Source organism: Triticum aestivum, chromosome 5D (assembly GCF_018294505.1).
Source record: "Triticum aestivum cultivar Chinese Spring chromosome 5D, IWGSC CS RefSeq v2.1, whole genome shotgun sequence".
In the NCBI taxonomy this organism is placed as follows: Eukaryota; Viridiplantae; Streptophyta; class Magnoliopsida; order Poales; family Poaceae; genus Triticum; species Triticum aestivum.
This window is the reverse complement of record NC_057808.1, coordinates 569,639,851-569,711,939: the sequence shown is the minus strand read 5'-3', so window position 1 is coordinate 569,711,939 and position 72,089 is coordinate 569,639,851. Positions and strand designations below refer to the sequence as shown.

The 72,089-nt window shown below is 46.1% G+C and overlaps 1 protein-coding gene across 2 annotated transcripts; it reads right to left on the bottom strand.

Annotated features, from left to right (window-relative positions):
- Positions 1–35,933: 35,933 nt before the first annotated feature.
- Positions 35,934–43,070, bottom strand: LOC123124022 (ABC transporter G family member 48). 2 transcript variants are annotated; one of them, XM_044544725.1, is made up of 19 exons: positions 42,347–43,070; positions 41,720–41,802; positions 41,481–41,565; positions 41,058–41,348; positions 40,894–40,984; positions 39,871–40,771; positions 39,627–39,787; positions 39,435–39,538; positions 39,164–39,329; positions 38,963–39,031; positions 38,724–38,833; positions 38,321–38,653; positions 37,922–38,212; positions 37,713–37,796; positions 37,494–37,627; positions 37,138–37,365; positions 36,866–37,037; positions 36,515–36,769; positions 35,934–36,433 (listed from the first exon to the last, which is right to left on the bottom strand). In XM_044544725.1, exons 1-19 carry the CDS (start codon positions 42,884–42,886, stop codon positions 36,164–36,166), a joined length of 4,368 nt encoding a protein of 1,455 aa, XP_044400660.1. In that variant the 5' UTR covers positions 42,887–43,070; the 3' UTR covers positions 35,934–36,163. The 2 variants fall into 2 exon arrangements, with proteins under 2 accessions (XP_044400660.1, XP_044400659.1); XM_044544724.1 differs by having other exon boundaries at positions 41,058–41,565.
- Positions 43,071–72,089: the final 29,019 nt, after the last annotated feature.

Here is a 72,089-nt window from a genome sequence, read left to right as displayed (position 1 = left end):
AGTCCCTACACCAAAATGTCCCTGTAAACAAACACCCTCTAATAATTGATGCAATGCCACAGTTAAAAGCAAATTACATGTTTAACGAATTTTATTGTTAATATAATCTCTATGTTAATATTAATCAATGCCACCGTTTGAGAAATGCTACTGTCTTGCTTTGTTTCCCATTTAGATAAGGTAGATGCCTCTTTTTGTTGGCTTCTGTGTCATCCACCGTTATTGACCACTAATTGTTTCCTTTGCACCTCTGTGTAAACAGGGTTATCTACTTCACCTCGTTGCCATTGTGACCTTTTGTTGCACTGCACAAAACACTTTTGTTTTAAGAGTGTTTTGTGCAGTTCAACCAAAATGTCACACCGACAACGTTGCTAGATTGCTTGATCTTAGGGAACTGCACAAGAGGAGATCTTACTTCCTATCCGTTAAGGCGAATTTGGTTCAGATCTTCTTCTTGTGAGTTGTTTGAATTCCGCATCATGAGAGGCCAGTACTAGCCTTCTTTCAAATGATTCTGCAGTGTGCTTTCATATGTTGTGCTACTTGTACGATAATGTTGCTTGATTTTAGTAAACTGCACAAATGGAGACAAGACTTCCAATCTGTATGTGCACCGTAATATCCCATTGAGGTAAGATAAGGATATTTCACAACTGCTGGCCTGTATTTTGCCACTTTCATCAGAAAATTAAGTTTAGTACTATACTTGTGCTCCCTAATTGACATGCCAAATCTTACATTGAAGGCGAAGCTTGTCTGTTATTGAACCAAGTGATGAAGCGGAAGAACAAGCGGAAGAAAAACAAAAATCAACTCCCGGTGCTGTAATGAAGCACTGGAACTGTGATGACACAAGTAATGATATAGTTTTGCATCTTAATTTATTGCTATGGCTGGAACGAGCAATTGTTTTGCCACTGATTTGATGCCACTCTTAATGTAATATGTAATTATCTCTACTTGTGCAAACAGGGATCTTCTTTGAAGATACCATATATTTTAGTGGAACTGCACAAGAAGATGTTGGAAACATTAAACTAATCGAGGAGTATATACTAAGCATGGCCACCACCGTAGATAGCAACAGATGGTTCCGAAGAAGTGCTTCATCTGTATGCTCTACACAATAAGCCTCCTGACAAAGGTTGGTACTCGCCCACTGATTTCATCCATATGATTGAGCTTTGTCATCTTTATTGGTGTTGTGCTACTGTTTATATACTATAAAAAAAAAGTGGTATTGTCCTTGAGAAGTGCTTCATCTGTGCTGTTTTAAATATTTCCTTTCCTTTTTTTCGAGCAAACAGGGATGCTAGCATTTACTAGTCGTCTTGTCTTTGCACAATAGGATCATCTTCCTCTGAAGAAGAATATGGAGTACGTGAAGTGACTAGTTCTGATTATGCCAGGATGAAGAAGCCCTGTCTATCTTCTCATCAGAAGGAGTAGTTGAAGGATAGTTACATTACTCCCCACAAGACCAAACTAATTTCAGCTTAGAAGGACTGACAAATCTCCATTTTTTTGCTGTGATGCACGAGTACAATGTTGTTCTAGGATTCTTTCTGGTGAGTTCCATTTTTCTAAAAGTGTGCTCTACATGGACCATGTATGTGCCTATTGAAACTGTCAATTCATAGTACAGTTTGCTTTATACTAATCACTTTTTTGTATTTGTGCAAACAGGGGTGCTCAGCTTGATTTCAATGGGAACTGCACAAAATGTTCATGAATACATCGAATCATTCATTTCCACCACAAGAAAGGAGGTGCCAATAAGTTCAAGGCGTTGCAACGTATAAGGGCGAAATCATACAAGCTACACGCGAATTTGGTTGATTTTGGTGGAACTGCACAAAAAGAACAGCTGGTTTATTTAGCACGAGGTGCCATGTCAATGTCTGAACTGATGGCAAACCCTGCCCATTCCACAATCGTAGGCATTTGATATTTTGGAATGGGACAACCTTGTCAAATTTTGCTCATTGATTTTAGCAAGACATGCGTTTGATATTTTCGAATAGGACGCCCTTTGCTGTCAGCAGCGTCGATCAATTTTTTCTTTATTCTTTAGTTGTGAAGTAAACATTGCCTCTGACATGTGAGTCACTGAGATGCATAATCATTGATTGTTTTGAATGTTCTCTATGAATTGCCAGGCCTGTGTGTTTGATTGCAATGTACAGAAACGCTAAAAAGCTGCTCAAACTCTTTGTACTCCTTCTGTTCCTTTTTACTTCACACATTGTGAAAGTGCATACTTTTTTGTATAAGATTGGTCAAAGTAGAGATACTTTGACTGTAGACAAAACTTTTATGCAGACTAGAAAGGACCGGAGGGAGTACATGTGAAACTGCTGCAAACGAGGTGATCACCCTGGGAATAATGCTAGTACGTATTGTTTTGCATGTTCATCCAATGCCAGTGATACAGGAATTCGAACTAATCGAAAAAAATTCATTCATACACGGTCGGATTTCATATAAACATGCCGGATTTCATTACATTTCATACATTCTTCAACTAAAAAGGGGTGCGCTGGAAGTTTAATTAATTAACCGAAGCTACCCACCTGTGTCCCGCTGAGCCGAACAGAAGCTTGAGTGACTTAACTGCAGGTGCAGTTGCGTAACTGACATGTGGCCTATTGGGCCCACGTGTCAGTCAGCCAACTGCACCAGCAGTTAAGTAGAAGCAGCATTCTTCTCCAGCGCAGCTCTCCGACTCCACATCGCCGCCAAGAAGCTAACCGGCCGTCAATGGTCAACCCGCCTAGCTTGGCTTCAACCGGAGGGTAGTAGCGGTGGCCTTACTTGGACCCGAGCGGCGGCAACCTACCGCGTTGTACTCTTCCTCGTTTTCTGTGTGGCGCGGCCTCGTTGGCAGCGGGGCGGGGCCTCGGCGGAGCCGGCGATGTCCTCTATCTCGTTGCCGGCGAGCGGCGCCTCAGCGGAGCGGTGGAAATCCTCCCCCACGTTGCCGGCAGGGTGGGGCCTCGGCTGAGCAGGCGATGTCCTCTGCCTCGTTGTTGGCAGGGCGGGGCCTCGGCGGAGCCAGCGGTGTCCTCTGCCTCGTTGTTGGCGCCGCGGGGCCTCGGTGGAGCAGGGCCTCGTCGACGCCAGCGGAGCGGGGCCTCGTTGGAGTCGGCATTGTCCTCTGCCTCGTACTTGGTCTCGCCAAACAACGCCTCGCCTGCTTCATCGCCCTCTTTGCTAGCCTCTTTGTAGGCGGCCGCAGCCTCCGCCACCCGCATGCAGTACCACCAGCGCTCGAGGCGGCCCTTGCGGGCGGAGCGGTACGAGTCGAGCAGTGCCTCCTGCTCCGCCCGCTCCGCGGCGATCTGCTCCTCCGCCTACAGGTGCTCCTAGAGGAGATGGTGGTTGTAGGCGGCGTCGGCTTGCGCCTCCCGGAACTGCTCCTCATGCATCTGCCTCACCCTGTCCATATATTGGGCACAGGCCTCGCCGATGGTCATGGTGCAATGCACCGGCGAGGATGGCGCGGAGGAGGGGGTTGGCGCCGGATCGTCGACTACCATGTTCTCCATTGGGACGTCGTCGTCCTCCGGCTGCCTGCCGGCCAGCCGGTCGGCAGCAATGGCTGACATCTCCTTATGGTCCGTCATCCGCCCGTCCCGAAGAGCGCTGGAGCGCGAGGAAGCCATGGTGGGTAGTAGTGGTGTGGACAGGAGAAAGGGAACGGATGCAGATGACTGCGGCTATGGCCGGCGCAGCAGTTTATATAGCAATGGTGGGCGGGCGGAGGGACGGACGTGTGGCGCCGGAGTAGCCGCCTAGGCAACCGCGTATCATTAATGTGGGCGGCAGATGGACGGACGGACGACACTTGTGTCGTTTGAAGGCGGAGCAATCGCCTGCACCGGGAAGCGGGGCGGGCGGCGCTGATTGATTCGGGCGGAAAGCGCGCGCGGGCGAGGAGATGACTTTACTTGGAGAGGATGACAATTGGGACCCACCAGGTCCATAGCCTCACGTACGCAAGTGCCTCCTTATTATATATATATATATATATATATATATAACTATAATTTATATTGCTTCCTCCTGGTTTCCTGACATCACGGTCCCACACCATTGTCAACCTATGTAGTAGTCAATAAACGAGAGAAATTGCACAAGAAGCGGCCGACAGCTGGGACCAAGCAGCTCGAGCAGTATTTATGTTTTTGAGGTGTGAGCACTGCAGAGTTTTTTGATGTTTAGCTCAGATATTAATTCTTCTCCTCTGAACAACAACGAAAACATCGCTGCAGGTATTAACTTGGCGGGCTGTGGCCCGTCTAGCCCAGGCCAGATATCCAACCCAAATATTAATTTTTTTCAAGCTGAAAATGGCTAGCCCAGCTATACTTTTTTTTAGGAATACCCAGGCAAGGTCAAGTTGTTATTCTCCGCCCCGCTGGGCTGCAAATCTTTCCTAGGAGGGATGCATTAGGCTTAACAAGAAAATAGGCTTTAAGAAATAATAAATGGGATGTAATTATAAAAACTGGGCAGTAACTATAAAAAAATGCACCAAACACGTGATTACTTTATAAAATATTATTTTTGGATATTGAAAATTTTAATTTCATTAATTGTTGCGATCGCAATGTTTTTTTGGATTTTTACGTAATATAAATTTATATTGAAATTGTATTTAATCTGCTAGAAATTTCGGGATCAAAATATTTCGGATCCCACCAAAATGTGGGAAATTTTATTGAATTCTGTTTTGAACGGTTGGTTGAAATGGGTTGTACTTTTAACAAACTGTAAATGGGCTGTAGTAAATTCCATTAGAATTCAAAAATGGGCTACACATTCTTACAAATCTCAAATGGGCTATAAGTTCTCTGCCACACACTTCTGGCCTTACTAAGTTGACGCGTCCCCTAAGAAAACAGAGTTGACGCGTATGCAAGGCTTTGTCAACTTATAGTCAACACACGGTTCTAGCAGCAGTGGCCGTTGGATGTCCATCCAACGGATGCCGTGCTTCTTCTTCAATCTCGGATATTCTAGCTTCACCCGCCCAAAAAATGATTCCTCCCCCTGACATCTGGGGCGCACCGTTTCGGAATCTGACCTGTGGGCCTACTAAGTTGACGTACCAAGGGCTTTGTCAACTTAGTCAATATAAACGATTCTAGCTGCAGTGACCGTACGATGTCCATCCAACGGCCGTCGTGCTTCTTCAACCTCTGGTCTTCTTGCTCCAGCCGCCCAAAGCAGCGCCGGTCGTGCCGCCTGCTCCTGCCTTCCGTGGCCGGCTGTGCTACCGCGGAGGCCTCACCGCCCCCTACTACTCCCACCGCTGGCCAGGCCATCCCTCCACTCACCCACACCCCCTGTTATTCTGCGGCGACGGCAGCCTCACACCGCAGCCAAACCAGTGAACCCTCGTACTCCTCTCCGCGCGGGCTTCCACTGCTGCGTCTTCCCCTGCTCCGCGTCGTCCTCTTCCTAGGCCTTGCCGTCGTCCAGACCACCGCCCTGGTGCTCTCGGCGCGGCGTGGTCAACGTGGTCAACGACCGACTTCCATCGGAAGAGTACTGTATGTGGAGAGGCTGACAGCTGGGTCCAGGCGGCCGCAAGGAAGTGCCTCCTTATTACGCGCAAAATAATTATTCCTCCACCTGATAGCAGGGACCCACCGGACGGGCCACCTTATTTCGCGAAGAAAACGTTTCCCCCCTGACTGCTGGGACCCACCGGACGAGCCAGCGTATTTCGCGAAAAAATCGTTCCCCCCGCTGTCAGCTCGGACCCACTGGAAGTGCCTCCTTATTACGCATAAAAAAATGAATACTCCCCCTGCTAGCTGGGACCCACCATGGTGGGAGGCTGACTTGTGGGCCTACTAAGTTGACTGGGACGGGGGCCTTTGTCAACTTTAGTCAACATGAACGATTCTAGCTCTAGTGACCGTACGATGTCAATCCAACGGCCGTAGTGCTTCTTCAACCTCTGGTCTTCTTCCTCCAGCCACCCAAAGCAGCGCCGGCCGTGCCGCATGCTCCTGCCTCCCGTGGCCGCGGAGGCCTCACCGCCCCCTACTATTCCCACCGCTGGCCAGGCCCTGCGGCGACGGCAGCCTCACACCGGAGCCGAACTAGTGAACCCTCGTACTCCTCTCCGCGCGGGCTTCCACTGCCACGTCTTCCCCGGCTCCCCGTCGTCCCCTTCCTAGGCCTTGCCTTCGTCCACCGCCCTGGTGCTCTCGGCGCGGCGTGGTCAACGTGGTCAAGGAACGACTTCCATCGGACGTGGACTGTACGTGGAGAGGCTGACAGCTGGGTCCATGGCCGTAGCAAGGAAGTGCCTCCTTCTTACGCGGAAAATAATGATTCCTCCACCTAACAGCTGGGACCCACCGGACGGGCCACTGTATTTCGCGAAAAAAACGTTTCCCCCTGACTACTGGGATCCACCAGCTACATCTTCGCACGCAAGGAAGTGCGTCCGGGAAAAAAAAAACGATTCGCCCCCCTGACTGCTGGGACCCACCAGCTACATCTTCGCAGGCAAGGAAGTGCCTGATAGTCGGGACCCACCTGGTCGAAGCGTACATAGCGTTGTCATTCTGGTCGCGAACGTGTACGTACATATATGCTGGTGGATGTAGAGGCGCGCACGTGTCGTAGTAGAGGCGCGTACGTGTCGTAGTAGAGGCGCGCACGTAGCATGTACACATACGTACAGCGGCCAGGGTGCAAGAAAGAAAATACGGCCACGTATGTGTACATATGGGCAGGGTCTCGAACGCCTACTCGCGCATACGTACGGCCAGGGCTCGTGTACATGGCTGGGTCGGAACGGAGAAACAGCGTCGTCGTGTTCATGGGGAGGCAACGGAATGCGTCGTGTTCATGGGGAGGCAACGGAATGCATCGTGTTCATCGGGAGGCAACGGAACACGTGGGAGCCAACCGGCTGGGTCGTAACGGAATGCGTGGTCGTGTTCATCAGGAGGGCTTGGACGGAACAAGCGATGGAAACGAGGCCTGGCATACCGCACAAAGAATGTCATGCAGCTGCGTCTCCGGCCCGCCCAGGACGAAAAGCCCATTTTCTGTCATGATTTTTTGTCATAGAAGTAGGAGCCCACCACATCTATGATGATACCGGGTTTTGTCACAATTATCGTCATAGAAGTGTCATATGTATGACAGAATTTTTTTTCGTTCGGCCCAAAATGTCACAGATGTGTCTTTTTTTTGTAGTGTGGAGAGCTTGGTGATGATGGCCCTCGGTAGGGCACGTGGCCGAGGCAGGAGCGGCGCGGTCAGTCGGAGTCGGCATCCTGCCGCTCGACTCCCTCGTCGTCGCTGCCGCTGTCCTCCTCGTCACTCCTGCTCGAGGAGGAATCTTCATCGTCGGAGGAGCTCTCCACGCAGCACTTCAGGCGAGTTCCAAGGTCTCCGAAGACCTTGACGGAGAGCAGGCCGCCCTCCATTAACTTGAAGTAGAGGATGAGCCCCACCGTCAGGCTATGGATGCGAGCGAATGTCTTCCATCCGCGACGGAGATACATAACGTGAGGAGCGGGGAAGCCGCCGGTCCCGCAGCCCCTCATGTGCAATCTGAGGGTCTGGGGCGGATCGAGCTCCATCTCCTGAGCGAAGGGGGTGGCGAGACGGAGACGACGACGCGGTGGCCGGCGCAGCCGGGTGAAGAACTCACGGGGCTGGTCCCCGACGTGACCTTCCATCACGGGGGCACCGCTGGCGGGGGCACGGCCGCCGCGCCATCTCGTCCCCCTCTCCCCCGACTGCCGCGGCGACCTCGGCCACGCCCCTCCCCCTTCCTCTCGTGGCTGGCTCTGCCGCCGCAGGCTCGTGGGAAGGGGGGACACGCTGACGAGCAGCGACCCTCACCACCACCGTCGAAGGCTCAGCACCTCCTCTCGCCATGGCAGGTGGAAGAAAGGAGCGAAGGCGAAGGAGGATGAATACTGAAGGAATGTGGGATGACGCCCCCCCTCCTTATAAAGGGGCGGGGTCGAGGATCGGCCGCCCCACTCAGCCAATCCAGCCATCGGAGGCGCGGGGAATTAGGACCGACCCGCTGCCCCAATCAGCGACGACCCGGTTTCCCGCCTCCACCACCTACCACTTGCATGAAGGACGCGTGGCGAGCGGGCAGGATCGAAAGGACAGGTGAGGCGACCATTCCCCGCCCCGTGACCATGGGGCGTGGGCGCCTTGAAGACTGTGACCCGAGTCCACCCAGTAAATGAGCCGCGCCTCCACGCGTCCCTCTTTTTATGGGGAAGGCGCGAGCCGCCTCTTTACCACGATGTGACGCATGCATGCGGAAACCGTCCCACGCATGACCCCCACGTCACGCATGACCCCCCGCGTCGCGCGCAGGTCTTGGGGAAGCGCGGCGGACGAAAAATTACTGCGGTGAAATCCCGCCCCGACTGCCCGCGCACCGTTTTGTTGTGCTTATGTGTGGCCCAGGCCCAGGGGGTCCTGTCAGTGTACAAAAGTAGGGGCACTCCTTTGTACCCCTTTACCTGTGCATGGACAATCGAAGCCGCGCCCACGGCCGCACTTAGCAGGGCAGGGGAGGGAAGCCGAAGAGAAGCCAGATGCACAAGACGATCAGAGGCAACGCCAAGACCAGAAGCACAAGACAACAAAGGGGCGAGTTGGACTCCCCCGGCAAGACCCTTGCCGGGGCGGCCTCCGCGGCCCCGGCAAGGGCCTTGCCGGGGCAACTTGCCCAAACGCCAACAGAGCGACGACGACCCTCGGCGAGACCCTCGCCAAGGAGACCCACGAGACCCCCGGCAAGCGTCTTGCGGGGGACGACTGCGACACCGCGGCAAGACCCTTGCCGGGTTCCCCGGCAAGGCCCTTGCCAAGGACGTCAGCGGGGCCACTGCCAGGCCCGCACCAGCCAAGTTTCCACCGCTGTTCGCATGCAACTGCTAGCCCAACCAGCTGGGCAGGCACCTGCATGGCAACATGCAGCTTCCAGGCCAGATCAGCAAGCACCTGCGTGGTGGCATGCAGACCTTTGTGAAGACCCTACCACCGTGCCACGTCAGCTGCCTGCCTACCTACATGGCACTGCATGCACCGCTGGCCAGGGCACGTGTCGAAGCGAGGAGGAGCGGTGACGGACGGGACGGGCCTCACTCCCGTCCCCGATAAAGCTAGGGGACACCTAAGCGATGCATGTAATGTGTCTTGTCCTGTAATACGTGCAATAAGCTCGCGCACTGTAGGCCTCTCCACCTCCTGTATGCCACTGCGGCAACCCCTTTTCCTATAAAAGGAGGCCCGAGGCGACCAAGAAGAGGATTTGGCTTTTTGGAACTACGCAGCCACCGTAGCTAGTTCAGAAGCTCAAGAACACTCAATACATCCACCAAAGCAGGACTAGGGTTTTACGCATCCTCGCGGCCCGAACCTGGGTAAACGATCTGTGTGCTTCTTGTTAGACCTGCTCTTCTCACAACCCCGCGCCCGCCGACCGTAGAAGAGATTCCAGTGATCCCATAGGTGTCATTCTCACCGACAGAGGCCGGCCAACAAGGGGCATGCTAGGGAGAGGGGAGTCCTACTAGGACTCCAGTCCTAGTAGGATTCGGCCCCACCTTTTTTTCCTTCTACCGGAGGGGGAAAAGGGGAAGGAGAGGGAGTTGGAGAAGGAAAGGGGGGTGGCGCCCCCTTCCCAAGTCCAATTCAGCCTCCTCCCTTGTGGGGGGCGCACCCCTTGTGGACTGGTTAGCCTCCCTCCTATGGCCCATAAGGCCCATATCTTTCCCCGGGGGGTTCCGGTAACCCCTTCGGTACTCCGGTATGTACGCGATACACTCCAGAACCCTTCCGGTGTCCGAATACTACCTTCCAATATATCAATCTTTACCTCTCGAACATTTCGAGACTCCTCGTCATGTCCGTGATCTCATCAGAGACTCCGAAGAAACTTCGGTCATCAAATCACATAACTCAAAATACAAATCATCATCGAACGTTAAGCGTGCGGACCCTACGGGTTCAAGAACTATGTAGACATGACCGAGACACATCTTCGGTCAATAACCAATAGCGGAACCTGGATGCTCATATTGGTTCCTACATATTCTATGAAGATCTTTATCGGTCAAACCGCATAACAACATACGTTATTCCCTTTGTCATCGGTATGTTAGTTGCCCGAGATTCGTTCATCGGTATCCTCATACCTAGTTCAATCTCGTTACTGGCAAGTCTCTTTACTCGTTCCATAATGCATCATCCCACAACTAACTCATTAGTCACATTGCTTGCAAGGCTTCTAGTGATGTGCATTACCGAGAGGGCCCAGAGATACCTCTCTGATACACGGAGTGACAAATCCTAATCTCGATCTATGCCAACTCAACAAACACCATCGGAGACACCTGTAGAGCATCATTATAATCACCCAGTTACATTGTGACGTTTGATAGCACACAAGGTGTTCCTCCGGCATTCGGGAGTTGCATAATCTCATAGTCGGAGGAACATGTATAAGTCATGATGAAAGCAATAGCAATAAAACTAAACGATCATTATGCTATGCTAACGGATGGGTCTTGTCCATCACATCATTCTCTAATGATGTGATCCCGTTCATCAAATGACAACACATGTCTATGGTCAGGAAACATAACCATCTTTGATTAACGAGCTAGTCAAGTTGAGGCATACTAGGGACACTCTGTTTTGTCTATGTATTCACACATGTACTAAGTTTCCGGTTAATACATTTTACAATTCTAGCATGAATAATAAACATTTATCATAATATAAGGAAATATAAATAACAACTTTATTATTGCCTCTAGGGCATATTTCCTTCAAAAATCGATGACCTGTTGGACGCGGAAATGACCCGAACTCAGTCCTTAATTGAAGACATTAAAAATCTTCATGTTAAGTACGAGGAACTTGAATGTCGTCATGAAACGCTCTCAACTACTCATGAAAAGATCTCCTATGATTATCTTCAAAGGAAGCAAGAGCTTGAGAACTTGAGATCGGCTCATGAAGATCTTCAAAAGGACAATGAGTCACCCCGCGCTCAACAGATCAGTTCCGCTCAGGAAGGATTTGAACCACCATGTCTAAAATGTCTTGAGCGTGAATATGTTGTCTCTGTTGCTGAATGTTCTACTGCTGCTACTATTGCAATATCTTCAACTACTTATGTGGTAACTAACCACTCTGCTGAGGATACCACTACTATTGCTGATGAGAATGCCAGGTTGAAGACATTGCTTGAGACAGGAATGTACAAAAGTCTCAAAGGGCATCATACACTATGTGATGTCCTCAAGAAACCGATTCTGAACCGAAACCCTAGGAAAGAGGGTGTTGGGTTCGAGAGGAAAATGAATGTTGATGGTTCTTACTGGAATCCTGAGCAGTACCCCAAAACCACATGGGTTGCTGCAAAGGGACCTTTAGTGGATCCATCTACCTTATCTGGCTTCACTTGTGCTAACCCGATTATCATTGATGAATCCTTTGATGCAAACTATAAACTGTTTAAGAATCAGAATGGTGAAGTGTTTGCCAGGTATATTGGTACTAACTGCAGGAATGGACACCCTTTGAAGAAGATCTGGGTTCCCAAGAGTTGTCTTGAGAATCTTCAGGTGAATGTCATCATGACACCACCTGGGAAGAAGACAAACCCCAGACCAAAGGCTTCATATGGTCCAAAGGCTTCATATAGACAAAGGACCCACCAGAGTCACCCTAACGCCAATGTTTTACAGGGAAACCATACTCAGACTTATGAATATGAGCGTGTTTTGTCAAACCGCTATGTTCATAAGACAAAGAACTCTTCTGCTTATTCTTATGAGTATTATTCACCTCCTGCAAGGCTATTTGCTAGGGCTCCAAAGCCGAAGTTCTCAGATGCTGCACTTAGACTCATTGCTTCGAAGCCACCCCTGACAATGTGGGTGTTTAAGAAAAATTAACTCTCTTTTGCAGGGAAAGGTCTCCAGCTGGAAATCAAAGGCGTCTGATACTTATGCTGGGGACCTAAAACATCTTGTGGGACGCAAGATAAAATGTCCAAATGGTCTTACTATGTATTTCGTCCTAGGATTTCTTGACAAACATCCTATCTACCCTAACCAGGATCTGAACTTTGATAATATGCTTGTTCGTCAAATGTTTATGCTTCACATTTCCCTTGGTGAAGCCTATCCCCCTAACTGCACTGTAGGGTACGACACCAAAGGCTTCTGAGTGGATTATGGACAGTGGATGCACTAACCACATGACTGGTGATTGAAGTCTTCTCATGGACTCAACCTTACGTCCATCTGACAAGAGTCACATCACATTTGCTGGCACTGGTAAAAGCAAGGTATTGGGTCTAGGTGGAGTTGCAATCTCAAAGGATTAGCACATGGATAAAGTGATGCTTGTTGAATCCCTTGGCTTCAACTTAATGTCTGTCTCAATGCTTTGTGATCTGAACATGATTGTGATATTCGAAAAATATCGTTGCCTTATGCTTATGGAATCTGACAAATCTCTAGTCTTTGAAGGATATCGAAAAGATGATTTGTACATGGTAGATTTCTCGGCAGGACCACAGTTGGCAGTATGTCTTCTAGCAAAAGCTTCAGAGTGTTGGCTCTGGCATCAGAGGCTAGGGCATGCTGGCATGAGGAACTTGTACAATCTTGCGAAGAAGAAGCATGCCGCAGGCATCGAGGGCGTCAAGTTCAAGAAGGATCATCTGTGTGGTGCCTGCGAAGCTGGAAAGATGACAAGGGCCAAGCATCCCTCGAAGACAATCATGACGACGTCACGTCCCTTCGAGCTGCTTCACATGGACTTATTCAGACCTACTCACTACTCTACTCTTACTACAACTGCTTGTCTCTATGCCTTCGTCATTGTTGATGATTACTCTAGATATACGTGGGTGCACATAATCCTCTACAAGAATGAAGTGCAGGATGTCTTCAGACAATTCGCCAACCATGCCATGACGAACTATGGCATCAAGATCAAGCACATCAGAAGTGAGAACGGCACAGAGTTCAAGAAAACCGGCCTCGACACTTATCTTGATACATTGAGCATCACTCATGAGTTCTCAGATCCTTACACACCTCAGCAGAATGGCCTCGTGGAGCGCAAGAACAGAACCCTCATTGAGATGGCACGGACGATGCTCGATGAGTACAAGACTCCAAGGAAATTCTGGCCTAAAGACATTGACACTGCATGTCACGTCATCAACTGTGTTTATCTTCACAAGCTTCTAAAGAAGACATCATATGAGCTACTAACTAGTAAGAAGCCAAACGTTAGTTATTTCAGAGTATTTGGTGCTAGGTGCTGGATCAAGGATCCACATCACACTTCAAAATTTGCACCGAAAGCACATGAAGGTTTTATGCTTGGCTACGGAAAGGATTCACACTCCTACAGAGTCTTCAACCTCTTTCACTATAAAGTGGTTGAAATTGTGGATGTGCGGTTCGATGAGACTAACGGCTCGCAAAGAGAGCACCTGCCTAGTGTGCTAGATGAAGCCTCACCAAGTGAATCTATCAAGCTTATGGGTACTGGAGAAATCATACCTTTAGAGACTCAGGCTGATAAAGAAATCATCACTTCCGCACCTAATCAACCCGAAGACAATACTCAGCCTGAAGTCAATGCTGAAGCTGAAGACAATGATCTGCAAGGGCAAAATCTTTGTCCAGTTCATCCTCGTGTTGCAAATCAAGTACAGATTGAGAAGATAATTGATAGCATCAATGCACCTGGTCCGCTCACTCGGTCAAGAGCAACACAGCTAGCAAATTTCTGTGGGCACTTTGCATTTGTCTCTATATCTGAACCCAAGAAAGTTGATGAAGCCTTCATGGAACCTGAATGGATTCAAGCAATGCAAGAAGAGCTTCAACAGTTCGAGCTGAACAATGTGTGGGAATTGGTTCAGTGTCCTGACCCTCGCAAGCATAACATCATTGGCACAAAATGAATCTATCACAACAAACAAGATGAGCACGGTCAAGTTGTCAGAAACAAGGCTTGTCTCGTTGCTCAAGGTTACACTCAAGTAGAAGGGATTGACTTCGATGAAACATTCGCTGTTGTGGCTAGGCTTGAAGCCATTCGTATAATGCTAGCCTATGCCAACCATCACAACATCCTTCTGTATCAAATGGATGTGAAGAGTGCCTTCCTCAATGACAAGATTGAAGAAGAAGTGTATGTTGCACAGCCACCTGGTTTTGAAGACTCAAAACATCCTGATATGGTATACAAGCTCAACAAAGGCACTGTATGGCCTCAAACAAGCCCCAGCGCTTGGTATGACACACTCAAAGACTTCCTGAAGAGCAAAGGCTTCAAACCTGGTTCTCTAGATCCTACACTCTTCACTAAGACATATGATGGAGAACTGTTTGTGTGCCAAATCTATGTGGATGACATTATCTTCGGCTGCACTGACAAGAGATACAGTGATGAATTTGGACATATGATACAAGAGCAATACCAGATGTCCATGATGGGTGAGCTGAAGTTCTTCCTCGATCTTCAAATTCGTCAGCGGAGCAACGACATCTTCATATCACAAGAGAAATACCTCAAAGATTGCCTGAAGAAGTTTGGAATGCAAGACTACAAAGGATACACGACGCCAATGCCAACCAAAGGTCAATTGGGTCCCGACGACAATGGTAAAGAGTTCGATCAAAAGGTATACTGCTACCTCTTGAGCAATGCATTGGTTTTCCCTTGAAGAGGAAAGGGTGATGCAGTAAAGCAGCGTAAGTATTTCCCTAAGTTTTTGAGAACCAAGGTATCAATCCAGTAGGAGGCCACGCACGAGTCCCTCGCACCTACACAAACAAATAAATCCTCGCAACCAACGCAATAAAGGGGTTGTCCATCCCTTCACGGTCACTTACGAGAGTGAGATCTGATAGATATGATTAGATAATATTTTTGGTATTTTTATGATAAAGATGCAAAGTAAAGAAAACAAAATAAAAACGGCGCCAGAAATAGCTTGTTGTCGGGAGATTAATATGAGGGAAGATAGACCCGGGGGCCATAGGTTTCACTAGTGGCTTCTCTCAAGAGCATAAGTATTACGGTGGGTGAACAAATTACTGTTGAGCAATTGATAGAATTGAGCATAGTTATGAGAATATCTAGGTATGATCATGTATATAGGCATCACGTCTGAGACAAGTAGACCGACTCCTGCCTGCATCTACTACTATTACTCCACACATCGACCGCTATCCAGCATGCATCTACAGTATTAAGTTCATAAGAACAGAATAACGCTTTAAGCAAGATGACATGATGTAGAGGGATAAACTCATGCAATATGATATAAACCCCATCTGGTTATCCTCGATGGCAATAATACAATACGTGCCTTGCTTCCCCTACTGTCACTGGGAAAGGACACCGCAAGATTGAACCCAAAGCTAAGCACTTCTCCCATTGCAAGAAAGATCAATCTAGTAGGCCAAACCAAACTGATAATTCGAAGAGACTTGCAAAGATAACCAATCATACATAAAAGAATTCAGAGAAGATTCAAATATTGTTCATAGATAAACTTGATCATAAACCCACAATTCATCGGTCTCAACAAACACACCGCAAAAGAAGATCACATCGAATAGATCTCCACGAGAGAGGGGGAGAACATTGTATTGAGATCCAAAAAGAGAGAAGAAGCCATCTAGCTAATAAATATGGACCCGAAGGTCTGAGGTAAACTACTCACACATCATCGGAGAGGCTATTGTGTTGATGTAGAAGCCCTCCGTGATCGATGCCCCCTCTAGTGGAGCTCCGGAAAAGGCCCCAAGATGGGATCTCATGGGTACAGAAGGTTGCGGCGGTGGAATTAGGTTTTGGCTCCGTATCTGGTAGTTTGGGGGTACGTAGGTATATATAGGAGGAAGGAGTACGTCGGTGGAGCAACTGGGGCCCACGAGGATGCAGGGCGCGCCTAGGGGGGTAGGCGCGCCCCCTACCTCGTGCACTCTTGGTTGATGTCTTGACGTAGGGTCCAAGTCCTCTGGATCACGTTCGTTCCGAAAATCACGTTCCCGAAGGTTTCATTCCGTTTGGACTCCGTTTGATATTCTTTTTCTGCGAAACTCTAAAATAGGCAAAAAAACAGCAATTCTGGGCTGGCCCTCCGGTTAATAGGTTAGTCCAAATATAATATAAAGTGTATAATAAAGCCCAATAATGTCCAAAACACAATATAATATAGCATGGAACAATAAAAATTATAGATACGTTGGAGACGTATCAAGCATCCCCAAGCTTAATTCCTGCTCGTCCTCGAGTAGGTAAATGATAAAAACAGAATTTTTGATGTGGAATGCTACTTGGCATAATTTCAATGTAATTCTTCTTAATTGTGGTATGAATATTCAGATCCGAAAGATTCAAGATAAAAGTTCAATATTAACATAAAAATAATAATACTTCAAGCATACTAACTAAGCAATTATGTCCTCTCAAAATAACATGGCCAAAGAAAGTTCATCCCTACAAAATCATATAGTTTATTCATGCTCCATTTTCGTCACACAAGAATGCTCTCATCATGCACAACCCCGATGACAAGCCAAGCAATTGTTTCATACTTTAGTAATCTCAAACCTTTTCAACTTTCACGCAATACATGAGCGTGAGCCATGGGTATAGCACTATGGGTGGAATAGAATATAATGATGGGGGTTATGTGGAGAAGACAAAAAGGGAGAAAGTCTCACATCAACGAGGCTAATCAATGAGCTATGGAGATGCCCATCGATTGATGTTAATGCAAGGAGTCGGGATTGCCATGCAACGGATGCACTAGAGCTATAAATATATGAAAGCTCAACAAAAGAAACTAAGTGGGTGTGCATCCAACTTGCTTGCTCACGAAGACCTAGGGCACTTGAGGAAGCCCATTGTTGGAATATACAAGCCAAGTTCTATAATGAAAAATTCCCACTAGTATATGAAAGTGACAAAACAAGAGAATCTCTATCATGAAGATTATGGTGCTACTTTGAAGCACAAGTGTGGTAAAAAGGATAGTAACATTGTCCCTTCTCTCTTTTTCTCTCATTTTTTTGGGCCTTCTTCCTTTTTTTATGGCCTTTCTCTTTTTTTCCTCACTTGGGACAATGCTCTAGAAAATGATGATCATCACACTTCTATTTATTTACAACTCAATGATTACAACTCGATACTAGAACAAAGTATCACTCTATATGAATGCCTCCGGCGGTGTACCGGGATATGCAATGAACCAAGAGTGACATGTATGAAAGAATTATGAATGGTGGCTTTGCCACAAATACTATGTCAACTACATGATCATGCAAAGCAATATGACAATGATGAACGTGTCATGATAAACGGATCGGTGGAAAGTTGCATGGCAATATATCTCGGAATGGCTATGGAAATGCCATAATAGGTATGTATGGTGGCTGTTTTGAGGAAGATATAAGGAGGTTTATGTGTGAAAGAGCATATCATATCATGGGGTTTGGATGCACCGGCGAAGTTTGCACCAACTCTCAATGTGAGAAAGGGCAATGCACGGTACCGAAGAGGCTAGCAATGATGGAAAGGTGAGAGTGCGTATAATCCATGGACTCAACATTAGTCATAAAGAACTCACATACTTATTGCAAAAATCTACAAGTCATCAAAAACCAAGCACTACGCGCATGCTCCTAGGGGGATAGATTGGTAGGAAAAGACCATCGCTCGTCCCCGACCGCCACTCATAAGGAGGACAATCAAGGAACACCTCATGTTTCAAATTTGTTACATAACGTTTACCATACGTGCATGCTACAGGACTTGCAAACTTCAACACAAGTATTTTGCAAATTCAAAACTACTCAACTAGCACAACTTTGATATCACTACCTCCATGTCTCAAAACAATCATCAAGCATCAAACTTCTCTTAGTATTCAACACACTCATAAGAAAGTTTTTACTAGTCTTGAATACCTAGCATATTAGGATTATTTAAGCAAATTACCATGCTGTTTAAGACTCTCAAAATAATCTAAGTGAAGCATGAGAGAATAATAGTTTCTATAAAACAAAACCACCACCGTGCTCTAAAAGATATAAGTGTAGTACTAGAGCAAAAACTATATAACTCAAAAGATATAAGTGAAGCACATAGAGTATTCTAATAATTTCCGAATCATGTGTGTCTCTCTCAAAAGGTGTGTACAGCAAGGATGATTGTGGTAAACTAAAAAGCAAAGACACAAATCATACAAGACGCTCCAAGCAAAACACATATCATGTGGTGAATAAAAATATAGCTCCAAGTAAAGTTACCGATGGAAGTAGACGAAAGAGGGGATGCCTTCCGGGGCATCCCCAAGCTTAGGCTCTTGCCACTCGTTGTTCCATAATCCATCAAATCTTTCACCCAAAACTTGAAAACTTCACAACACAAAACTCAGCAGAAAATCTCGTGAGCTCCGTTAGCGAAAGAAAACAAAATACCACTTCAAGGTACTGTAATTAACTCATTCTTTATTTATATTGGTGTTAAACCTACTTCATTCCAAGTTCTATATGGTTTATAAACTCTTTTACTAGCCATAGATTCATCAAAATAAGCAAACAACACACGAAAAACAGAATCTGTCAAAAACAGAACAGTCTGTAGTAATCTGTAACTAACGCAAACTTCTGGAACTCCAAAACTTCAGGCAAAATAGGACGACCTAGAATTTTTTTTTTATTGATCAGCAGCAATTGGAATCAATATTTTATCATGTTCTGGTGATTTTTAACAATTATTTTGTGAACAGAAAGTTTCTGCAATTTTCAGCAAGATCAAATAACTATCATCCAAGAAGATCCTATAGGTTAAACTTGGCACAAACACTAATTAAAACATGAAAACACATCTAACCAGATGCTAGATCAAATATGTATTCCTAAACAGAAGCAAAAAGCAAAAAAAACTAAAAATAAAATTGGGCTGCCTCCCAACAAGCGCTATCGTTTCACGCCCCTAGCTAGTCATTGAGATTTCAATGATGCTCACATCAAAGACAAGAATTAAAGCACAAAGAGAGCATCATCGAACACGTGATAAACACATCTAAGTCTAACATACTTCCTATGCATAGGCATCTTATAGGCAAACAAATTATCAAAGCAAGTAAAACCTAGCATATGCAAGGAAGAAGAAAGAGACGATAGCAATCTCAACATGACGAGAGGTAATTTAGTAAGATAAAAATTTCTACAACCATATTTTCCTCTCTCATAATAATTACATGTAGGATCATAAGCAAATTCAACAAAATAGCTATCACATAAAATATTTTCAACACGATCCACATGCATGCAAAGTTGACACTCTTCCAAAATAGTGGGATTAACATTAACTGAAGTCATGACCTCTCCAAACCCACTTTTATCAAAAAAAAACATAAGATTGAACATTCTCCAAATATGTGGGATCTAAAGTTGACGCTCTTCCAAACCCACTTTCAATATTATTGCAAAGACTATTATCAATCTCATATTCATCATTGGGATTAAACAAATTTTCAAGATCATAAGAAAAATCACCCCAATCATGATCATTGCAACAAATAGTGGACATAGCAAAACTAGCATCCCCAAGCTTAGGGTTTTGCATATTATTAGTGTTGGGGAACGTAGTAATTTCAAAAAAATTCCTACGCACACGCAAGATCATGGTGATGCATAGCAACGAGAGGGGAGAGTGTTGTCCACGTACCCTCGTAGACCGAAAGCGGAAGCATTAACACAACGCGGTTGATGTAGTCGTACGTCTTCACGATCCGACCGATCAAGTACCGAACGCACGGCACCTCCGAGTTCAGCACACGTTCAGCTCGATGACGTCCCCCGAACTCCGATCCAGCCGAGTGTTGAGGGTGAGTTTCGTCAGCACGACGGCGTGGTGACGATGATGATGTTCTACCGACGCAGGGCTTCGCCTAAGCTCCGCTATGATATTATCGAGGTGTAATATGGTGGAGGGGGGCACCGCACACGACTAAGAGATCAATGATCAATTGTTGTGTCTATGGGGTGCCCCCCTGCCCCGTATATAAAGGAGCAAGGGGGAGGCCGCCGGCCAAGGAGGAGGGCGCGCCAAGGGGGGAGTCCTACTCCCACCGGGAGTAGGACTCCTCCTTTCCTTGTTGGAATAGGAGAAGGGAAGGGAGAAGGAGAAAGAAAGAAGTGGGCGCCCCCCCTCCCTAGTCCAATTCGGACTAGTCCATGGGGAGGGGTGCGGCCACCCTTTGGGGCCTTTCTCTCCTTTCCCGTATGGCCCATTAAGGCCCAATACGAATTCCCGTAACTCTCCGGTACTCCAAAAAATACCCGAATCACTCGGAACCTTTCCGAAGTCCGAATATAGTCGTCCAATATATCGATATTTACGTCTCGTCCATTTCGAGACTCCTCGTCATGTTCCCGATCTCATCCGGGACTCCGAACTCCTTCGGTACATCAAAACACATAAACTCATAATATAACCGTCATCGTAACGTTAAGCGTGCGGACCCTACGGGTTCGAGAACTATGTAGACATGACCGAGACACCTCTCCGGTCAATAACCAATAGCGGAACCTGGATGCTCATATTAGCTCCCACATATTCGACGAAGATCTTTATCGGTCAGACCGCATACATTGTTCCCTTTGTCATCGGTATGTTACTTGCCCGAGATTTGATCGTCGGTATCTCGATACCTAGTTCAATCTCGTTACCGGCAAGTCTCTTTACTCGTTCTGTAATACATCATCCCGCAACTAACTCATTAGTTACAATGCTTGCAAGGCTTATAGTGATGTGTATTACTGAGTGGGCCCAGAGATACCTCTCCGACAATCGGAGTGACAAATCCTAATCTCGAAATACGCCAACCCAACAAGTACCTTTGGAGACACCTGTAGAGCACCTTTATAATCACCCAGTTACGTTGTGACGTTTGGTAGCACACAAAGTGTTCCTCCGGTAAATGGGAGTTGCATAATCTCATAGTCATAGGAACATGTATAAGTCACGAAGAAAGCAATAGCAACATACTAAACGATCGAGTGCTAAGCTAACGGAATGGGTCAAGTCAATCACATCATTCTCCTAATGATGTGATCCCATTAATCAAATGACAACTCATGTCTATGGCTAGGAAACATAACCATCTTTGATCAACGAGCTAGTCAAGTAGAGGCATACTAGTGACACTCTGTTTGTCTATGTATTCACACATGTATCAAGTTTCCAGTTAATACAATTCTAGCATGAATAATAAATATTTATCATGATATAAGGAAATAAATAATAACTTTATTATTGCCTCTAGGGCATATTTCCTTCAATTAGCACAATTGACATCAAGAGAATTTATAGTAAAATCAATGAAATCATGCTTTTCATCGAGGGAACTATCAAGCATGGGTGCAATAGCAACAATCTCATTTTTAACATAAGAAACTATAGCAAATTTGTCTTCATAAATATTGGCATCATGGCCACAAGAATAGCAACCATCATGTTCATCAAGGGATATTTCAACCAAATCATCGGAATCATCATTATCTATAGATTCATGCATATCATTATTTTCTTCCAAAGCAACGGTCATTCTTTCAATAAATTCTTGGACATAAACATTCTGAGCAAAGTTTTCATTGCAATATTTAAGTATGACGGAATTTTCAGATTTGTTAAGAGTAAAATCATACTTTTCAATCAAAGAAGCAACTTCATGAGCACCCTTAAAAATGACAAATTGTTCAATTTGTTCGATATCATAGTAGCTATAAACACCCTTTGCATAAGAAGATAAGAGTTCATTATCATTGAACTCACATAGGTAGGGAAGGTGTTTCTAGGGTTCTTAGAGCAACAAGTAAAATCACAAATTTCACAAAGATTCCAAGCATAGCATAGCAAACTATTTATATGATACCATAAGAGCTTCCCTTTTTCAGACAAACGATGATGCACGAAATGAGCATGCGCATAAGGATCGAAGATGATCCAAGTAGTACACTTTAAGGGGATCCATATCAATAGATTTTCAGCAAGAGAAGATGCAAGCATATAGAAGGCAGATGGAAACACAAACAAAGATACATACAGGAAGAAGGCGAACGAAAAAGAGAGGGCGAATAAAAGGGCAAGGGTGAAGTGGGAGAGAGGAAAACGAGAGGCAAATGGCAAATAATGTAATGCGGGAGATAATGGTTTGTGATGCGTACTTGGTGTGTTGACTTTTGCGTAGACTCCCCGGCAACGGCGCCAGAAATCCTTCTTGCTACCTCTTGAGCACTGCGTTGGTTTTCCCTTGAAGAGGAAAGTGTGATGCAGTAAAGCAACATAAGTATTTCCCTCAGTTTTTGAGAACCAAGGTATCAATCCAGTAGGAGGCCACGCACGAGTCCCTCGCACCTACACAAACAAATAAATCCTCGCAACCAAAGCAATAAATGGGTTGTCAATCCCTTCACGGTCACTTACGAGAGTGAGATCTGATAGATATGATTAGATAATATTTTTGGTATTTTTATGATAAAGATGCAAAGTAAAGAAAAACAAAATAAAAATGGCGCCAGAAATAGCTTGTTGTCGGGAGATTAATATGATGGAAGATAGACCCCGGGGGCCATAGGTTTCACTAGTGGCTTCTCTCAAGAACATAAGTATTACAGTGGGTGAACAAATTACTGTTGAGCAATTGATAGAATTGAGCATAGTTATGAGAATATCTAGGTATGATCATGTATATAGGCATCATGTCTGAGACAAGTAGACCGACTCCTGCCTGCATCTACTACTATTACTCCACACATCGACCGCTATCCAGCATGCATCTAGAGTATTAAGTTCATAAGAACAGAGTAATGCTTTAAGCAAGATGACATGATGTAGAGGGATAAACTCATGCAATATGATATAAACCCCATCTTGTTATCCTCGATGGCAACTATACAATACGTGCCTTGCTGCCCCTACTGTCACTGGGAAAGGACATTGCAAGATTGAACCCAAAGCTAAGCACTTCTCCCATTGCAAGACAGATCAATCTAGTAGTCCAAACCAAACTGATAATTCGAAGAGACTTGCAAAGATAACCAATCATACATAAAAGAATTCAAAGAAGATTCAAATATTGTTCGTAGATAAACTTGATCATAAACCCACAACTCATCGGTCTCAACAAACACACCGCAAAAGAAGATTACATCGAATAGATCTCCACGAGAGAGGGGGGGAACATTGTATTGAGATCCAAAAATAGAGAAGAAGTCATCTAGCTAATAACTATGGACCCGAAGGTCTGAGGTAAACTACTCACACATCATCGGAGAGGCTACGGTGTTGATGTAGAAGCCCTCCGTGATCGATGCCCCCTCCGGCGGGGCTCCGGAAAAGGCCCCAAGATGGGATCTCACGGGTACAGAAGGTTGCAGTGGTGGAATTAGGTTTTTGGCTCCGTATCTGGTAGTTTGGGGGTACGTAGGTATATATAGGAGGAAGGAGTATGTCGGTGGAGCAACGTGGGGCCCACGAGGGTGGAGGGCGCGCCTAGGGGGTTAGGCGCACCCCCTACCTCGTGCCCTCCTGGTTGATGTCTTGACGTAGGGTCCAAGTCCTCTGGATCACGTTCGTTCCGAAAATCACGTTCCCGAAGGTTTCATTCCGTTTGGACTCCGTTTGATATTATTTTTCTGCGAAACTCTGAAATAGGCAAAAAACAGCAATTCTGGGCTGGGCCTCCGGTTAATAGGTTAGTCCCAAAAATAATATAAAAGTGTATAATAAAGCCCAATAATGTCCAAAATAGAATATAATATAGCATGGAACAATAAAAAATTATAGATACATTGGAGACGTATCATATACCGCTCCATGATTGGTTCTTTACTCTATTTATGTGCATCTAGGCCAGATATAATGCTTAGCGTTTGCATGTGTGCCCGATTCCAAGCGGCACCAAAGGAGTCGCATCACTTAGCTGTGAAGCGTGTATCCAAAGGGCTCAGAGTTTGATCTAGTTGGATTCTCAGATGCTGATTATGCTGGTGACAAGGTAGATCGCAAGTCCACATCAGGCACATGTCACTTTCTTGGACGATCTCTTATATGTTGGTTTTCAAAGAAGCAGAACTGTGTATCCCTTTCGAATACATTGCTTCTGGATCTTGCTGCGCTCGGCTTCTATGGATGAAACAAACTCTCAAGGACTATGGCATCCACCTGAAGCATGTGCCACTCTACTGCGACAATGAAAGCGCCATCAAGATTGCCAACAACCCAGTTCAGCACTCGAAGACAAAGCACATTCAGATCCGTCATCAGTTTCTCAGAGATCATGTCATGAAGGAAGATATTGATATCATTCACGCCAACACTGAAGAGCAATTGGCAGATATCTTCACAAAGTCCTTGGATGAGAAAAGGTTTTACAAGTTGCGGTGTGAGCTAAATATCTTATAATCCTCAAATGTCCTGTAATTGGACACCCATCCTAACGCTTATGCATGTTGATGACTTAGATGTGCAACACACGAAGTAACGTATATATTTAATCAATGAAGACATACACTCTAAGTGTGCATACATTAACGTGGAATTTGACTTCGGAGTGGCACGATAATTGTGCGCCGTGTCTGGGTCTAATACTTCCTATACGGTGGGTAACGCCACCACCAAATTCTTATTGAAGTGTTTCGTTTGGCGTCATGATTGCTTAGTCTTCGCATTTGGTTTGTCTTCAACATAGATTTGATTTCGAGGTTTATCTTCGCTATGTGGAGTTGGACTGATATATATATATATATATATATATATATATATATATATATATATATATATATATATATATATATATATATAGGATGGATTTTCCCTATATAGGACAAATGTTTCCTACAAGCAGTAGTTACCACCACTTGCGTTTTGTATGTTGTATGTAGTATCTATCGAAACCGAGAGTATGTACTTGTAGTATGTAGTATATAACAATTATTAGGTAGTATATATACAAATTTTTAGATAGTATGTACCATTTTTTTAGTATGCTCTTTTTTACGTACAAATATGTACGTATTTCATAAATATAACAAAAACTATGGGCTCATATGCAATTTTTTCACGTAACCTGCTTTGAAATATCTTAGATATAGTATATGAACATATTTAAAATAATAAAATAGTATATATAGTACCACTTGGTAGTATATGAGATATGTGGGGTAACTACCACCGGGTGGTAGGATGGATTTTCCCTATATATATATATATATATATATATATATATATATATATATATATATATATATATTTATATTTATATATATATATATATATATATATTTATATTTATATATATATATATATATATTTATATATATATATATTTGTGTTCTGTCCTCTACAACATTCACTTATAGCTATATCTTCATACTTGAATCTTTATTGATCTAAGTGAATGTGATCGGACCCTAATCTCTTCTGTGCTTCTTCCTCAAATTCTATCTGTCCAAATCATATGCATTCTATTGAAAACTTTCGATTGTCTTCTCTGAGTCCTTGTCAGCAGAAGATAAAGAGACAAACATTTAAATATGTTTTTAATGCCATATCCTTTTTGCCTGAATACCGGAGAAGCCGGAACGACCACCCGACAATCCAGGTGTGCGTGGGAACGTGGAACAACTTCCAATAAGTTGCACGCAAGCCAGGTGTCCTCCAGATGTGAACCGCCAGGGGCACCTACGTAATTACGATGTGCTGCCCCCTTCCTTATAAATAATCACTCACCGCGGTCAAATCTTTTCTTCCACCTCGCCACCTCGCACAAACCCTAGCGCCTCCGCTAGCTCGCGTCGACGCCAGAGACGAAGCGCTTAGCTGCCGCGAGCTCTTCGACGCCGTCCTCACGCCGGCCGCGGAACTCGTCCTCTCCGCCGCCGCCGTAGGTGTCTTCCGTCGCCAAGTTAGGGCGCGGGAGATTAAACTGCTCGGCCTCTAACTCTGCCCCGTCTAGCAGTTCATTAGCGGTAATTAAATCTCACTTTTTACTGCCTTTTTGATCCGTCAAATCAATCCACTTCAACCAAAAGTGGTTTCTACACATCCAAGTATGGATCTGTCCCTATCTGCATCTCATATCTAGCTAAGAATATTCACTTATGCTTCACAACTAGTTAGATTCCTCACTTGTACCTATTCATGGATTCGTACAAATCTGGAACCAACTCTCTTAAAATAAGGGAATGTCTTCGCTCTATGAGGTCAATGTCTTCAAACTGATTTTTCTTCAAAATCTTCTGAGAATGCATATGACCTCTTCCCCTTCCCTCGCATCTCTAATGCTGTCACAGGTACATGTCCGTGGGAGAATCCCTTGGTTCTCATAGTCTGCATTCATTTGCAGAGTTCTTACAACGTCATATACACTCTCCTGAAGCCAGCTCCTATCTGACCAGTAGAAGGAAGCCATGCATTCACCGTTCTGAAGCCATTCAGTCTGAATACAATGGCAACTGAGAAATCAGCAAGAAAATGTGGCAGGCAGTGCCGTGGAGATACAACTAAGGATTTACCTCCAGATCTGTTTGAGCTGTACAAGTCAAATCCTGAGGAAAGCTACAACCAGTGCAAGACCCGAATCCAATGGATTCGAAGATATTGGGCAGAGCAATGGTTCAAGTACAACTTCGTCACTTCCGCATATGCAGAGAAGAATGCTATCAAGCGCCCATGGGGAGATATTCTGTACCGAAATCTTCAGCCCAAGTCCAAGTCTGAAGCCATTGCTCAAGGCTTCTACCCATGCATGGTCCGAGGACCGAAGCCAGAGAATGCCGACCCATCATCTATGCTATGGTGTCGCGAAGACAATCTCTTCAAGCGCAACTATCAATTTGCCAAGGAGTCAGCTATCAAAAACAAGAAGGAGTTTGGCCTCGACTTCAACTCTGGTCCATCTGCGCCAAGGGCTGATGGCACACGCGATGCCAATCCAAATGTCATCGGCCCCTTCGACAACTTTGATGGGCTCCTCTCCCACATTGCTGCTCTGCGGGCTACTGTGGATCAATCCACTGATGATGCTGACTCTGAAGAAGCACCAACACCACCAAAGCCGCAGAAGAAGAAGAAGACCAAGGCTTCAAAGCCCTCTGCCTCACCAAAAGCTTCGCGTGTGAAGCCATTGGCCACTGCACCTCCTGAACCCAGTGTGCAGTCTGAAGATTTGTCTCGTGTCTCCAAGAAGACCGAGAAGACAAGAAAAACCAAGAAGCCCAAGAAGATTTATGTGAAGGAAATATGCCCTAGAGGCAATAATAAAGTAATTATTTATTTCCTTATATCATGATAAATGTTTATTATTCATGCTAGAATTGTATTAACCGGAAACATAATACTTGTGTGAATACATAGACAAACAGAGTGTCACTAGTATGCCTCTACTTGACTAGCTCGTTGATCAAAGATGGTTATGTTTCCTAGCCATAGACATGAGTTGTCATTTGATTAACGGGACACATCATTAGGAGAATGATGTGATTGACTTGACCCATTCCGTTAGCTTAGCACTCGATCGTTTAGTATGTTGCTATTGATTTCTTCATGACTTATACATGTTCCTATGACTATGAGATTATGCAACTCCCGTTTACCGGAGGAACACTTTGTGTGCTACCAAACGTCACAACGTAACTGGGTGATTATAAAGGTGCTCTACGGGTGTCTCCAAAGGTACTTGTTGGGTTGGCGTATTTCGAGATTAGGATTTGTCACTTCGATTGTCGGAGAGGTATCTCTGGGCCCACTCAGTAATACACATCACTATAAGCCTTGCAAGCATTGTAACTAATGAGTTAGTTGCGGGATGATGTATTACGGAACGAGTAAAGAGACTTGCCGGTAACGAGATTGAACTAGGTATCGAGATACCGACGATCAAATCTCGGGCAAGTAACATACCGATGACAAAGGGAACAACGTATGTTGTTATGCGGTCTGACCGATAAAGATCTTCGTAGAATATGTGGGAACCAATATGAGCATCCAGGTTCCGCTATTGGTTATTGACCGGAGAGGTGTCTCGGTCATGTCTACATAGTTCTCGAACCCGTAGGGTCCGCACGCTTAACGTTACGATGACAGTTATATTATGAGTTTATGTGTTTTGATGTACCGAAGGAGTTCGGAGTCCCGGATGAGATCGGGGACATGACGAGGAGTCTCGAAATGGCCGAGACGTAAAGATTGATATATTGGACGACTATATTCGGACACCGGAAGTGTTCCGGGTGATTTCGGAGAAAACCGGAGTGCCGGAGGGTTACCGGAACCCCCCCGGGAGAAGTAATGGGCCTTATGGGCCTTAGTGGAGAGAGAGAGGGGCTGCCAGGGTTGGCCGCATGCCCCCTCCCCCTCTGGTCCGAATTGGACTAGGAGAGGGGGGGCGGCGCCCCCCTTTCCTTCTCCCTCTCCCCCTTCCTTTCCCCCTCCTAGTAGGAGTAGGAAAGAGGGGAGTCCTACTCCTACTTGGAGGAGGACTCCTCTTGGCATGCCAACAAGGGCCGGCCGGCCTCCCCCTTGCTCCTTTATATACGGGGGCAGGGGGGCACCCTTTGAACACAACAATTGATCAACGATCTCTTAGCCGTGTGCGGTGCCCCCCTCCACCATATTACACCACGATGATATCGTAGCGGAGCTTAGGCGAAGCCCTGCGTCGGTAGAACATCATCATCGTCACCACGCCATCGTGCTGACGAAACTCTCCCTCAACACTCGGCTGGATCGGAGTTCGAGGGACGTCATCGAGCTGAACATGTGCTGAACTCGGAGGTGCCGTGCGTTCGGTACTTGATCGGTCGGATCGTGAAGACGTACGACTACATCAACCACGTTGTGTTAACGCTTCCGCTTTCGGTCTACGAGGGTACGTGGACAACACTCTCCCCTCTCGTTGCTATGCATCACCATGATCTTGCATGTGCGTAGGAAATTTTTTGAAATTACTACGTTACCCAACATTATGGGCATGAACTGACTCCTGCTGCCGTTCTGCGCAATGAGGATGAAACCATTGATCTGTCCAACGATGAAGATCTTGGTGATGATGCCCTTGAGTTGCTGATCAGGAGCAAGCAAGAGGTGAAGATATTCAATGATCTTCCCCTCTTTGATGTTGATATACTGAACAACTTCATTGATGAGTGGTTCGACGACCAGAGCATTAGCATTGATGATCTTCAGCTTCCTGTGGACATCAGCGTCACATTCCACAGAGCCTTTGCTAATGAGTTGGCCTTGGCTCAGAAGATTGTCGAGCTCAAGAACAAGATTGACTATGAGAAGGCTCACTTCAAGAAGAACATGGCCAAGCTCAACGTGGCAGATGTTCAGATCTTCAAGAAGATGTTGCATGATCTCAAGGAACGGTTTCACAAGAAGCGTGAAGAAGCCAAAGGTTCAAGAGAGCACATGAAGTACTTTGCACAGAAATCTGTTCAAGCACACAATGAAGCTGAAAAGCAAAAGGCTCTTGGGCGTCCTGGCATCGACCCCAAGATGGCTGCCAAACAAAAGAAGTCTGCCATGACACAAACTGAAACACCAAGGCAGGAAGCACCTCGCATTGTCTTCCCTGCCAGCATGATAGGCTCGAAGCCTAAGGTCACCTCTGCAGCTTCAAAGCTGAAGAAGACAAGGGCAGCTGAAGCCGAAGCCAAGAAACACAAGCACAAGAATGCTTCTGATGATGCACCATCAAAGAAGAAATTGAAGACCAAGTCTTCAAAGAAAGAGCGTGATGCGGCCTCTGAGCCCCTTGTTGTTGAGCCCATTTCTGTTGCCCGTCCAGCCTCCACCAACCAAGAGTGTCTCCTTGTGATCCACGAGCCTGCTTTCGCAGAGGCTCCTGAAGATGAAGAAGTTCCAGCTATTGACCCCATCACAGCTGAAGACATTGGTCGTGAAGACAATGTTGAAGATGATGAAGTCCTTCCTCAACTTGAGCACCAAATGGTATCATCGCCTGTTCTTACGAACATCGAACTCATCAGCATTGGTTGTCCCTTGACGCCAATCACTTAGGATGATTCATGGGCCGACCGCCCTCAACAAGACACCCCCATTCATGATGAGACACCCAGAACTCCACCACCTCAAGACACCACTCCGGTGCTTAACGACGATAACTACATGGTACACACCACTCCATCACCGCAGGCTTCGCAAAGGCCCCAGGCCACAGGTCACCATGTCGAGCATTCCAGAAGGGGAAGTGCAACAAAGCTCAGTAGCACGTCAAGTGTTTCCTGAAGCCACCCCAACTGCGAATGTCTCTGAGTCTGAAGCCAAAGCTGTTGAAGACATTCCGGCTGCATCAGCCGATGAAGATCAAGGAGAAAGAGAAGAAGAAAGAGTTGCCACACCCCCAGCTACAAATCAAGCCATTCTCGAGGAGAATGTAACTGTGCCCGACCCTCCTGTTACTGAACAAACGGAGGTTGAAACCACTTAGGCTTCCACAAACAATGATGCTGAAGCCAATGACATTGTCATGGCCGAAGACAATGTGGAGCCTAAAGCAGATGTGGTGCCTAAAGCTAATGTGTAGCCTGAAGCCAATATAAATGTTGAAACCACTGTTCCATCTCCTAGGCCTCACACCATTGAACAGGCCTTTGATCATGGACAGCTGGTCACTGTGAAATGGCCTATCTTGGTTCCTCCCACTTCTCCCAGACCACAGTATGACTACCATGTGGAGCAGAGGCCTTAGGTTCAGAAGCCGAAGCCAAGGCTGCCAAGGCTTCCAGGTGCTGCTACATATCCATGATCTTTCAGTGTCAACAGCTTCAGAGCACACAACACCTTCTTCGACAGCGCCAAGAATCCTTATTCGAAGCCAAAGATCTCTTCTGATCGATTTTGGAGCTATCGGCAGTGCAGATACTACTCCTGCATTCTATGCAATCAAGAGCGAATCTTTCCACACATGCATCTTGATTGTGAAGCTATTGCTGGGCTGCCGTGTCTTGAAGAAGCCCTGGACTGTTTCAGGGAAGTTGGTCTTCCGCAGTTCGTTACGGACAAAGAACACTGGAATGAAGAGCTTCTGCTGCAGTTCTATGCTACACTTCATATTCATGGCTACAACAGGGATCCGAAGACATGGATCCTTGAGTGGATGACAGGAGATGTGCATCATGAAGCCAAAGCTCACGACATCATCGAGCTTACTTCCCTGCCCACTCCAGGTGAGTTGTATGAGCCTGGTTGTCAGCTTCACAGGAATGAACTGCAGAGTAGTTTTCAGAGGCCTGAACCCAATATGAACGAGATGCTCAGCATCATGAAGCCACTGCCCCAAGATGTTGAATACCCCAAAGAGTTCTTCATCAAAGACCTCGAATACTTGCCCCGCACAGTTTACCATATTCTGAGGCGTACTCTATGGCCCATCAAGGGACACTCAGCTGAAGCCAAACTTGACGGAGCCATGAAGACTTTGGTATTCTATATCGTCAATGGCATCAGATTCAACTCCCAGGATTTCTTCATCAGACAACTTGCTGCATCTGGGATTGATCTATTTGGCCTAAAGTTCTATTCTCCATGGGTGATGCGCCTGATCAAGCTCCACTCTTCTGTTGACTATCAGCCCTTAGCGCGCAACCATCTTGTCTTTCTGCCTAAGGTTGATCTGTCCGTTGAAGCCATCTACCCCGAGCTTGCCAAGGAGCCGCTATATCTTCATAATGCTGATAATCAAAGCTTTACACAGCCAATGGAGGGAATTCTTGTTCCAAATGCTGCAACTCCCGCTTATCCTCCGGCTGGCAATATGCGTGTGCCCCATCGTGCAAACACCGAAGCCACTGATAGTACAACTGCTCAAAGGCCTCGGAAGCGTTCTCGTGTACTCAATGACCGAGAGCTTCTTGTGGCCTTACATCAGAAGCAGGATAAGCATCATGACTGGCTCAAGCGTCAGATGCAGAGTATCTTGGTGGATGTCAATCGCATTCAAAACTTGGCCACCAAGAACTCGTTTGTTGCCCATTAAGCCTGTCGGCGGTCCTGGAAGAGTCTCACATTGCTCTGTCCTGAAGCTGATCTTCGCGAAGATGGCTTCACTGAGGACTTCAAGTTTGATTCCAGGCCTCCCCAGAATGCAAGCTGGCGTCGCACTCCCTTAATAGAAGATTCTGAGTATTCATCTTCGGCTGCAACTGTTGTTGCGAGAGTCGTCGATGAAGAAGACAATGCCACTTCACCAACCATGGCTTCACTGCATCTCGACACTGCACCAGGCCCCTCTGCACCACCGAACTCCAACGTCGACCCTGCACCTACATCTACTCCTGATGGGAACGAGTAGATACTCTATGTCTTCAAACCTTTTTGGTCATTACTGACAAAAGGGGGAGAAGCTTATGAGTTGATAGTCTTCAAGCGGGTCCTTATGGGTGGTTGCATTATTTTTGGCGAAGTTTTTACAACTCTCATCTTTTGAAACACTTAGTTATCTGAGTTGTAACACTTAAACTCGATGGTCGTGTGCTACCTTTTCTGCCACTTTGTGATGCGATGATAAATCCTGCATGAAGCCATTCCGCAGACGTCCATTTTTCATTATGCATGTCATTATCTTTGTTATCTTTTTATATGCATGATGAATTGTCTTTATAAGTTGAAGAGGATCTCCATAAAGTAAAACCTGCCATGTGCATTTGCATTCAAAAGCAAACTACATATATGCACATCTTCAGGGGGAGCCATTTACTTCTTACGAAGACAATGCTTGAATCCTTAACTTTCTCATACTTTTATCCCCGTTAAAAACTTCAACCAGTTTGTCATCAATCACCAAAAAGGGGGAGATTGTAAGTGCATCTAGTGCCACCCCTAGTTGGTTTTGGAGTATTGACGACAAACTTGGTTGAGGGACTAATGTGTTTGTGAGAATTGCAGGATAACACAGGTAGTAGTCCCATATTGATTCGGTTTACCTACCAGAGATGACCCCTAAAAATGTGTGAAGACATTGAAGACAATGGTGGTTTGTGAAGATATTCACATTGAAGACTATGACATGAGAAGACATCGCATGAAGACTATGGAGTGCGAAGACATAGTTGTTTTATAGTTTCCTTTTCTTCTTTGTTGAGTCATAGGAACCACCGTACTGTTAAGTGGGGTCCAAGTGAACAAAGTCAGAGTGACTGATGTGATGCTCAACCAAATCCTATGTCTTCGAGAGAAGACAATGAGAGCAAATCTTATCCAGAGCTGGATGAGTCAGCTTTACTTGTAGCCCAAGTCAAGCTGCCGCGTGTGTTTGAAATCTGACCGTTGGACATGTGTCAGTTCCTTAGTGACCCAGGGTCATTTTGGACAAATCAGGTCGGGTTGCCTCCTGGCTATAAATAGCCCACCCCCTACACCATAAATTGGTGGCTGCTCAGAGTCATTGCCTGATTGCTTGAACTGATTGGCTTCACTGTGTAAAGTTTGTTTACTGATTGGCTTCATACTATCTTTCATCCTGATCCATACTACCTAGCTGCTGATAGTCTTCGTGCTTTCACTTCATTGCTTACTTGACTATGGCTTGTCTAGTGTAGTCTACCTTCCGCTGCATATCAATAGGTTCATTTCTACTGTTTCTCTTCAAAGCCCCCGTGTTTTGAAGACTTTCATAAAAATCGACCCCCCTCTAGTCGATAACTAGCACTTTCACCAAGCAGGGAACACCACTACACAGTCAACATCAATTCTTATAACCAGTTCCTATTTCACATCAAATGGATGCATCATAAAGCAGAAATATGGCCCAATAGGCGTGACCTCAGCCACCAATCGAACCAGCAAGGGCGTGCAAGAGCCATGGCCATGAGGCATAACGTGTGCTAGCAGCTATTTACTCATCATTATTATATAAATAAAAAAGTCAAAATCTGTAACGTAGTTAGAACATTAAGCTCAAAAGATACTTCAAAAATAATGTACCAATAGATAGGAAATTGCATCTTGAATTCTGCATGCATTGTTTATATCCATGAATAGATAGGAAAGACTTCATAGCCATCACAACCGAACGATATGTACTACCTATGTGCATAACAATTCTTCAAAAATAGGTGTCCAAGCAACAGGGAAATGACCAAAGCAACAGTAAATGGTCATATGAACTGTGCGAGATCAAGCCACATGAGGTAATCAACGCAACACTAGTTCATCAGATCAACACCAGGAACATGCAACAAGCACGGATCAGAGATCTTGATCAAACCAACCAATCACTATAGCCATCAAACCAGCAAGGCAAACAATCTTCTCAAAGCCACAATCTTTAGCCAACTGAAAGCCTACAACACTAGCTCCTTAGAAGAACACCCCACGAGTTAGTAAAGAGGTTAGCATTCATATTAAGTCCATCTAACCTGTAAATTCAATAGTAATGCTAATTTTCAAAGCCAACTCAACATACACATTTTTCTTAGAATTTAAGCAAGCCCTCGATATTCCAGCAAAAGGACAAGGCAATGATCCGTTTTAGAAAAATAAAAGATAAGCTCAAGTTTCAGTCCAAGGGGAACAAGTTCCAAGCAATTAGCCTACATAACTGCTTAAGTAGATAAGCATCAAGAAAGAAGAGCGAGATAGCAAGTCACCCTTGCTGTATTGAACAAGCAATTAGCCACAGAACTGCTTAAGTTTTGCAAGCACTAGAGGCATGGTATGACGCGGCGTCGTCAACAGCATCGACGATACCCGTGTCGCCGTGCTCGGCCTGGAGCAACTTGCCACTCTCCGCGAGCTAGCTTGGAGCGGCGAGTTGCTGAACCACGCGCCGATTGGGGCGGCAACTTGCTCCGCCGAGTTAGGCGAGGTAGGTGGAGCAGCGAGTTGCCTCGCTCGTATCCGCCGTGTTCGGCGGGTCACCCAGGCGACTTTTATGTCGGAGAACCACTCTTCCTGCTTGTTGGATGCCATCGAAAGGGTGGACAAAATGGTGGAAGGAGGAGATGGGAAGCGACGGAGTCGTGCGATTCTTGCCCGGCGTTTGGCCTCGTTTAAATATAGGGCGGGCGGGAGGAGCTTGCCAGACGTTGCGTTTAATGCTGGCCCGCTCCTGCACGGACGTGTGGCTGGAGCAGGTTTGTCAGCTTCCGCTTGTGTTCAATGGAGGCATTGAATGCGGCGAGGAGGCGTGTTCAGCCGGGCGTGCAGTGGACGGCGCCCTGGGCCGGTGTGCCGCTTCAATGGCAGAGGCAGTGAGAGGTCAGTCTGTCCTGAGCCGCCTTCAATGTGGAGCGGCGCGCTCTACAGGGGCATGAATACGGGCAGCTGGCGATAGGCGGGAAGCTCGTGCGGGAGGTGGGAGGGGTTTTGGTGAGTCAGGACGGTCAGAAGCGGGCGTGGGAGTGGTCACGTGAAGCCTCACACGTTTGTCTCCGGTTTGCGGGAGAAAGTACGCCCAGACCACACCGCGGAGCGATATGGACCCGCGTTGGATGGCTTCCGCTGTCCGGATAGGACAGTCCGAACGGATGCGGGAGGTTTGAGAGTCGGCGTTGGAGATGCCTTGAGAACAGAAACAGAGGAAAGCAGGGAAATTGAGGCAGGGGACCTTCATCTTCAACTATTCTGGGTGACTTGCTGGATTCTCCACCCGGGCCCGACAACATGATATTGATAGAATAACATAACATGGGGGAGGCAAGTGATAAATCCACCTCTAGACTCTAGTCTAGTTCCAATGACCAAATCACAAAATCATCTTAACATTTTTGTTTAGGGTCTGCTCTGCTCCTTGCAGTAGTAGAGTTGAGGACCAAACTGCTTACACTACATTGCACCAAAAATGAACTTTTTCGTATTTAATATATCAATGTCAATGGTAAAACAAGAAATAGGCATCATGTCACCACCACCTCTCGTCTCATTCCTCTAATTTATACGTACCAGGTCTGGCCTATCTATGCAACAATTTCCCTTGTCAACTCTACTCTTTCTACTATACATTACATTCATTCATATACACACAAACACTATATATATAAATTAAAACAAAGAAGAAGGCCTAACGTTTCTGGAAGTTCAACACCTTGATGGAGTAGCCAAACACAAAGAAGAAGGCGATGATGAACGCAAAGTGCGCCAGCACCACATACCCAAGGAAATCGTGCTTGATGCCCAGATTGTCCTCCAAGAACTCCTTCACAAACGTGTCGCTCCCGCCGGGGACCTTGAGAGGACTCTTGTTGTCGCCAAACTGCGACGCCACCACGCCGTAGATGGTCCACGACACAGGGTTGGCCCAGTAGTACCACCTCCACCAGATCGGTATCAACTGCAACAACCAACCAATCATCAGTCTTGACCCAACCAATGAATAACGCCAAAATGCGTCGCTTAATTTTGCTTTGCTTACCGGTCTGACGACGAGGAACCCAGCAAACAGGTTCCAGAGAGGGAGTACAAAGGATATCAGTATGTTTGCGAGCATGGAAGAGGGAGTCAGTGACACCAGCATCATGCCAAACAATGTGAAGTAGTTGAAGCTTGAAACTATGAAGAAGAGGAAATAGAAGAACTTTGCCGCTTTCCACTCATATCCAATCATCGCATAGATGATCACCGTGTATTCAATCCCCTGCACGATGTTGTAGATCACCTCCACACATGTCTGCACCAATGCACAATCCTCAGACTTTGCTCCTTATATTATGAATGAATGAATGAATGAATGGATTCTCAATCAAACTAAACAACAAAATATTACCTGAGCGAATGCATAGGATAACGGAGAGTACATCCCTGCCGCCTTTTCACGGTAGAAAACTGTTCGCTCGATTGACACAACAGGCTGAACCGTGATGCAGTTGGCGGCTCCAAGGAAGAAGACAGCAGCATAAGTGGCTCCAAGTAGATTGAACAGATCTTGTTGCGAGCCTCTGCAAACGAATCAAACATAAGAAAAGAAAAAAAAGGGTCCATACAAGCTACTCCTATATGATTAATCATTCAAAACTACGTAGCAAAACAGGATCATACATTTTCGTCCCTTTCTGCCAAAACACCGTGCCAAATACAAGGCCATTGATCATGGTCATGAGAAAGCGCATGGCGTTGTGGGGCGGATTCTTCCAATATGATTTGTATTGCTTCCAGAAGTTTGCAATGCATTGGTTGTAGAAATTCTGAGAATACTTGGTAGGGAATGAGAGATCCTCGTAGCCTGGCGGAGGAACGCTTAATTCCTTAATAAGTTGTTGGTTTTTCCTGCTCATATTTAAGAAATAGGAACTCAATGTGCATATATAGAAAACAACTTATTAAGAATATGTCGTAGTTGTTTTTAACGGGAGCAACAATCAGCGGATAAGAATACTGAAAGGTTGGCTACTTACCTATAAAGTTGAGAATTAGCATAAATTTCAGCAAAGTTTACGTTCAGGCGAGCCTCGGCTAAAGGGGAGCTAACTTCCAGCATCCATGTTGCGGGATTATATCCTTGTGTGATCTTTTCAACACCTGGAATTGCCTGCAATGCAAGGAAAATCTCATGGGTTAGTAAGCAAGTTATTTGCTGCCCCACCGATCGAAACATGTAAGCTAAGGAAACTCGCCTCAAAATATTCAACTAGTTTATAAGAGTGGCGACCAAGTTCACCAGCATAAATAACTTGTCCTCCTCTTTTCATAAGCAGAAGCTACAAAAGGAACCAATCGTGAGTTTGTTGCATTTCCAAAAACTTGTAAGAAAATAATATGTCCTTTCCTAAAAACAAAATAATATGTAGAGAGAGATGCATAGAGAGAGAGAGAGAGAGAGTACCTCATCAAAAGACTCGAATATATCAATGCTGGGTTGATGGATAGTGCAAACCACAGTTCGCCCAGTGTTGACTGTATTTCTCACTGCCCGCATTACAATGGCTGCGGCTCTAGCATCAAGTCCAGAAGTTGGCTCATCCATGAATATGATTGAAGGATTTGCTACCAGCTCCACGGCAATTGTCAGTCTCTTTCTTTGTTCGGTCGATAACCCGTCCACTCCAGGGAGGCCAACCATAGCATTACGCAACACATCAAGCTCTACAAGAGTCATGACTTCCTCCACAAACAACTGTGAGGGACAAGGTTAATTTCATTTTCATTAGATTAAATCTTTAATAGCACAAAGTTTCCAACATAAAGAGCCTGAAACGTACGTGGCTTGAAACATAAAGAGTACCTTTCTCGTTTTTTCGTCAACATCTGAGGAAAGACGCAGCCAGGCAGAGTAGAGAATGGATTCATATACAGTAACATTTGGTGAATGGATATCAGTCTGTTCACAGTAGCCACTGACGCGGGCAAAAGTTTCTTGCTTTTTAGGGTAACCAGACAGGGTGATGCTTCCTTCAATAGACCCACTGGTTTTCCTTCCTGCGAGGACATCCATTAGAGTGGTTTTCCCAGCTCCACTCACACCAACTAATGCTGTCAGAACACCTGGCCTAAAAGCACCACTGATATCAGAGAGCAACTGGAGACGACTTTCGGCGAATCCTTGCTCTCTCATTTCCTGAAACACAAGGTGACAAATTTTATCCTAACAGTCACACGATATCTGTGAGTAGAGTAGAAAGACTTACTGCAGGCATGTCCACGTAATAGTTTACATGGTTGAAAGATAGTGCAAGAGGCTGGAAAGGCAAGGTGATTTGTGTCTGAGTTGCTCGGTTTGTGGCTTCATCATTAGTACCTAGAGATATTGCAAGTGAAGACAGTGACAGATTAGCATTATTGTTAGCGGCTTCAAGTGGCATCATAAATACGTAAAGTAGATGGTACAATGACTGTAATACGGACGGATACGTAAGAAAGAACTCACCCATCGGTGTTGAAGTGTTTGTCTCATTCTCATTCTCTTGGTCTGAAACTGTGTTTGAGCCGCTGGGAGCTGGAAAAAATAAAAACAGAGCATGTATATATACTGTAAGTACCTTGCTAATTAAGGCCTCAAACAATAATATCAACCAGAAGAAGAAGAAGAAGAAGAAGAAGAAGAAGAAGAAGAAGAAATGGCACTCACGGCTCAAGTGCGTAAGCGCCAGAATGTACAATATGTTGAACAAAATAGTGAACCCTAGGATGGCTCCCATGGAAACCCAAAATCCCCAATCTCCAGTAAACAAGCCTTTGGATTTAAGAATAGCCTCGCCCACTGTTGATGCTTCGATAGATGCTTCAGTGTTTGTCTGTAGTAAAAATGAAAAGATCCCTTCACTGTGCGACTTAGAAGAAACCAAAAGTATATGTATATATATACGTTAGAAGAAAGGTTCTAAGAAAGACAAACTTACGTTGGCCCACCTACTGGAAAGGAATTCATTGACTGATATTGCATTTTGACTGTACATCATAGGAGATGACCAGTAAGCCCAGATCCACCATGGCCGGATGTCACCTGTGCACGTACGTTAAAATTAATTAACAGCAGACAAGGAAGGTTTACTACTTTGATCGTCCATGAAAATGCATGACAGGGTGCTTACCTCTAGGTATGACAAATCCTCCAAATATAAAAATAAGAAGGATCACAAACATGCCAAAGGTGTTGGCCACAACCATTGATTTCAAAACAGCACCAAGAAATCGGAACAAAGCCATTGCCATCTGGTGAGTACCGAAGAAAGCTAAAAGCTGACGAAAGAACCTGCGCGCAATGAGCAAATAGCTAGATCAAGTTAATTACAGATTCAAAACTTACTTAAGTGAAAAGGATGCATGTATACGTACCTTGCTGGAGCAGGTGCGAAGCCCATGACATAGTAGGTGAGGACGACCCATACCGCAGACTCCATAAGCGAAACAGGAATTCTTAAGATGATTGTTACCAGTGCAAAGGTCCACGGGGGAAAGAAGAGGAAATCCCTTTGCTTGTAGAAGGTAGGAAGCATTTTAATCGTCAGTTGTAGCTCAGCAAACCCATTGAACAAGACGGTGATCAAACTGAAAGTCAGAGCACCAAAGAATTTGCCGCCGTCGGAGATGTGCCCATATGGCATCTTTGTTCTGAGGAACACAGTCATGGCCATGAGCCCAAGGATGATCAGCTGGGTAACCTTGAAGATGTAGATGAAGGAGTTGCGCTTCATCAACAGCTGCTCTCTCGACAGGACGGTCTTGATTGACTCCCAGCTGGACTGCCCATACTTGTTGGTGGTGAGCGCAGCAGGATGAGTTTTGGACTTGTCAAAAGGGATTTGCAGCTCCTTGAGCATCTGCTGCCCTACGTGGAATGACTTGAAACGTTGGGCAAACTCTGGGACAGACACGTGACGATACTGCTGCTGCTCAAGGTACCAGTACTGTTGCTGGTCTTTCTTGGAAGTCACCTCTTGAAGAAAGTCGGCAACCCCTTTCCTTTCAGGGCACCGGAAACCAGCAGCTTCAAAGAATTCCAAGATGTTGTCGCGTGGCCCATGGTACACTATGTACCCTTCTGACAGCAGAATAATGTCATCAAACAGGTTGTAGGTCTCTGGCGGTGGTTGTAGGAGGGAGATCATCACGGTCTCATTCATCACATGGACCAGCTGTCTTATGTATTTCACAATCTCAAATGTGCTAGAGCTGTCCAAACCAGTGGAAATTTCATCCATGAACAATGCCCTTGCAGGTCCCGTTAACATCTCCCCTGCCATGCCATCCACGACGACACAAGTAACAAAAAATCAGACATGATATGAATTAAGTAAGGAAATCCTTTTCTTTTAACAATGAATGAATGGAAGGAAGGGTTCCTGCATATATATATACCGGTTGTTACACGCTTCTTTTGCCCGCCAGAAATTCCTCTGATCATGTCGTCACCAATGGGCATATCGGCACAAATGTCAAGCCCAAGCACCTGAGATGAACTTCAAGTGTAAATGGGCGAGAGAGTTTCAAGTGGGTAATTGAGAGAATAGAGAAAAACTCACCTTGAGGGTAAGATCGGTTACGATGTTACTCTGTTGCCCTTGCACGGCAGTAGCTTTCATGTAAGCATCGATCTCGGGGTCAGGCTTGATGCCAGCTTCGCGCTCCCTGGCAGCGAGCTCAGCGAGCATGTCATACCTGGCACCGACACCTAAGCAGCGCCTGGAGAAATCGAGCGTCTCTCTTACAGTCATCTCTGCATTGTGGAGATCGTACTGACTAACATACGCGCTGGTCCTCTCGGGGTAGAACTCCTCGAACGTATGACCACAGTAGGTGATGCTGCCAGATACCTGTTCATTCATGTGGCCATAACATAATGCATGCATGAGTAAAAAGAAATGAATGCTCGCATGAGTGTTGTTCAAGTTTTTTTTTTTTTTGAAGGAATGAGTGTTGTTCAAGTTGAAAGAAAGAAAGCAGACCTTGAGGGTTTTGTCGAGCTTGCCAGTGAGGGCTCGCATGAGTGTGCTCTTTCCTGAAGATGGAGGTCCAAGCAGAAGGGTCATCCTGAAAATTTAAAGGAAACACACACCATGCATGTTGAAATAATTACTCTACTTATTTGGCTTGAAAAGGTACGTAGTTGGTCTGCTTGTGTGATAAAGAAAATTTTAAGAAAAAAGGAAGAATAAAGAATTGACTACCACACCTACGTACGTACCTGGATGGTTTGAGGATGCCGTGGACGTTTCGGAGTATGTTGATGGTCTTCTTGTTGGAGGAAGCGAGGCGTCCCACAAGACTCTGCAGGCAGTCATGGAACATGTAGTAGTAATTAGCAAATACAGTAGGTAGTAAATGATGTTGATAGAGTACGTAGTATTGAATAAATCCATTCATTTCACTTTGATGCATGATGCGTGCGCTGCTGCCTACACATACAGACAGACAAGTTTTTGTTTTTCTTTTTCTTTTTGATGAGGGGTAAGAGAGGTAAATGGAAGATCTCCTCTCCAGGTAAAATAAATATAAATATAAATATCCCACAGCAGCAGCGCAGAGCAGAGCAGAGCCAGAGGTGAAAACAACAAACTGGAAGAAACACGTACTACAGTAGTAATTTTTTTCCCTCATTAAAAAGAGAACAAAAAAGTCTCATGTTCAAATCAGAGGCAGTATGAATATTGATTGATTGATTGATTGATGTTTTACTACCACATCCAACACATGCATGGTGGTATCACAGTATATCTTTCTATCTGATACGTACGATTGAGCGAGCGCGCGGGAAAGGAATTAATGAAAAGACCAAGACTGATTTCGGAAAAAGAAGAAAATAATTAAATACCTGTAGGAAGTTTGTGGCCGAGTTCCAGAGCGTGGGGAGGGCGCTGGTGCCGACGAAGGCGTCCACCTCCACCGACAAGCCCTGGTACCTCACCTCGATCGCCAGCAGATCGATGCCCACCCGGTCCACCCGGTCACGGAGGCGTCGGAGGAAGCGCTCGCTGTCGTCCTGGAACACCCTCTCCAAGAGAGCCCGCCCGGCCTCGCCGCTGGCCAGCTGCTCGATGTCCACCAACCCCTGGAGCTCATGACCGTCGGCGCCTCCAGCTCCAGCGTGATTGAGGAGGACGGCGCGGCGCATGCGGTCGTAAGTGGGCAGCTTCTCCAGGGCTGCCCATCGGAGGTTCTCCTCGTCGTCATCGTGGCCCTGCTGCGAGGCGGCTCGGCCGAAGGGGTCGTCGGCGCCGGCAGGCTGGCGGAAGGAGTGGGGGATGGAGCCGGTGCCCCCGGAGCGGCGTGAGCCGTATGAGGAGCCCATGCTGCGGCGGCTGCCGGAGAGCGTGCCCAGCTGTAGCTGTATCCCCGGGCCAGGAGGATCCATGGCTGCCTCGATCGCTCGGTAGTGGTGGAGTCTCTGGTCTCTGGTCTCTGAAGAGAGGAGAGAGTGGTGGAGGAAAGGAAGGAAGACGTTGGCGTTGGGAATGGGAATGGGAATGGGCGATCCTCACTCACTCCATGTGCACGCCCGATTTTGTTCCTTGCCCTGTGGTAGCGTAGCGTAGGTAGCAGATGAGATGCAAATACCATACATACATATATATATATAGAAGAAGAAGGCCGGTGCATGCATGCATGTGAAATCGATTCCATTCATGCTCAGCAGCCTGCCTGCCTGCCTCATTATCTTTATTATTATTATATTGTTTCTAGCATAACCAACCAACCAAAGGTAATTTGACTGACTCACGTTGATGGATTGATGGAGGGAAACTTCGTCGCTCCATCCCATCCATCCATTGCTCTTCAACGCAGTCTCTACGTGTCGTGTCATCCAATGCAGGCCTACAGTCGCAAAGCTACATTGAAAATCCAAGGCGGGCCAGTCTATGCTTTAACTTGTACATAGGCCTTGTTTTTGCTCACTAAATAGTATGCATATTACTCATGAAATTGCTTTGGCTTAGGCGGGCCAAGGCATAGTGTAGCTAGCTTCGCCTGTATTGATCCACCGAGCAGTTCGAACGTGCTTTTTCCCGCAAGCCCATGACAAACTAGAGAGGCTTTTGCTTCCCGCCTATATTCCTGCTGCTGTAGAGAGGCCGCTTCACATTGCTGGCCCAGAGCAGACGCGACCTCTCACTAGCGTCGGCTGAACACGCCTCCTCGCAGCACCCAAACGGATCAAGTCTACCTGTCTTCCCTCCTTTAAACCCGCGCGTGTGCCGAGAAACCTACTCCGGTCACGCGTCCGTTCGTCAGCCGCCCGTCATTAAACAGAATGTCGGTTGACTCCTCGCATTCACCCGCTATTTAAACAATGCCAGACACCGAGCAAAAATCGGACCAACCATCGCTCCCATCTCCTCCTAGCATTATCTTCTCCATAATCTCACTCCATGGTATCTAGGGAGCAAGCAGGAAGCGGAGTTCTCCATCATAAAAGCCGACAGGGTGGCCCGTCTAGCCCACCAGTTACGAGCCAAGCGATTGTCTGCTCCGCCTCCCTCGATGCTCTCCAAGCCGCTACCAACTAGCTCGCTGAGACTGAAGCTCCAAGCCGACGCGTGGTTCAGCGTAACCGCACCCTGCCGACAGAGAAAGAAGACGGCTACGTGGAGATCGAGGAGGCGGCGGCCAGCACGCCCGCGCCGGCCGCCATCATTGAGGAAAAGTAGAACATTGAAGGCTGCTGCCGCTCAGGTCCCATGCTCGAAGGACACCACCGAGGCGACACAGCCGGTGTCTTGCCCTGTCGCAGGCCACCGCCGTCCTCCGCAGCCCCAAAAACCAACCATGATCTCCGATGAGCTACACTGCCGAACATGGGGAAGGAGCCACCCTTTATGCTGAAGCATGCATATACCTCTAGGGCTCACGGTAGTCTGATGAGCGGGTTGCCAGACATGGGAAAGACAATGGAGATCTGCTGCGGCCGATCGTAGACTAGTCAAGGATGTCCGCCGTCGCGGTCGTAGACTAGTTTTACCTTACTTGGGTATCATTTTAGTTAAAAAAATGTCTAAAATGTAACGAATTTAGCCGTTTTATTATATAAAATCCGTCGCGGTTGCATGAATTTTCATTCGGTTAGTTATGATTGAGATGTTTCTGCGTGCATGACTGGTCAAGGCCGCCATCTGTGTCTGTGTCTGTGTGTATGACTAGTCGGCGGTCACATGATCCATGAAAAAAAGAGAAGCGCGAGGGAGTTTGGCAAGTCAAACTTTGCTTGCTTGCTTGCTTAGGATTTTCATTCCATTCCATGCAAGTGAATCACTGTCTCTCTTTCTCCTTTTCTGCATATATATATATATATATATATATAGAGAGAGAGAGATGGATTGGATAGGTAGCTTGGCGCCCGCTGCAAGTAACGCACCAGGCTGACCACATTTTACAATTAGTAATAATAACTTAACAATAATACTAGTACTAATCACACGCACGCACGGACGCAAGCCAGCGCTCCCTCGCTCTGTATAGTACTCCTATCCTACTAGTAGATGGAGATGGTGCACCATTAATAAATAATCCACTCCCGTCCGGCTCCGGCTCCGGCTCCGGCTCCTCTAGACAAGACACGGGAATGGACTGGAGTAGCAAACAAACGTACGTACGTAGCACCTCATATCATATATTCTCATCTCAGTAGACAACAAGGAGGAGAAGAAGAAGAAGAGACAAAAGCTGGGCTCACTTGCGGAAATCAGAGCATATGCTGCTCCCAACTCTACATTTGATTTCATTTCATTTCAGTTCAGAGACGTCACTCACTCGCATCCATCGTTAATTAACAACCCAACCCAATCCAATCCAATCCAATCCATCCATCCATCCATAGAGGAGGATTGGATATGCAATTGATCCGGGCAGCTGAAAACGACAGATCCACTACCTTTTCCTCATAAATAACTAGTAGGTAATATAAGAAGCTTGAACTAGCTACAAAAGTTTGATCTCTTAATTAATTTTCTCCAACCTGCACATATATATGTCTGATCTTTCTGTGCAGGTTTGAGTCTTGCGGCCAGGATGTAGCTACACGATTGATTGATTACTTGTTTTGGTTTAGGGTTTATTTATTCTTTCTTTCTTTCTTTCTTTCTTTCTTTCTTTCTTTCTTTGTGCACAAGCACAGGAAACATTAACTAAATAGTGCGTACTGTAGCCCGACCTCTCTCCCCTGAGGCGGCGCGCCGCACCGCCCCCGGGGAGTTCCCGTCCACACCACCCTTAGCCCTCCCCTCCATCGCCTTCCACTACTGCCGCCGTCGCTGAGGACGCCGCGGGGCGAAGTCCCTGTGGTGAGGCGGCGGCGTCCATCTCCTTCCTCCTCCAACGGCAGTGCGCAGCGGGTTGGCGGTGGCCAGGAGATCTCCGGCGGCCGTTTGGCAGATGAGATTTTGGCTGCGATGAGATCTGATCTGGGCCCGAGGGGTTTAGATCGAGATCCACTGCGTCCGCGCCTCATCTCAAAAACGGAAAGAGGAGACCCCCCCCCCCCCCGGGGAATCTTCGCGGCACGAGGACATCCGGGTCTCTTGGCCCGAGCATGGTGGTGGTGGCTGCCTTCTCCACCGAGGGCGGTTGGCCAGGCTGGTAGTGACGGATCTTGGATCCCACTATTAGCACCGGCGGCGAGTTGGGGAGACATAGTCGCCGGTGAAATCCGAGCCGACTCCGGTCATGGCGGGCGATGGCGGCGTCTACGTCGTTACCTTAATGAAGGCATCGTCAAGCAACTATCGTCAACCTGCTTGTGCCGCTCTAGGAGAAATCCTAAGATCACCGGATCGGACGATGGCGGCGCTGCGGTGTCGTGTTCCCTATTGGGGGCATCGTTTGTGGAGTGGCGCCAGATGGAAGAGGCGTGAGGTGGTGTGGCGTGCCTTCTCTCGCATCGACGACGACGGGTCTCGGCGGCATGGAGCAGCGGGGTCTCGCCGGTGGGAGTGTGATGATGGACAAGCACAGGATGGTGGCGTTGTCTGGCGTCGTGGTGGCGTCGACGGCAGCTAGACCACGCAAGGTAGATGCAGCAGTACATCACTGAAGATGGATTGGTGGCAGGTGGCCGCGGCGGCCTCATACCCGGCAGGCGTCCTGGTTGAGGAGTGCGCCGGACTGGTGGGTGCCCCATACCCGGCAGGCGTCCTGGTTGGGACTTCAGGTCTTAGAGGTTAGGTTTGGCTGCGAGATCTGTTTGGTATTAGGCCTAGACTATCAGCATCCCTACATCAAATGGATCGGAGTAGCGACAGATGTTGCCTAGACGGTGGCTTTAGTATTACTGTTGTATGACTTTGTAAGGTCTTGTGTGAATAATTAATTAGGGATTTTATCATTGCATCGTCCAGATGCAGATGCAGAGGCCGGGGTTCTCCTCCTTTTCTAAAAAAAATGCATGAAGCATTCCGTTCCATTGAGTTGAATTGAAATTTCGAGAGGATCTGGCTAGCTAGCTAGGTCGTCTCGTCCGTGTGTATATATATATAGGTAATATAAGGACGCACGCATCATGCCATACGTAGCTACTACAGTACTCCTTCTAGAAGATCCTAACTAATTACTAGTTAATCAAGGTTTAGCATACGCCATGCATGCATGTGCTTAGCTTGCTGGTTCCTTCCATGTGTCGGTCTGGCCTACTGGACTGCTACGCACTGCTTACCCTGCCTGAAACAAACAACAAACGAGAACAGCTAGCACAAACAGTCCATTAATATTCTTACCCTGAAACCATCTACTCCTACTACTATTCAACCTTTTAATTAAATTCCATCGTGTTAATTGGTTTTCCCAAAGAAACATAAATAGTACCAAATTAATTATATCTCCCATCCAACCAAGAAACGACCAGCCCCTTTGTTCCATTATTAAAAATTACGGAAAAACCAGCGGCTGACGCTCCATTCCTTCATACCGTCTTGGTGACATGGAAGAATCAATTCAACTTTATCTTCTATTTTTTGCGAATGAGATTCAACATCTCTTACTAGCTAATACGGTCCATTTCATTTTGCAACACAAGGAAAAACCGAGCGAGTGTGAGATTAATAATATGTACTACTGTACTACACAACGTGCGTACCGTGGATCGAATCCATTCAAATATTTTTTATCATAACATAGTGCCAGCTGCTGATGCGGCGTTGCATATTCATTTATTTATTTATTGTACATTTTTCTTGTACTGGTTGTAGATTTGATTATACTAGTGTATAATATCATCAGTGTCAACTACTCCCTTCGTTCTAAAATACTTGTCGTGGCTTTAGTACAAATTTTGTAATGGAGGGAGTACGTAATAACAAACCTATATATGTAATTGATGGACTCGATCATGGGTGACAGCCAGTCGTATATACTGTATGTAGCAATTCGATTCTCTTGTTTGAAATCAACTCATTGATACGGACGGGATCTTGTGTACGTATGTACATGCCTTGGTGCGCACGGAGCAGATGAATCGAATGATGACGGTGGATGCGTGCATGATTGGGTTGGGCCGCTGCTTCTCCTTCTTCGACTATACTATGTACTATTTATTTATTTACATATACGACCGACTAGTTGATTGAACTGAAGAATTCCGTTACATGCATTGAGTTGAATTGAAATGTCGTCGAGTGCATTCTTCATATATCATGCATCATATCATATAGTATGTAATATGTACTCATGCATCATGGCATACGTACGCACGCATATATATATTCTTCTTCTTCTTGTACAACAAGGAGAGGAGAGGGGGTGAGATTATGAGAATGATGAGATGGACATGTTATTAGCAGCCAGCCGGGCGAAAATGCATCCATGTGCGTGCTTGTACAGGAGTATTACTGTTGAACGACGGACGGACACGTATGCTATGGATCCAATCCAGTACAGTACCTGCGTCACAAACTTGATCCATCGGTCTCACCAATTTAAATTTTCACTTTCTACGTACTATCTCCGTCCCATAATATAAGAACGTGTGCTCTTATATTATATTTGTGGTCAACGATGGATGGATGGATGTAGTTGGATCAAATTCAAATTCAAATCGGCCAGACTGTATAGTGTGCATGTGGACGACGTCCTAGCATGGATATACGTACGTCATACTCCCTAAGAAAGGTATATGCCATAGGTGCATCTCTAGCAGATCCCCTAAAACCTATGTTTAAGAACCAAAGTGAGTTTTAGGGAGTTATAAGCATTAGCTAGCAGATCCCCTAGCTACAACCAACTTTACTAAAAATTAAATGATACCCACTCCTTGAAAACTATCCCCAGATGACTATATTTGGTCCAGTCCTGGCCATTGGACCAAGATCCCAGCACAAGAGTAGGATGAGTATATACTACAAGTTAGTAGTAGGATATGGACTGCAGTGCATCCATCTAATTCTGAGTAAATTGCAGAAAACCATCACTTTGAGGGTTAGGTTTCAGAAAACACTAGGTTACAGTTTCTTGACAAATTGCACCATCTCTTGTGCAATCTTTTTGCAAAAACCACTGATTGGCGGATCTAGCCCGGTTAAGTGCGTTTATGACAGATGGGGCCCCTATTTCGCTGATGTGGCATAGCGTTTTACCAAAGACAGCATTAGATGGGTAAAAAAGCAAAAACACCCCCAACACTTTTGTTAAAAAGAGAAAACACCCTCCCCGATTCAGATCGGGATTTGTCTCTCCCTTACACCATCGCCGTCCTCCTTCCAGCTCCTTGGATGCCCTGCCGGCCTGCTGCTACCTCTTGAGCACTGCGTTGGTTTTCCCTTAAAAAGGAAAGGGTGATGCAGTAAAGTAACGTAAGTATTTCCCTCAGTTTTTTAAGAACCAATGTATCAATCCAGTAGGAGGCCACGCCCAAGTTCCTCGCACCTACACAAACAAATATAAACCTCGCAACCAACGCCATAAAGGGGTTGTCAATCCCTTCACAGTCACTTGCGAAAGTGAGATCTGATAGATATGATAAGATAATATTTTTGGTATTTTTATAATAAAGATGCAAAGTAAAATAATAGGCAATAAAAATAGCTAAGTGTTGGAAGATTAATATGATGGAAAATAGACCCGGGGGGCATAGGTTTCACTAGTGGCTTCTCTCAAGAGCATAAGTATTACGGTGGGTGAACAAATTACGGTTGAGCAATTGATAGAATTGAGCATAGTTATGAGAATATCTAGGTATGATCATGTATATAGGAATCACGTCCGTGACAAGTAGACCGACTCCTGCCTGCATCTACTACTATTACTCCACACATCGACCGCTATCCAGCATGCATCTAGAGTATTAAGTTCAAAAGAACAGAGTAACGCTTTAAGTAAGATGACATGATGTAGAGGGATAAACTCACGCAATATGATATAAACCCCATCTTGTTATCCTCGATGGCAACAATACAATACGTGCCTTGCTGCCCCTGCTGTCACTGGGAAAGGACACCGCAAGATTGAACCCAAAGCTAAGCACTTCTCCCATTGCAAGAAAGATCAATCTAGTAGGCCAAACCAAACTGATAATTCGAAGAGACTTGCAAAGATAACCAATCATACGTAAAAGAATTCAGAGGAGATTCAAATATTGTTCATAGATAAACTTGATCATAAACCCACAATTCATCGGTCTCAACAAACACACCGCAAAAGAAGATTACATCGAATAGATCTCCACGAGAATCTCATGGAGAACTTTGTATTGAGATCCAAAAAGAGAGAAGAAGCCATCTAGCTAATAACTATGGACCCGAAGGTCTGAGGTAAACTACTCACACATCATCGGAGAGGCTATGGTGTTGATGTAGAAGCCCTCCATGATCAATGCCCCCTCCGGCAGGACGCCGGAAAAGGCCCCAAGATGGGATCTCACGGGTACAGAAGGTTGCGGCGGTGGAATTAGGTTTTCGTGGATGCCTCTGTTGGTTTGGGGGACGTAGGTATATATAGGAGGAAGAAGTACGTCGGTGGAGCAACGTGGGCCCCACGAGGGTGGAGGACGCGCCCAGGGGGGTAGGCGCGCCCCCCGCCTCGTGCTCTCCTGGTTGATGTCTTGACGTGGACTCCAAGTCCTCTGGGTCACGTTTGTTCCGAAAATCACGTTCCCGAAGGTTTCATTCCGTTTGGACTCCGTTTGATATTCTTTTTCTGCGAAACTCTGAAATAGACAAAAAAAACAGCAATTTGGGCTGGGCCTCCGGTTAATAGGTTAGTCCCAAAAATAATATAAAAGTGTATAACAAAACCCATTAATCATCCAAAACAGAATATAATATAGCATGAAGCAATCAAAAATTATAGATACGTTGGAGACGTGTCACCTGCCTGGTGGATGCCCTTCTCCTTCTCTCTCTATCTTTCTCCCGGCGGATGCCCCGGCGTGCTCGCTGGCCTCAGACGCCGCGAAGAACGCAGCGGCGAGCCTGACCACCCTGACCCCGCCGCTGGTGCCCCTTCCCAGCGTGAATCGTGTGCTCCGCGCGAGCTGCACGCCGCACTCGCCGTCGTGATCGTCGGGACGGAGGACAGGAAGCCGCATCGGTCCGGCCACGTCGTTCGTTGTGGTGCTCGAGCAGGACACGTCCTCCCTTGTGGCCGAGAGTAAAAGCGGCGCGGCATCGTGGTGCGGAGAGAGCATGCTAGAGCCAGCGGGCGACCAACCACCAGGCCGTCCTCACCTTCCTCCGCCGATGCAGCCGTGCTGCTCGAGCAAGGACGGCGGCAGCGCAATGGCCGACCCGCCACGCGACCGCCGCTCTGCTCCGCCGGCACCATCGCCGCTTTGCTCGCTCGGCGCCGCCGCGCTCCGCAGAGGGAGGAGGGAGGAGCGTGCACTCTGCGGCCACCGAGGACGGAGTAGGAGAGAGGAGGCTGCGGCATCTCAGGCGAGGGAGTGGCTGCCCGGCGCCGAGCGGAGGATCTGGCGGCGAAGGGAGAGATGGGGATCGAAGGGAGAGAAGGGATCGAAGGGAGTGGGGGCTAATTGCATTTTTTCGTTCCGATTCAGGGGTGTCTGTGTAAAATGTAAGGACTAGTTTGTAAATTCAAATTAAAATTGATCTGGCACAAAATGTTACGCTATGTAGGCAAAAAAGGTCCCCACCTGTCATAACCGTGCTCAAATGAGGCTTATCCGCCGATCAGTGGTTTTGCAAAATGTTTACGAGAGACATGGTGCAATTTGTCAAGAAATTGTAACCTAGTGTTTTCTGAAAACCTAGCCTCCAAAGTGATGGTTTTGTGCAATTTACTCCATCTAATTCTAATCTACCCGTTGGTCTGGATGATGGATGATGGATGGAGTACACCATGGATCCAACATGCACGTAGTGAAACGTACGTACTACGTGCTTCTCACGTCTCACGCAGTGACTCACGGCGTGCACTTTCACTTGCACTTGCACTTGAGGAGGGATGTGACAAAACAAGAGTCGTGAATTCAAGTCAACATTAGTGGAACTACCATTCATTCATCCTCTTCTTCTTGTGGAAGGAATGCACGCACGAGGGAGCTGAGTGCTCTCCACAAGTCAAGTCGTCTCGTCGGACCAAAACGCACTCATGCACTCTCAGGCAGGCAGGCATCTTGACATGATGTAAGGCCATTCATTCATTCATTCAATTCATTCATTTTCCCCTCCTTATTACTCCATTTTATGTGGAGCTGGAGCTGGAGCTGGACAATACATACATACTACGTACATGGATGGACTAATCAACGTGCGTGCAGTGACGTAAGGTCCATTCAAACCATTGACGGTTCCTCCTTGAGTTGGACTAGCACTAGCACTAGCACTAGCACTAGCAGTCTTCAATATCAGCTCACTCCTAATTACTACTAAAATCTAATCCATTCATTTCTGATCCACCACTACCATAATACTGTATCACCACACAATCCGCTTCCTTCCTTCCTTCCTTCCTTCCTTCCTTCCTTCTAGGTAGCACATGGCAAGACTTTCTTTGAATCAAGACTTTACAAACGTACGACTTTCTAGTATTAAACACCGGCTGCCCCTGACTGCTGACATGAACATGAGGATGATCGAGTCTACCTCAACAAGCACCTGCTGCATGAATTAACTGCTGCCCCTCAAACGCCTAGACGGATGGCCAGGACAAACAAAAATTCGACCTAGACAGGTGCCTCAAACGCCTGGATTGACCGGCATCCCTCATATCCAGCCTAAATGTAGGGCGGATGACATAATAAATGTACTTAAATATAGTCGAAAAGTGGATTTTTAACGGAGAATCAATCCATGCGTACAACGTGCGCACCGTCCAATCCATTTATTCCTCTACTACTATGCTTATATGTAAACTACTAACTAATTAATTAATGCTGGCATTGTCAGGAGTTCGTACCGATCTGATTTGATTCCCGTCCTTAATGAAGCAGCAAGATTGATGGAGCAGCATCCATCATCGCATACGTAGGCACCTAGCTAGCATGCGTGTCCTACCTGTTTCTAGAAGACAATGAGATCCACAACTAATTACTTAATGCATCTACAGGTACTGCTAGTTTTTTTTTTCATTTGAAAAAGGACACGTTTATTAGTTTAAAATATAGCGTCGAGCGGGTTTGAGTCAAAATGAGAATGACGTCGTTGCATACTTAAAAGAGTTTTTTAGCTACAAAAATTAGATAACATCTAATCATCAGTTTAAAAGGCAAAATATCAGAATCAAAGGAAGGAGGACAAAATCCGGAATCTTTCTCTAGACCAGAAAAAAGAGTAGTAGCTTCTTGTGAAGACCAAGGAACGGATCGGATCGGGAAGACAACGGATTGGCAAGTACATGATGCTAGAAAAGCCGGAGGAAAATTTCCCCCGAAACTCAAATATTTTCATCCTCCTCCCTCTTCTTCCCTCTTTTACTTTCGTTACAAAATACCCATGGAAGATCCTTCCAGTCCCATCCCAAGCTCCAACTGACTCACCTCGCCGCCTAGTACTAGTACATCGCCGAGCCCCAATCCCGAGGGCGGCAGCTCTTCTTCGAGATGGCACTTGACCGCGCCGACAAGGAGAATTTGCCGCCACCGACCGCCGTCGCCCGTCCTCATGGCGTAGCTGTCAGGAGCTGCAAGCTGAAGCGGCTCGGGAGGTCGCGGAGACGGGTGCTGCTCAGGACCAGTTGCCACCTCTAGCTAGCTTCACATCAATGTAGCGACTAGACCTCAAATGGTCTGTGCTGCTGTGCACCAGTGTCATCCCTGGATTAGTAATGCTGACACGCACAGTACAAATGGAGGATTTATAACAGAGTAGCAATCACACACTTATTACATCGAATATCTCCAAAGAGATTAAGTATGATAAACATGGCTTAAGGCCATCTAAAACGATAACAGCGGAAGACTTGGAAGATAAGTGAGTCCATCAACTCCAGCGGCATCACTGAGTATAAGACAACGACCTAAGGCACCTTACTCGTCGTCTGAAAAGTCTGCAACATGAAACGTTGCAGCCCGAAAACGGGTCAGCACATAGAATATGCTGGCAAAGTAACACATAGAGGATAATGAACAATAATAATGCTATACTACATGCATATAAGGCTGGTGGAAAGCTGTATGGTTACAGTTTTGCGAAAAGCCAATTTTTCCCTACTACAAAGGAATAAATTTTATTTAACTATCATGGTGGTTGTGAAACATTGAGATGGTTGACAGCATCTCAATCCCAATTAAGTATCATCATTAACCCAACAAAATTAATTAAAAGTAACATGGTGATGAGATTCACATGATAATCCAAGTACTAGATACTCAAGTTGTCCATAACCGGGGACACGGCTAACCATGATTAGTTTGTACACTCTGCAGAGGTTTGTGCACTTTTCCCCACAAGACTCGATCTCCTCCGTTGGATTACTCGCACTACATGGTGTTTGAGTAATGGATGACCGAGACACAGTCTTTCAGAAGTGTTTGCACCTTACGTATGGGTAGACAGTTACACCTACTTTCCCCTACATCTGCTAGTCTACCACTGTAAGAGTTCACACAACTTAGTCAACTATGCTAGAGCCCATAATAGCTTGCGGCTGCACACGGAAGTTTCTAGCATGAATAATCTTATGATCCCTTTGAACCTGGGTGGCGGTCCAAAAGAAAAACAGGCAATCCTGGAATACCCAGGTACCTCAATCCACCCAGATGTGAGTTTTAGTTGCCACCTTAAGTAAACCATTAATTAACAATCTCACATCTGTCATGGAAAATCTCTCAAACCCAATCCACGTCTACGAGCATAGCTTGGCAATATAATAGCAAACGTAGAAGTAACTCCCAAGGGTTTGATAATAAAACAGGTAATAGGTACTACCTCAACTACTTCCCAATACCCATAATTTAATTAGATCCTAATCATGCAATGTTTGAGGATTGATCTAATGCAATAAAAACTGGGTATGGAAAAGTATGATCAAAGTGTTACTTGCCTTGCTGATGATCCGCAAAACCTAGCGATTCGAAGTAACAAGCGGCACACTCCGGGTACTCTATCGCAAACAAACAAGCAAACAATAAGTACTCATCTAATGCACAGGTAAAACTCGAATGAAAGATCCAACCAGAAAGTTCAACTTAAGAACTCCGGTTTGCAAAAAGAATCAACTCGAAAGAAGCAACGAAAGTCAAACTGTGAAAGAAAGAAGCTTCGTTTACTAATCTGGATCTAGGTCAAATTTTACTGTAGCAAAAACTTGTTTGAGTAGGTTAAACGGAAAGAGAATTTCGAGACGAAACTCTAGGCGCTTGAATCGCCTGATTCCGATAAACGAGCGAAAAGTTAAACAGAAACGAAGATTCGGTCAGAAATCGAATCTGAGAAAATAGCGGAAAAATCCGACGAAAAAAAAAACGGACGAATGGTTAAAGAACGGACATTCGTTAACAGAGAAAAACCGACGAACGCGTTCGTTAAAACGAACGGTTCGGTGAACGCTCGCAAAATAATAAAACCGAAAAAACCGATCTAGGGTTTTTTTTAAAACGAATGCTTTTTTTAACAAAACCGGCAACGAACGGGGCAGTACCTCGTCGGGGGCGGGACTCCGGTGGGCTTGGCCGGCTCCGGCGAGGCGGCGGGGGTGCGGGGCTCGGGGGGGGGTGCGAGGGGGCGGCGAACGGCGGCGGTGGCGGCCTCGGGCTCGGCTCCGGCGGCGGCGGGGTGCGGGGCAAGGCGGGCGGCGGCGGGATGAGAGGGAGAGGGGGGGTGGCGGTATAAATAGAGGGGGGGTGGAGGTGGCTTGGGGAAGGGGGCGCCGGCGGGGTGCCGTGCGGGCGCCGGACTCGGCGGCGGCGACGTCGTGCGCGAGGAGGAGAGGGGCGCGGGGTGGGCCGGCGCTCGGCTGGGCTGCGGCCCAGTCGGGCGTCGCGCGGTTTTTTTAAATGTTCCGCGGAAAATAATTCGTAGAAAAATAAATAAAAGTCCAAAAAAGATAAAATAAATTTTCCCCGTCTAGTTAGAAAATCTAGAATGGGGTGAACATTTTTTTGACACAAAAATAATTTTTGAAAACATGCAATATTTTTATAATGCAATAAAATTGCAAATAAATTCCAATAAATTCCAATAAATGATTTTAACATTTTTCCTCCAGTATTTCAATTGTTTTGAAGAAGTCATATTTTCTCCTCTCGTTTATTTAAAAAAAAAGAAATATTTTTCCGGAGAGAAAATAGTTAAAACCAAAATCCTCGTCTTATTATTTGATGAAAATGAAATATGAAAATTCGAGAAAATCCCCAACTCTCTCCGAGGGTCCTTGAGTTGCTTAGGATTTATCGAGGATTTGTCAAAATGCAATAAAATATGATATGCAATGATGATCTATGTATAACATTCCAAATTGAAAATTTGGGATGTTACAAACCTACCCCCCTTAAGATGAATCTCGCCCTCGAGATTCGGGTTGGCTAGAAAACAGGTGGGAGTGGTCCTTCCGTAGATCTTCCTCTTGCTCCCAGGTGGCTTCATCTTCCGTGTGGTGACTCCACTGGACTTTGCAAAACTTGATAACCTTACTGCGGGTAACTCGGCTGGCATACTCAAGAATCTTAACTGGTTTCTCCTCATAGGTCAAATCACTTTCCAACTGAATCGCTTCCAGTGGCACACTATCTCTCAGTGGTATCTCAGCCATCTCTGCGTGGCACTTCTTCAACTGGGAAACGTGAAATACATCATGAACTCCAGACAATCCTTCGGGCAATTCCAGCTTGTAGGCAACTTCTCCCATATGTTCCACAACTCTGTATGGTCCGATAAAACGGGCGCTAACTTTCCCTTAACTCCAAAGCGCTTCACTCCTCGAAGTGGGGATACTCGAAGATACACTCGGTCTCCGACTTCGTAAACTGTCTCCTTTCGTTTAGAATCAGCATAACTCTTCTGCCTGGATTGGGCTACCTTGAGCCTATCGCGAATCAACCTCACTTTCTGTTCAGACTCCTTAATCAAATCTAGTCCAAACAACTGACGGTCTCCAACTTCGTCCCATAACAACAGTGTTCTACACCTCCTTCCATACAAGGCTTCAAAAGGGGCCATCTTCAAACTGGTTTGATAACTGTTGTTATAAGAAAACTCCGCATATGGCAAATTGTCGTCCCAACTAGATCCATAATCTAGTGCACAAGCTCTCAACATGTCCTCCAAAATCTGGTTGACTCTCTCGGTCTGTCCATCAGTCTGTGGGTGAAAGGCTGTACTAAATTCTAGCCTGGTTCCCAATGTTTCATGCAACTGCTTCCAAAACTTCGAGGTAAATTGGGTTCCTCTGTCTGATACAATGGTCCTCGGAACTCCATGCAAACATACGATCCTGGTCATGTATATCTTTGCCAACTTAGCACTGGTGTAAGTGGTCTTCACGGGAATGAAATGAGCCACTTTCGTCAAACGGTCGACTACAACCCATATTGAGTCATAGCCTGAACGAGTCCTGGGTAATCCTGTGATAAAATCCATGCCTATTTTATCCCACTTCCATTCGGGTATCGGCAATGGTTGTAGCAATCCTGCTGGCTTCTGATGCTCTGCCTTCACTCTCTGACATACATCACAAACTGCTACATATTCTGCAATATCCTTCTTCATTCCGGTCCACCAGAAAGTATACTTCAGATCCAAATACATCTTGGTATTCCCTGGGTGAATCGAGTATGGTGAATCATGGGCTTCTCGCAAAATCAACTTCCTGATCTCCGGATCATTTGGCACATATACGCGGTCCTCAAACCATAAGGTATCGTGCTCGTCCTCACGAAATCCCTTGGCTTTTCCTTTGTTCATCTTCTCCTTTATCTCTTCAATCTCCTTGTCTGTCTTCTGAGCTTCTCTGATCCTTTCCATCAAGGTAGACTGAATCTCCAATGTCGCTAAATAGCCTCTTGGGACTATCTCCAAACATAGCTCGCGAAGGTCCTCGGCTAACTCCTGAGGTATCTCTCCTGTCATGAGGGTGTTGACATGACTCTTGCGGCTCAACGCGTCTGCTACTACGTTAGCCTTTCCTGGGTGATAATGCAATCTCATATCATAATCTTTAATAAGCTCCAACCATCTCCTCTGTCTGAGATTTAACTCCTTTTGCGTGAAAATATACTTCAAACTCTTGTGATCCGTGTACACCTCACAATGGTTTCCGACGAGAAAATGTCTCCATGTCTTCAATGCATGCACCATGGCTGCTAACTCCAAATCATGCGTAGCATAATTCTTCTCATGGGGTTTAAGTTGTCGTGAAGCATATGACACAACTCTTCCTTCCTGCATAAGCACTGCTCCAAGTCCTCGACGAGAAGCGTCGCAATAAACTTCATAGTCCTTGCGTTGATCTTGCAGAATCAACACTGGTGATGTAACCAATCGTTTCTTCAACTCTTGGAAACTAGCTTCACAATCCTCAGTCCAATTGAATTTGGTGTCCTTCTTTAATAGCTCAGTCATGGGCTTAGCAATCTTCGAGAAATTCTCGATGAATCTCCGGTAGTATCCTGCAAGTCCAAGAAAACTCCGGATTTCTCCAACTGTCGTGGGTGATTCCCAGCTTGTCACTGTGTCAACCTTGGCAAGGTCTACTGCTATTCCTTCTCCAAAAATAACATGTCCGAGGAATCCAACTTCCTTCAGCCAAAATTCACATTTGCTGAACTTGGCGTATAACTGGTGTTCTCTGAGCTTCTCAAGTACCAATCGTAAATGCTCCTCATGCTCTTCCTCATCCTTGGAAAAGATTAAAATATCATCAATGAACACCACGACGAACTTATCCAGAAATTCCATAAACACTTTGTTCATCAGGTTCATGAAATAGGCAGGTGCGTTAGTCAGACCAAATGACATAACGGTATACTCATACAATCCATATCTGGTGGTAAATGCCGTCTTAGGTATATCCTGCTCTCGAATCTTTAACTGATGGTATCCTGATCGCAGATCGATCTTGGAAAATACTTTAGCTCCTTGTAGGCGGTCAAACAAATCACTGATCATCGGCAGTGGGTACTTGTTTTTGATGGTCACTTCATTCAATCCACGGTAATCAACAACCATCCTCAGCGATCCATCTTTCTTCTCCACTAGAAGTACTGGTGATCCCCAAGGTGACGAACTTGGGCGAATATAGCCTTTATCCAGTAACTCCTTGATCTGCTTCTTAATTTCCTCCAAATCTTTTGCGGGCATCCTGTACGGTCTCTTAGATATTGGCCCTGTGCCTGGCAAAAGTTCAATCAAGAACTCAATGTCTCTATCTGGTGGCATGCCTGGCAACTCTTCTGGAAATACATCCGGATAATCCTTCACCACTGGTACTTCCTCCTGTACAACTCCTGATAAGGAATTTACTTGCGTCCTCTTCGGCATATGCCGGGATACATACTTGATCCTTTTTCCTTCCGGGGTGGTAAGCAAAATCGTCTTGTTAGCACAATCGATGTTTCCTCCATACAATGATAGCCAATCCATTCCCAAAATCACATCCAAACCTTGCGACTCCAAAACTATGAGGTCTGAGGGGAAAACATGCCTTCTAATGGCCAATGGTATCTGAAAACATCCTTGGGTTGCCATATACTCTGCTCCTGGCGAGGTGACTAACATAGGGGTTCTGAGAACTTTGGTGGACAGCTTGAACTTATTCACAAATCCCCTTGATATGTATGAATGCGATGCACCAGTATCGAAAAGAACGGTTGCAGTAAATGACTTAACCAAAAACTTACCTATTACTGCATCAGGCTGTGCTTCAACCTCCTCCACGCTCACGTGGTTCACGTGTCCTTTGTTGAACGGGTTTGGCTTCTTCCCAGAGCTTCCATTGCCATTTCCATTCTGGGCTTCAGGACATTCATTGGCATAATGTCCATTCTTCTGGCACTTAAAGCAAGTGACTTGGCTCAGGTCCCTCTTGGCTGGGGTAGATGGGTTGGTGCGGTTCTGTCCGTTGCTTCCTCCATTCCCATTACCATTTTTAGAGCCATTATGGTTGTGCGAACTACGTCCTCCATGGGTATGCTGAAACTGTCCTCCCGGCTTCGGGGCAAAACGAGGCTTCTGTTGAGCTCCTAAGTTATACTTCCCTTGTCCATACTTCCTTTTACGGTTTTCAATCTGCTGTTGCTTTCCTTCAATCATGAGAGCTCTATCTACCAGCTCTTGGTAGTTGTTGAAGGTTGCTACCATCAACTGCATACTCAGCTCATCATTCAGTCCTTCCAAAAACTTCTCCTACTTGGCTGCATCTGTAGCAACGTCATCTGGGGCATAACGTGCTAACTTACTGAAATCCTCCACATACTGGCCTACGGTGCGTCCTCCTTGGCGTAGGTTGCGAAACTCACGCTTCTTCATAGCCATAGCTCCTGCTGAAACATGAGCTGTACGGAAAGCTTGCTGAAACTGGTCCCATGTGACAGTGTCAATAGGGTGCGTGGCTGTATAATTCTCCCACCATGATGCTGCGGGTCCATCAAGCTGATGTGCGGCAAAACGCACTCTTTCCGCATATGTGCATCCTGTAGTGGTCAACTCCCTTCCAACTTTGTGTAGCCAATCATCTGCAACAATCGGCTCGGTGCTACTGGAAAACACCGGCGGGTTTAGCCTGAAGAAACGGGCTAAGTGATCAACAGGTGGTGGTGGCGGTGGGTTGTTGTTGTTGTTGTTGTTGTTGTTGCCTTGGTTCTGCACTAACACTTGCATCAGGGCATTCTGTTGCTGAATCAACTGGGTGATCTCCGGTGGGAAAACAAATCCGGTGTCGCGTCTCGGAGGCATCTGATAGGTTTAGAAAAGATGAGAGTTAAGAATAGAATGAGGTCTAGAGGGAAAACACTACCCATATGCTCATGAGACAAATTCAATCAATACCACTCAATCAATTCAAACAAGGCAAAACAATCGATCTAACTAGCGTTACAAAGTGCTTGAACTATACTATTAAATGGGGGAAAACTACTACTGGTATGGTGGTCTACTAGAAATTCTGATCCGTTGACGACTCCATGATGTCTGCTCCAGCTTCGTCAACAAAGTCATCTTCACTTGGTTCCGAGTCAGTGTCGTCGATGATGATGTAGTTATCCGGACAAGTGCATTCGTCAACTTCTACTTTTGGCACTGGATTTCCCATGAATACTCCAATCTTCTTCTCCAGGTCGTCATTCTTCCCTACTAGTGCGATGATTTCCTCCATATAATCCTCGCGTGTAGCCTTGAGTTCTTCTTCCAGTTCCTTGATCTTCGTTAGTGCCTTCTTCAGTTCTTCCTTGTCCGTGCACATCTGGTTCTCCTGGCGACGAATATCTTGGTTCTGCTCCTGGATGAAAGCTGCAATTGATCCATCCTTCTTGGTTCTGATCATCTCCCATTGCGGGTCTCGGTGTCCACAAATCTGATAGATTGTATCCTTAAGCTCCTGGTGGTAGACTTCTCCAATGCGTCCCATGGCGATGTGTGCGGCCATGCTCTTCCCTAAACTCCAAGTTGGTGCTTCAAAAACCAATCTTATAGGTTCAGTAACTGGCACAAACGTCCTTCCTGGAATGAGAACTTGAATCTTCCAGCTCTCCTCTTCGGGTAATGTGGCGTTGTAGGTTCCGGTGGTGCTTGGTATTCCTATGTTCAAGTACTTGGTGACTTCCTTCAAGTGTCGACCAAACGGCGTGTCTTCATCTGGTTGCATGAACTTGCTCCTTGCATCCGCCATTCCTAAAAGAGTAGAAAAAGGAGAGGGGTCAGAAATGAGAATAGAGAAGCTTTCTAGGGTTTTAGCTTAGTGGTCGTGTCCTACAGTCAGCGTGTGCTCTGATACCAACTTTGTAGCGACCAGACCTCAAATGGTCTGTGCTGCTGTGCACCAGTGTCATCCCTGGATCAGTAATGCTGACACGCACAGTACAAATGGAGGATTTATAACAGAGTAGCAATCACACACTTATTACATCGAATATCTCCAAAGAGATTAAGTATGATAAACATGGCTTAAGGCCATCTAAAACGATAATAGCGGAAGACTTGGAAGATAAGTGAGTCCATCAACTCCAGCGGCATCACTGAGTATAAGACCACGACCTAAGGCACCTTACTCGTCGTCTGAAAAGTCTGCAACATGAAACATTGCAGCCCGAAAATGGGTCAGCACATAGAATATGCTGGCAAAGTAACACATAGAGGATAATGAACAATAATAATGCTATACTACATGCATATAAGGCTGGTGGAAAGCTGTATGGTTACAGTTTTGCGAAAAGCCAATTTTTCCCTACTACAAAGGAATAAATTTTATTTAACTATCATTGTGGTTGTGAAACATTGAGATGGTTGACACCATCTCAATCCCAATTAAGTATCATCATTAACCCAACAAAATTAATTAAAAGTAACATGGTGATGAGATTCACATGATAATCCAAGTACTAGATACTCAAGTTGTCCATAACTGGGGACACGGCTAACCATGATTAGTTTGTACACTCTGCAGAGGTTTGTTCACTTTTCCCCACAAGACTCGATCTCCTCCGTTGGATTACTCGCACTACATGGTGTTTGAGTAATGGATGACCGAGACACAGTCTTTCAGAAGTGTTTGCACCTTACGTATGGGTAGACAGTTACACCTACTTTCCCCTACATCTGCTAGTCTACCACTGTAAGAGTTCACACAACTTAGTCAACTATGCTAGAGCCCATAATAGCTTGCGGCTGCACACGGAAGTTTCTAGCATGAATAATCTTATGATCCCTTTGAACCTGGGTGGCGGTCCAAAAGAAAAACAGGCAATCCTGGAATACCCAGGTACCTCAATCCACCCAGATGTGAGTTTTAGTTGCCACCTTAAGTAAACCATTAATTAACAATCTCACATCTGTCATGGAAAATCTCTCAAACCCAATCCACGTCTACGAGCATAGCTTGGCAATATAATAGCAAACGTAGAAGTAACTCCCAAGGGTTTGATAATAAAACAGGTAATAGGTACTACCTCAACTACTTCCCAATACCCACAATTTAATTAAATCCTAATCATGCAATGTTTGAGGATTGATCTAATGCAATAAAAACTGGGTATGGAAAAGTATGATCAAAGTGTTACTTGCCTTGCTGATGATCCGCAAAACCTAGCGATTCGAAGTAACAAGCGGCACACTCCGGGTACTCTATCGCAAACAAACAAGCAAACAATAAGTACTCATCTAATGCACAGGTAAAACTCGAATGAAAGATCCAACCAGAAAGTTCAACTTAAGAACTCCGGTTTGCAAAAAGAATCAACTCGAAAGAAGCAACGAAAGTCAAACTGCGAAAGAAAGAAGCTTCGTTTACTAATCTGGATCTAGGTCAAATTTTACTGTAGCAAAAACTTGTTTGAGTAGGTTAAACGGAAAGAGAATTTCGAGACGAAACTCTAGGCGCTTGAATTGCCTGATTCCGATAAACGAGCGAAAAGTTAAACATAAACGAAGATTCGGTCAGAAATCGAATCTGAGAAAATAGCGGAAAAATCCGACGAAAAAGAAAAACGGACGAACGGTTAAAGAACGGACGTTCGTTAACAGAGAAAAACCGACGAACGCGTTCGTTAAAACGAACGGTTCGGTGAACGCTCGCAAAATAATAAAACCGAAAAAACCGATCTAGGGTTTTTTTTAAAAAAAACAAACGTTTTTTTTAACAAAACCGGCAACGAACAGGGCAGTACCTCGTCGGGGGCGGGACTCCGGCGGGCTTGGCCGGCTCCGGCGAGGCGGCGGGGGTGCGGGGCTCGGGAGGGTGCGAGGGGGCGGCGAGGGGGCGGCGAACGGCGGCCTCGGGCTCGGCTCCGGCGGCGGCGGGGTGCGGGGCAAGGCGGGCGGCGGCGAGATGAGAGGGAGAGGGGGGCTGGCGGTATAAATAGAGGGGGGGTGGAGGTGGCTTGGGGAAGGGGGCGCCGGCGGGGTGCCGTGCGGGCGCCGGACTCGGCGGCGGCGACGTCGTGCGCGAGGAGGAGAGGGGCGCGGGGTGGGCCGGCGCTCGGCTGGGCTGCGGCCCGGTCGGGCGTCGCGCGGTTTTTTTTTAAATGTTCCGCGGAAAATAATTCGTAGAAAAATAAATAAAAGTCCAAAAAGATGAAATAAATTTTCCCCGTCTAGTTAGAAAATCTAGAATGGGGTGAACATTTTTTTGACACAAAAATAATTTTTGAAAACATGCAATATTTTTATAATGCAATAAAATTGCAAATAAAATCCGAATAAATTCCAATAAATGATTTTAACATTTTTTTCTCCAGTATTTCAATTGTTTTGGAGAAGTCATATTTTCTCCTCTCGTTTATTTAAAAAAAGAAATGTTTTTCCGGAGAGAAAATAGTTAAAACCAAAATCCTCGTCTTATTATTTGATGAAAATCAAATATGAAAATTCGAGAAAATCCCCAACTCTCTCCGAGGGTCCTTGAGTTGCTTAGGATTTATCGAGGATTTGTCAAAATGCAATAAAATATGATATGCAATGATGATCTATGTATAACATTCCAAATTGAAAATTTGGGATGTTACAATCAACCATCGTGAAAATGCATGATAAATGTGGCAACAGACAAAACATGAAGATAACTTGCGGAAAGAGAGGATATACCCCTCTTTGAATAATTTGATTTGATTTGATTTCAAAGACGTCAAACATCGATCAATTACTTGTTAATTACTAACTGACCAGCTAACAATATATGGATGGATGGGTGACGACAGCAAGACTGACCTGCTCTCTCTCTCTCTCTCTCTCTTGTCTGTATTCTTTTTTTCTTTTTTTTTTTGAAAAGGGGACATGCCCCGGCCTCTGCATCCGAACGATGCATATACAGTCATATTATTAATAATAATAATCAAAAAGGTTCCACAAAGGTCTTCCGCTCTGAAAAGCAGAAAAGCTCACAAAGAGCAAAAGCATCTCATAACAGAAAAAGCCACAACCGGCAGGCAAAAAAATAATATAAGATAGGAAACCTAAAACCCTATCCTATTACATGACCGCCATCCAAACCGGTTGAAGATATCCCGAGCTACCATCTCCCATCAGACAGATCCAGTAACCAAACGCTCCCTGGCCTCCGTCGGAGTGAGTAGCAACCACATACGGATCAGTGTGGTGGCTCGGAAGATAACCTGCAAGAAATGAATATTTGTTGTTTTGTTAAAAAGCAAATCCTTTCTGCAGTTCCATACAGCCCATAATAAAGCACATACTCCAACACGGATATGTCTCGCAGTTTCGGAGCCTAACCCATCTAACCACGTCCCAAATAACGTGTTGATGGTATTCAGAGAAGTAATAAAAGCTAAGTGCACCGTCCGCCACAAATTTTTTGCCAAGGGACATTCAAGAAAGAGGTGTTTGATGGACTCATCCTTATCACAGAAACTACATCTTGTAGATCCCGTCCAATTTTGTTTTACCAGATTATCCTTAGTTAGAATAACTTGTTTATTAACCACATAAACACTTTGATTTTTAGAGGCACTTTGACTTTCCACACATGTTTCGAGCGAGGAATAACACTAGGGTTGAAAACATCCAAATACATGGATTTAACCGGAAACTCTCCATTCTTTGTGAGCTTCCAGTTCAACCGGTCGGGTTGTTCAGAAAGCTCGACATCCATTAGTCGTCGTACTAAGTGTAACCAAGCTTCCCAATGATTTCCCGCTAGCGTCCTTCTGAATTGGATGTTCAGAGGGTTGGACTGTAATACTGTTGCAACATAAGCTTTTCTTCGCTGCACAATATTATAGAAAGAGGGATATTGGAGTGCAAGGGGCGTCTCCCCAAGCCATGTGTCCTCCCAGAACCTCGTGGTAGTACCGTTTCCAACTATAAATTTTGACCTGTTGAAAAAGGCTGATTTCACTCTCATCAGTCCTTTCCAAAAAGGCGAATCAGCCGGCCTCACTGTCACCTGGGACAATGTTTTGGAGTTAAGGTACTTATTCCGCAATATTTGTGCCCACGTGGCATCCATCTCTACACATAGCTTAAACAACCATTTGCTGAGTAAACATCTGTTCTTCACCTCTAAGTTTTCAATACCGAGACCCCCTTGGTCTTTCGGTCTGCAAATAATATCCCATTTCGCGAGTCTGTATTTTCGTTTTAATTCATCACTTTGCCAAAAGAATCGAGATCGATAGAAGTCTAGCCTTTTCCTAACACCAACTGGTATCTCAAAAAAGGACAAAAGAAACAGCGGCATACTTGTAAGAATCGAATTAATGTGAATTAATCGGCCTCTGTATGACATAAGCTTGCCCTTCCAGCAACTTAGTTTCTTTTCAAATCGATCTTCAATGCACTTCCACTCTTTGTTAGAAAGCTTGCGATGGTGAATTGGTATACCCAAATATGTGAAGGGTAAAGATCCCAATTCGCATCCGAACAATTTTTTGTACGCATCTTGTTCATCTTTGGCTCTTCCAAAACAGAACAATTCACTTTTGTGGAAGTTAATCTTTAACCCTTATATTGCTTGAACAAACATAACACAAGCTTCATGTTTCTTGCATTAGCCAAATCATGCTCCATGAAGATGATAGTATCATCAGCGTAATGAAGGATTGACACCCCGCCATCCACTAGATGCGGAACTAGGCCACCTACTTGGCCGGTCTCCTTAGCCCTTCCTATTAAGGTTGTCAACATGTCAATCACTATGTTGAAAAGAATCGGTGACATCGGGTCCCCTTGCCTCAGACCTTTGTGCGTCTGGAAGTAGTGACCTACGTCATCATTCACTTTAATTCCAATACTCCCTTTTTGCGTGAAAGAATCAACCTAGTTCCTCCAGGCCTGCTCAAATCCCTTCATACGCAAAGCCTGCTGAAGGAAGGGCCATTTAACTCTATCGTACGCTTTTTCAAAATCCACTTTAAAAATCACCCCATCTAGTTTTTCGTGTGGATCTCATGGAGCGTTTCATGCAGAACTACAACCCCTTCTAGGATGTTTCTATCTGGCATAAAAGCAGTTTGGGAAGGCTACACCATAGTGTGCGCAATCAGCGAGCCTATTCGTCCCCACCTTGGTGAAAATTTTGAAGCTGACATTAAGAAGACAGATTGGCCTGAATTGCTTGATCCGCACATCGGCTGTTTTCTTAGGTAGCAAAGTTATTGTTCCGTAATTTAAGTGAGACAATTGTAACTGCCCACAGAATAAATCATGGAACAACGGGATCAAGTCCCCTTTAATAATGTGCCAACACTTCTTATAAAACTCCGCCGGAAAACCATCCGGGCCTGGAGCTTTATTATTCTTCATTTGTGATATAGCCTCAAACACCTCTTTCTCCGAAAACGGAGCGGTCTAGATTTCATTTTCCTCTGCAGCAAGCTGAGGCACATCGTCTAACCTCGACTCATCCAAGGACACGAAATTATCCTCTGGCAGCCCAAACAGCTGCTCATAATAGTTCGTGATATGTAGTTTTAAATTTTCCTGCCCTAAAATCGTCCCCTCGTCCTGCTCTAACTGAAAAATTCTCTTCTTTCGATGTTTGCCATTCGCAATCATGTGGAAAAATTGGGTATTATCGTCCCCTTGAACGATTTTGCGGACTTTCGCACGCAATGCCCATTTCAATTCCTCCTCCCGAAGAAGCTCTTTCACTCATACTTCCGCCTCCATTTTAGTTTCTAGCTCTCTGGTATCTAAAATGGAGGATTTGGCCTTCAAATCTAGGGATTGAATAAGATCAAGGAGACGATCCTTTTCAATCTTATAAATCCCACTTAGATGTTTGGCCCATCCATGTAAGGATTGCCTTAGGTGTCTTATTTTGTTTTTCCATCTCTCAACATTCGACCTCCCACCCGAATCCTTAGCCCATTCTCTGGCTTCTTGTTTCCCAGATGCGTTGCCTCCCCATCAGTCTTTGATTTGACCCTAAACTTAACCGCAAAATCGCCCATAGCCACATTCCGGACTTCTAAAGAATCGTACTTAACCCCAAGTAAAATCCCACCGGATCTTCCCCTTGGAGGCAGACAATGCCAGTCAAAGTCCATACCTCCCGACAGGGTACTAAGAAACTAGGGGGTAAAGTTTCCTCTACCAGTCTCAGAAAGGGCGATAAAATCCAACTTGTGTTCTATCGAAGCATCAGCTAGAAACCTTCTCTTAGCCAAGTCCTTAAGACCTCTGCTATTCCAAAAAATTCCTTTCATAGTTCATCATGGAATTTTTTAGTGGTCCGGATCCTAGCACTTCTACGCATAGCCGAAGCGGGATATATCTTGCGCTTCCATTTGCACTTAGGTTTGGTTTGATCCTCAACTCGGTCCTCATGACCAGGCTCAGAGGAGCTAACTACCTGAGAGTCATCAATAATGAAATCCCTCGTGAGACAGGACAATCCTCTTCCTCGGCATCGGGAAGAGAGGGTGCAAGATCAGCACAAAAGCTATCAAGGACCCAAACTCCCAACACATATTGTCCGAGTCATTCATGGGCTTAACACCCGATATGTTGCGAATCATTTCTAAAGCACGCTCCGCTTCAAGATCCAGGATATCATTAACGGATTAGAAGTTTCTATATCATTTTTACCTAGTGACACACCCAACTGAGTTGCATTATGAATAATCTCATCACTAGAAAAATGCAGAATAGAATTGGATGTACTGACTGACATACCCGTAGTGACCTCAATATCATGGAGCTTGGCCGCCCGCATGGTGCACCGCAGCTGCATGTCATCAACTCCTTGCTGACCCTGGAGACGACCGCTCATCCGTCTACCAGCGGACACAGGATCCTGAATCCCTCCAAAAGTGATGATCTCGTCCCGCGAGACCCCGTTCGGGGTAAGGCCACCTGCCGTACCTCCAACAGGGCTAGACGGAGCAGAGACAACCGGGGAGCTGCCCCGAGCAGTCGGTGGAACTCGCCAAGTCGCCACCGGCCCGTGACAAAGCGTACCCAGGCCGGTCGACCCAGGTCCCGTTGACGTCATAGGGGCCACCCCCTCCAGGGGCAACACAGGGGAAGGTGGGGCGAAGGCCACCTGCCCGCGCCCTCCTCCCGATCCGGTGCTGGCCTTGACGGAAAACCCGGCCACGGCCACGCCAGCTGGCACGACCTCTGCCGCACGGGTCACCGCCAATCCCCGCGGCTCCGGCGAAGCCTCACACCGAGGGCTAGTAGCGGGAGAAACGGGAGCCACCTGCCCCGCCGCCTCCCCTCCTGCACCAAGTCCGAGTACCGTCTCAGTGGCCACAGAAGGAGGGGCCTCCGTCGCATAGGTCACCACTGCACCAGAGCCATCGGGACATCCACCAACAGCCGTATCAAGAACTTCAAAATCAAGGGGAGGGAGCGACTGTTCATCCTCACGCTCCACCCTCTTGCTCCATAGTCTAGGAGGTGCCAAAGTAGGTTCAAACAATCCAAATCGCAGCGCATTCATAGGCGCCGAAGTCTGCGTGGGAGTCCCCATCTCAGGCGCCGCTGGAGCTACGTTAGAACCTGGGTTAGTGGACATATCTCGTCCATGATCCACCTCGCTCAACTCCTTGTTGCCAGACCCGTCATCCTTATCAAGCATATCCACATCATTTCCATTCAACGCCTCAGAGAATAAGTCAGTGTCCTCAAACTCAATCTCTAGGTTGAAGATCATGCCGGCATACGTCCACTTAACCACATCCGGAACATACTCAATGTCGAGAACACTCACTAGCAGCCTCGCCACCCTGTTAGCTCGGGTAAAGGCCATGTCCACCCGCTCGGTCTTCTCAACAAGATTCCCCAAGCTGGCTGTGACCCGAACATCATTCAGAGGCTTGGATGGTGCCCCGAGAACCGTAACCAAACCTGAGTAAGAGGCTTGCCCTTCGGCTCAACCCTCTTCCACTCGTGGAACTCAAGAATGCACTCGGTGCCCGGGACTCTGCACAACCCAAAGCTCAAAAGTCTCTGCAGATCATCAGTAGTTGGAAACTCAACCTTGAACGTGTTTGCCTCGGGCCTATTCAACTCCCACTGAAAATTCCCTGGTGCCAACTCATGCAGCCTCTGTATGATATGTGTGTCAGATAGGATACCCTTAGTCACTTTGACCACCCCCGTAGTCGCGCTCTGTGGCGCCTCAGGGATCTCCCTCGCACCAGGGGACCCAAAGAACATTAACTCAGCACAGCACACTCCATATATAGTAACACTAGGCATGGGTTCATGCAGTACCGGGCAGTCCCCGGTTTCATGCCCCGGCTTGAGGCATGTGTCACAGAGCTCAGACACGCACTCAGCTATGAAGTGCCCCTGTTCACCACAGCGATAGCACAACATCTTCTCCTTCTTCCGAGCCCACTTGGAAACTCGCTCACCGTCAGGTTTCTCGGACCCGCTGGCCGTCCCCGCCGCAGAGGGCACCACCTTAGGTATCGTCGCCGTAGCCAGCGCCTTCACCGCGGCCATGGCCTGGCTAGATAACGCTGGCGTCTGCATAGCCGCTGCCCCATCCGCGAAACTTGCCGGCTCCGCAACTTCGGTCACTGTAGCTGTAGGCGGTGGAGGCTGACGATTACGGTATCGGCCTCCATGGCCACCACGATGAGCACGGAAGCCACCTCTCTGCCTGTACTCCGGACCGGAAGCTCCCTCGACGAATCCTCCCGGCGGTCCGTAAAACGGTCGTTCCGTCGACCCGTCGCTTTGCCAGGCATAACCGCGTCCGCCACCTGCCGAGGACGAACCACGATGCTGCCCTGCACCATACGCGTCATACCCGTCGTCACCCCATTGGCCACGGGAGGGATCACGGCCGCCATACGAAGCCTCTCTGGCACGGTACGCGTGGTGCCGCTGCTGGCCCGACGAGCCGCCTCCCCGCGGAGTCGGCAGCGCGGCCCTGGCCGCAGGAGGCAGACCTCCGTTAGGCGGTGGCGGGGTGGGTGCCAGCTGACTCCCCGCCCTATTCTGTGGCAGCGGCGCAGCCTTGTGGAGAGGCGGAGCATGCCGCGGCGCCCCGCCGGGCAAGGGTGGCACAGCCTTCGGCTTGGGCAGTGCTGGCTTGGGCAGTGGAGGTTTAGGCGGAGGACCAGCGCCCTGACCTGCCATGGCCGCAGCTGGTGGAACTCGCGCAGCCCTCCAAATTCCAATCCGAGGGAAGCCCCGCACAGCTGCCTTGCAAACCCTAGCCGCCCTGGACGAACGAAGCAGACGAGGAATGCCACTCTTGAGCACTGCGTTGGTTTTCCCTTGAAGAGCAAAGGGTGATGCAGCAAAGTAGCGTAAGTATTTCCCTCAGTTTTTGAGAACCAAGGTATCAATCCAGTAGGAGGCCACGCACGAGTCCCTCGCACCTACACAAACAAATAAATCCTCGCAACCAATGCGATAGGGGGTTGTCAATCCCTACACGGTCACTTACAAGAGTGAGATCTGATAGATATGATAGGATAATATTTTTGGTATTTTTATGATAAAGATGCAAAGTAAAATAAAAGGCAATAAAAATAACTAAGTGTTGGAAGATTAATATGATGGAAAATAGACCCGGGGGCCATAGGTTTCACTAGAGGCTTCTCTCGAGAGCATAAGTTTTACGGTGGGTGAACAAATTACTGTTGAGCAATTGACAGAATTGAGCATAGTTATGAGAATATCTAGGTATGATCATGTATATAGGCATCACGTCCGAGACAAGTAGACCGACTCCTGCCTGGATCTACTACTATTACTCCACACATCGACCGCTGTCCAGCATGCATCTAGAGTATTAAGTTCATAAGAACAGAGTAACGCTTTAAGCAAGATGACATGATGTAGAGGGATAAACTCATGCAATATGATATAAACCCCATCTTGTTATCCTCGATGGCAAGAATACAATACGTGCCTTGCTGCCCCTACTGTCACTGGGAAAGGACACCGCAAGATTGAACCCAAAGCTAAGCACTTCTCCCATTGCAAGAAAGATCAATCCAGTAGGCCAAACCAAACTGATAATTCGAAGAGACTTGCGAAGATAACCAATCATACATAAAAGAATTCAGAGAAGACTCAAATATTGTTCATAGATAAACTTGATCA

What these genes read in the sequence shown, in the direction of transcription:
- LOC123124022 (XM_044544724.1), bottom strand. Translation starts at nt 42,886, where the DNA reads ATGGATCCTCCTGGCCCGGGGATACAGCTACAGCTGGGCACGCTCTCC. An exon ending in GCTAATTCTCAACTTTATAG is followed by an intron (nt 37,366 to 37,493) that starts GTAAGTAGCCAA and finishes AAATATGAGCAG; the next exon opens with GAAAAACCAACAACTTATTA. An exon ending in TGGCAGAAAGGGACGAAAAT is followed by an intron (nt 37,038 to 37,137) that starts GTATGATCCTGT and finishes ATTCGTTTGCAG; the next exon opens with AGGCTCGCAACAAGATCTGT.